We start from the raw sequence: 72,089 nt of genomic DNA on the forward strand, positions 1-72,089 counted from the left end.
AAAATCAAAAACGTCACAACAGACACGGGCATAGCGAACGAGTTGTGAAATATAAACACCGTAAGATGGTGCCAAAGGAACATCATCATCCAAAAAGTGAAAATTAACAATAGGGAACGAAAAAAACGTCCTTTTTGTCGTAAATTTTAGTGTGGAGTTTCCCGTGTAAAACCGAAATATCTAAATCTAGGAAAGGACAGTTGTTTCCGTTTAAATTTGATTTATTTAAAGTAAGTTTTTTTGGGTAAATTTCGGCAATATATTGAGAAAATTCTTGATTATTTAACGAAAAAATATCATCAAGATAACGGTAAGTGTTGTTGAATTTATCAATTAAGTGCAATTTAGACGGGTCTTTGCTGAGTTTGGTCATAAACTGTGATTCATAACAGTACAAAAACAAGTCTGCTATTAAAGGGGCGCAATTAGTGCCCATAGGAATACCTACAACCTGTCGATAAACTTTGCTGTCGAAACGTACATAAATATTATCAAGGAGAAAATTAACAGCTTCAATCATCTCATCACACCTCCAGTAAGTATATCTAGCATATTTACCTTTCTCATTAGAGAAGAAGGCTTTAAATGAGTTGCAGCAAATATATTTGCATTCAGATTTACCAAACGACCATTTAATTAAATAGTCAAATTTTTGTTTGATAAGATTGTGTGGAAGTGTAGTGTAAAGAGTAGAAAAGTCAAAACTGTCAACAGAATCAAAAGGACCATCAAAAGCACGTAATTTATCTAAAACATCGAAAGAATTTTTTACACTCCAAAAATAGTTAATTCCACTATTTTCATATGTTTTATTACAATAGTTTATGATAAGCTCTTTGATAGTAGTTAAGGAACTTGTTAAACGCACTGAAAGATAAGTGGTAGAAAGATTAACCTGTTTTGGGCTATTTCAAGGTGTTCTTAACTGTTTTTTGAAATATGTATAAACTGTTAACTGTTTTCAACCCACTGTTTGTTATCTGTTCTGTTAAAATTGGCAATGTTGTTTACTGTTTTATATGAAAATGGGATTCCTGTTATCTGTTACTTGACACTTAATATGTTCACTGTTTTTGACATAATTTGTCTCTGTTAACTGTTTTTCCGAAAAAAAAATGAAAATTATCAGTACTTAGAGAGGTCCTCATGCCATCCATCCTCTACTTCCAGAGGCATAATTAAGGAGAAATTCTTCGCTTTAGTGATGTTCGACCGATCCTGTAGATTTGCAAACACATTATTATGTGTTATTTCCTGAACGCCTTATTAAAAGGGGATATAAAGAAAATGAAATTAAAACTGTTATACAGGAGGTGAATGCAAAACAAAGAAATGGCACATTAATGGTTAAACCCAAACCTGTATTACAGTCGCATCACTTAGTATTCTCCGCAGTATTTTCAAGACAGAAAACACACTTAAAGAACAATATTTTATGACACTGGGATAAATAAAAGTTGACAAAGAGGCAAAACTTTTATTTGATAAAAGACCTCTTTTCGCTTTCCGTAGGCATAACAACTTGAAAGACACAGTAACATCTGCAAGTCTTGGTAATTAATATGTTGCAAATTATGAAAATATATTCTATACCATTTTTGTTAAATTAATAAACATGGACAGAAAAGAAAGAGTATAGAAAAGTATTAGTCAAACAGATCACGAGGTGTCGAGCGCCTTATAAAAATTACAGTATTTAAAGATTAAGGGTCACCATGCAAAGGCTTGGGCTCTTGACGATGGACATGGTCAATTATTTTATTCTAATTGGTCTAAATAGATGTTCGAAACCCCTTGTGGTCTATGGAGTTAGGGTGCTGGGATAGGATTTGACAACGATTTATTGAAATAATAAAGCATACATTAATGTTATCAATGAATTCTATTTAAAACTATTATACACGTAATAATTCAAGAAAAACACAATAGAGTACTAATCTTTGGATTCTTTCAGTTAAACAATGCATTTCTAACAGCCAACCGACAGGAAAATGTTCAGAAATATATATTCAGGCCATGCAACTTGACACTGACTTTAAATATGGCTACAGTCAAAATATTGTTTAAAAATAATCAATTTTGAAGTCATGAATGACTATTTTTGAGAGCAGGGAGGCCCTGAAAAATGACTTAAAATTTGATAAATCTCTTTTCGGGTGGGGGGCTTCGCCCCCCTGGACCCCCTACCAGGGCAAAGACCTACTGGGGGCCTTATGCGGCCCCAGACCCCTCGCCAAAATGATTTTGCCTGCTTTTCTGAAATTATTTTCTCTTATTCCAAAACTTAATGAAAACACTAAGGTGCTTGGAAAGAGTGAGCATTTCCTGCTTTTTGCAAGACACCCACTGTTTTGTTTTGAAAATTCCTCAAATTCGGATAGATAAATCAAATACCTTAACATTGTTTGATTTTTTAATATGGTTGTTAAGTGTTATTGAAGTTTTTACACCACTGTTATCTGTTATTCAGTTAAAATTGGTGATAACTTTTTTAATATGGTTGTTAAGTGTTATTGAAGTTTTTACACCACTGTTATCTGTTATTCAGTTAAAATTGGTGATAACTGTTATCAGCATTTTATGTTTGTTGTTAACTGTTATTGCCAAAATCGAGGTGTTGTTAAAATGTTAACGGACCCCCTATTGCCCCACCCCACATATAACTGAACTATAAACAACTGTCATACAAGTTGGAGGTTTAGCTAGCTATAAAACCAGGCTTAACCCAGCATATTTTTTTTGGAAATGCCTGTACCAAGTCAGGAATATGGCAGTTGTTTTAACTTGTTCTGTTGTGTGATATTGTCAGTTTTTAAGGAGTTCTCCTTTTTGAATTTGCCTTGGAGTTCTGTATTTTTTGTTATACTTTTTTGAGTAGGAAGCCTCACAGCAAATCTGAAGCCAGCTTTAATTACTGATATAATTGATGTAAACAAAATTGAGAATGAAAACGGGGAATACGTCAAAAAGGCAACAACCTGACAAAAGAGCAGAAAACAGCCCAAGGCCACCAATGGGTCTTCAACACAGCAAGAAAATCCCGCTTCCGTCAGGTGACCCCTAAACAATAATGTATACTAGTTCAGCGAAAATGGACGTCACACTAAACTCCGAACATATAAATGAACCAAAATTAAAAAAAAAAAACATACAAGACTTACAAAGTCCAGAGGTTCCTGGATTGGGACAGACACAAAAATGTAGCTGGTTAAACATGTTTTGTGAGATCTCAACCCTACCCCCTATACCTCTAGGCAATGTGGAATAAACAAACACACAGCAATACGCACAGTAAAATCCTGTTTAAAAGAAGTCCGAGTAATAGTTTGGAAAGAGGTTTCGTTGAGAATTTGGTATACCCAACAATATGACGTTCATATCAATCGATATACTTACAGGATTGATAAGATCCAGAACTTCTCAGATTGATTGATTGTTTTAACGCCACTTACAACACTGTTGTGCTATTTCGAGGCAGTCAGTTTTTATTGGTGGAGGATGCCGGAGTGCCTGGAGAGAACCACCGGAAATTCTCAGATAAGATACAAGGACACATATTTTATTTAATGTGTATTGATACACAGCCATGTCCGGCGAGTTACTATATTCCACATACACATATATCAGATTGACGGACTTAACATACAGTGGTAGCTGAACGTCAACATTGATTCTTCCATAGCTGCTTACATAAAATTGTAATTATATGTTACTTAAAACATCATATATTTACCCTGCTTTTAGTAATATTTAAATGTAATGTGCATAATTCATGGGAAGGAATTTTCGTATGTTCGACCTATAAATACTCTGTCTTATTAGAATCGAACATCATGCTCTATGCACATTTTAACATGGGTAGGCATTATATTTGTTGATATTTTACACCTCGTGACATGAAGGAATTATTTCTCAAACAATAGTCCAAAGGAAGACGTGTCACACTACCCATACAAATTATTCCAACTGCTAGTTCAAAATGCTTTGTTCATGGGGAGAATCAGCAAATATCAATGTTCAAGTCTTTAGATTGAACTCCAGACTTCCTGCCTTATTGGTGAATATGCTACCACAAGGCAATTTAAAATTGCTTTGATGCAAAAACCAATAGAAAGAAGAAACTCATTTTATAGAAAAATGCCATCTTTATTGAAAAAGGCATGCAGATATAAGTACATTATAAATTTCTTATGAAATATCAAAATGAGACTTTAATATGGTACAACTTTTCTTTTTATCTAAATACATTAATTACTTAGGTAATCCTTAAACCTGTTCAAATCTAGAAATACAAATTCTCCTCATATGGCCAAATTTATTATACACAAAAAAACTCTTTAAAATTTGTATCATCTGAACGAATACCTTATGAATTCCTAATCTTCTTATTCTATGACTTAAAACTCTTTGCAAAGTATTTTATGCAACATGGCATTTTTTCATAGAAATAAAATAACTAAAATTTCTAAAATGCTAAAATTACTATAAAAATTGTTTTTCTTATTCATCAAACCAATATCTATTTACAACCTTCTACTGAAACTCACAACTGATAGAGTTATTTTGTATAAAAAAGAATCTGAAAGACAAAAGAAGTGTTGATAGAAATATTAACACGAAAAGAGAAAAAATCAGATTAAGTATAATAATCAAAATTAATTTTTATCCTTATTATACCAAGAAAATTATTCATATACAAACTGAAACTATCAAGAGAAAAAGATAACCATCCAATCTCAAAGTTTTAAGAATACAATATCACTTCCTATATCATAGAATATACTGTCATACGTAATTAAAAAGTCCTGTATCGCCTTAATGAATTTGAACCAGTCAAAACTTAATTTTGTATCTGGTCCAAAAAAACGAACAATGACAACGGACCAGTTATTGTTAAAATTAATAAAATCACTTGTATAATTTAAAACATACACCTGTACAATAATGGATAAAACATAAAAAAAAAAGTATAATTTAAATCAGTACATGTCACCATGGCAACAAAATAATAATTTGTGGTCTTTTTTTTTTTTACATCTTTTTCTGATTGATATATGATGCTGATATGTATGAAGAAATGAAATGTGATGTAAATGTGAGTTTAATGAGAAAAAAAAAGAACTTTGTTCCGTTATTGACATTATGATTTCCAAGTAACCATGGTAACTTGTGTATACATGTAATTTGATTGTGTTATAGTCTATATAATGGAAATTAAATAACTAATTTTAAATAACATTTAATTCAGACAGCACATACAGTTTTATTCTAATTCTAAAATTCATTTACAAAAAAAATATCATCAGGCACAATATTCTCAGATCTTTATCAGTAACATGCTTGTTCAGGTCACCTGGATGTTTTATTTACATTTGTTCCAGCACTAATGTGCTTTTTCACAGATCACTATCATCCAATGTTGTTCACTTGTTGATGTTTTTCCTAAAATCTGTGTCAATCAAATTTCTTATTCATCAAAAACAATTAGTTTATTTACAAATCTGTATCGTACCACGAATGGCTACCATCATGTTGAGGGGGCAGTGTTGATTCTATGTTCTCAAAATTTAAATCTGGTCCAGAATGAGACTGTGGGCCCAAGTCAGGGATGTTGTCCAATGGACCATAATTGCTGCCATGTTGACTTCCAATATCTAGGCCTTGCATGGAATCAATGGGAAGTTGAGGATCATAACCTTAAATGAAAGAGAAAAAAATCATCACAATGCTGAATAAAAACTAAATTAATCCAAATACCTCACCAACAGCAATTCTTTTAAACAATTTGTCAAATTTACACAAGTCAATGTGATCTTGTGAAGTTCTGACCAGATGTATTTGGTTCTAAGTGTTATAAAATGTTCTAGACCTCAGTTCTGAAACGATCCTAATTTCATTAACTGGTATGATTTCAGTTACCTCCCTTACAATGTTAATGCTTCAAATATTGAATAACTTTTTCTTTTGCTTGTTTTTATCTTTATACATGTAGCATAAAGCTCTAGATTTTTTAGTTTGTGTTTTTTTTCTCCATGCACCTGTCTTTATGATGAGTATGGTTAATATATTGACCTCAGAGTTCATTACGATATTTATGACAGATTGAAGTTGATATAACAGTACACTTCACATCATATGAACTTGATGACTTCCAATTGCATAAACATGCTCACTAGAATGTAAAATGTAATTTTTCAGTACAAAAGCGTCTCTTTTTCTCCAAGACATTGAACGTTCAAGTTGATGATTTATTGCGAAAGAAAAGAAACCTTTCCACAGTTTCTCTTTGTCAAGATATTTAAGATTTTGCAAGTTCACTTGTCCCATTGTATATAATTTAGTATTTTGGTTTATTAAATATATGTGTACTAATATAAATCATGTTTAATTGTACTCAAATAGGGCAATACCATTTTTGTCCAACAAATTAATAAGTGCATCTCTTTTGTCTCCAATGACCTAGAATTCTACACTGTTGCTTGCTTGCTGTCTAACACTCCCATTTAATCTAATATACATTTTTCCTGCTGAAGTAATACTTGTCATGTATAAAGCTGTGTACATATTTATATAAAACAAGGACCATAACACTGCATAAAATCATCAGACCATAACAAAATTTGAACTTGGTCTGTAACTTGTTATGATAAAACTATATACTAATTATCAAATCAATATCTTCAAGTATGACGAAAAAAAAGTGGAAACTGATTCTTTGAGTGAATTTTCTAAGTCCAAGGACCATAACTCTACATACAATTATCAGACCGGAACAAAATTCGAACTTGTTCTGTAACTTGTCATGATAAAACAATATATCAAATATCAAATCAATATCTTCAAGCACGAAGAAAAAAAGTGTGGAAAACTGATTTGCCGGACTGACGGATGGACAGACAGACGGAGTTCAAACCTAAAGTCACCTTCGACTTAGTCAGTAGGGGACTGATAATTAAATTTTTTTAAATATTCTATCGTCTGTATGACCCTTGACCTTACCTCCTCTCATGTCGCCTCCACTATGCATGCTGCCTTGACTACCATGGTGTTGTGGTGGTTGATACATCTGATCCCTGTAGGATTCGTCCTGTCCGAAACCTCCGGCCACATCATCAAATCCTGGTGGCTGAAAAAAGAAAACGAAAATTGCATTTAAAAAATAAAATAAAAAAGATTTCAGCTTCTTTTCTAAAATAAAACAAATAATCAAGTTCTTTTGATGCATGAAATTTAAAAAAAATAACTTTTCCTAATTCAAAAAAAAATTTCAGAACATTTTTCAATAAAGTTTTTCCTTGCAATTTTTTTCATTTTCAATAGTATTTCATATAGACCATTTCAATTTATAAGTTTTAAATGATTAGTGAATTCTGTCCTATTTTATTAAGACTGCAGCACAGTACATGTTAACAACTAACCTCAGACCATGGCATATTCTGGTCTCCCCTGAACAGGGAACTGGTCAGTTCTACAGACAGACGTTTCTTGTAATCTTGTGGTTTATCTTCAGACATCCTGAACAAAACAGCTGCTGCATATGTTGCTGCAATAAAAGTACAAAGGTAAGCAACTGAGTTTAATTATTATTATCACTGTCATGAGGGAGAGAGGGTAGGAATGGGTGCAGTCTCGAAATAAAAATAAACACTGAATTTAAATATCCAAAAGAAATAAGGCAGTCTTTTCCAGATCTCGAAAAGTGAGTCATTAATTCCCTTTCTTAAAGTGTAAATACCGAATTCCTGGAACAATTAAGGCCCAATCCCTTTGTTCTGAAAAACATCCTTCTGTTGCTTTCAACATCTAATACAGACCAGTGATAGAATAGAAATTCTGTTCTAGTGTAGCACAAGTAAAATGTTATTTTGAAATTATGAAAAACCTATAAAATTTGTATGGTATTTTTATACAATAGCCAAAACCATTCTAACATGTTTTTATAAAATGGCTATTTTTTTCTTCTTGTTAATCACTTCGATGCTTAAGAATTAATACTTTAGTATGTCAAGAAACATAGAGAAATTCAATATAACCAAGAATTGAATTTTATGAGAGCAATGTTTTATGTTTCATATCACAATATGACGTTAATAAACAATGAAACAACAACAATACTTATGTTTTGTGAAGGTTACACAATATGTCATATAACTTATCGTATTACACTCAGGCCCTCATCGCAGAAAATCATAAACAAAAAGTTGTTATAAAAATCCAAAATGCAAACATGTGCATGGCAAACATTAGTATAAAAGTTGAGCATAATGATAATGTTCAATACATGATGATAAGCAGTACATTTTATATAAACATATGATGATTCCTTGTTTTACAAGGTATGATTTCATGTCATAGATTAAAAATAATGTACTTCATGGTTTTACCTGGAAATAATGATTACTTATGGTTCAAATTTTTTCGAGATCTGGGAAAGAATGCTTTATTTTTCATAAATATTAATTTATTAATTCAAACCCTTGTTTTTAAAAGCAGAAACAAATGATAAATTTATTCAAACCCTTGTTTTTTTTCTAATGTGGAGATTCTTCCAAAATTAAAATGTGTGTCATTTGTAAATCTACTTACCAACTCCTTCATTTCTGGAGTGTAAGAGTTCAGTAAGAGGAGCAGTGGCGCCCTCTTGTTCAATGAGCTCAGCTCCTTCCTTATCAGCTGCCAGCTCACATAGTACTCCAGCTGCTACTCTCTGTATGTTCTCAATAGGTGAATACAACAGCTGAAAAACAAGACAGTAATGTTTACCATTCTTATGTATCAAACATTTCTTTTAAGAAAACTTCATTCCAATAGGTATGTTAATAGTTGTCATCTTGCAATTACAATTAAAGCTTTTTTTTACATCTTTTATTCATATAAATTATTGTGGAATAATATTTTGGGGGTCCTTTTCAGCCAAATTTTAAAGGGGGTGCCATGAAAGGAGAAACACATGATTTTTGGTCCCATCTTGTCTGTCAAGTTGTGAAAGTTAACTTTCAGAAATTGCCTGAACAAAGAACATCCACGACAACTGAAAATCTGGACGTTTTTTAGGGTAAAATCCTTACCTGTACAAACAGTGGTATACATGACAACCCTCTAATGACAGCTCTGTTGTGTCCTTCTCTGGCCAAAATGTGGAGAGCTCCTACTGTACCTTCAACAATGTCCTCCATACGTACACCATCAACATAGCCGGATCCCTGGCCATTTGAGGAAATGGATGCTCTCTGACGAAAAATATATTGTCATGTTATTTAAAGTTTACAGTTATAACAGTACCTTGTTTCAGGTGGAAAGATGTATAAACATTTATATACTTTTATTTAATATATAAATTATTAACAATTTAATATGCTACAATCCTGCTTTTTAAAACAATTTTCAAATGTCCATGGGCATGATGTTTGCTTGAATCACTAGCTATTAAAGTTTCCTCTTAAAAGTATCCAATGAAACTAAAAAGGAATGTTCCCTTTCTCTTACAATTCACAAGTCAACAAAAAACTCTTCTTGACAAAATAAACTTTTTTTAAAAATAAATTCTAAAATACTAAGATCGATGTTGTTAAACCCAACAAGTATTTTGAACATGTAGTACTCAGATCATCTATCGCCAATTTCATAATAGACAACTTACCCTTTGTGTGTCTTGGTGGGCTCTCAACAAAAGGTGGACAATTCTTGGCAATGCACCATGTTCTCTGAGTGGAGCATGGTTTGCTGGGCAGAGTGCCAGATTTCTGATCAAGCCAACAACAGCCTTGATCAATGGCCATCTGCTTGGTGGATGTAACAGTTTGACAAGGACAGGAAGTCCATAATGTAATCGCACTGCATTCTGGGCCATCTCTGCATCTGGATGACGACTTGTCAAATGACGCAATGCACACACCTGAAAACACAAGAAACAAAATGAAATTATATTCACATATCAAATTTCTATGGATATAGATTTTTAATATAATTCTGAGCTTCTCAAATGTGTAAAATATTTAGATCCCATCAATGTTGTCTACATTTATACTCTTAAACCATTAACCGAATGCTCTGTAAAGATATGAACTTCTCTTTTTTTTTCTTATAAGAGTTATGTTTTTTTTGTTTTTTTTTTAGTGTAAACAAACTGTTAATGAAGTTAATAGTCTTTGGTGGATACTTGTCTCATTGGCAATCTCAACACATTTCCTTATTTTCATAATATTAACTCAAAGTTTTTATTAAGATTTTGAAATTTCAAAATATATCTATTTTCTCATAATTTCTGAAGTTTCCTTTCAGAAACTGCTTTCATCTTTGTTAACCAACAGACTGATGCAATCTATGAAATTCTTTATTTCGACTATGCTATTTTCTCATTACTAAATGATGATCCATTTGTAATTTTTCCTATTTCAAATAAGACATGTACTTACAGCTGGTTCAGTGATATCTTCCCGATCTCCTGCCTGTAGAATGGTTCTAACAAGAGCCTCGATACCTCCAACCTGTGATACGATGATCTTATTACGCTGGTTGTTACAGGTCATGTTGGACAGGATACCAGCTGAACAGGTAACCATGTTGAGATCATTGGATGACAGAAGCTGTACCAACATTTGTAGGAGAGTTTCCATGTTGTCCTGAAATCACAAATAACAATCTTATGAATAACAGCAAAAACATCTATCAGGTATCTTATTCAGAAATGATTGAAAAATTCAAAAAAATTCAGAGTTGGATGTTAGTTGTTACAAAAGAAAATAAAGAGATTTTTCCATAATGCCATATTTTTGTTCTTTACTTGTTGATAATAGGAGTTATACATACAAGTTGACCGATACTTTTTTCACTTGAGAGGTCGTAAATAATTTGACAGCAAATATATGTTGACTGATTAATTGTTGGCTGCTTAACGTCCATTGAACAAATATATGTGGGAAATGATGATGTTGTAATACAAGCCTGAATATTATGAAATTACCTATCTATAATATACATATAACTTATGTGACATATGGTCTAAATATCCAAAGGGAAGGAATTTGTGGACATAAACATAAAACTGGTTTAATCCTACTACATTTTGTTCCTGTACGGATTCAGACTATCTTGAATATGTGTTTTTTGTTCATGATTGTATTTTTTTGGGAGGAGTTGGGTGTTTTTGGGTGGGTGTGGTTTGTTGTACTGATCAATAATTTTGTTATTTCCTGCTATCCTTTTTATGTAATACACAAGTACAAACATACCAATGCTGAATGTACTTTCTAAAATCAAAAGTAAACCAACTTACTGCTTTAGTGGCTGCATCAGACAAATTTCTCAATGTCCATAAACAATTCTGTACTAATCTTTGACTCTGATGAGCTAGATGCATAGCTAATGCCTGCATACCACCTGAAAACAATCAAAAGAAATCATATAATAAATAGTTTTTTTAAAGTAACAAACATATTCAGTCGCTTTTAAATTCCATCACGAGGACGATCCTTATGACGATGGTGAAACTAAATAGTAATTATATCCATTTATTCTGATTATTCTACAATTCAATTAGAAGTCAATGTAGAAACAAGGAAGAATGTGTCCATAGTACACGAATTTTCCCACTCGCAGGATCATTTCCTATGTTCAGTGGACCGAGAAATTGGGGTCAAAACTCTAATTTGGCATTAAAATTAGAAAGATCATATCATAGGGAACATGTGTACTAAGTTTCAAGTTGATTGGACTTCCACTTCATCAAAAACTACCTTGACCAAAAACTTTAACCAAAAACTTTAACCTGAAGCGGGATAGACGGAGGGACAGACAGACATACGCACAGACCGAAAAATATAATGCTCATAAATGGGGCATAAAAATGTCAAATCAATGTTATAAACTGCTATATGATCACTCATTTAAACTCTAGCTTTGCAGTTCCTAAGTTCGTGTAGGGGAGAAATTCAATGAATTCCAAGCATTCATAACTTTGTAAAAATGTTTAAAGCTATTTGATGAAAAGGCTGATTTTTTCTTCATGCGTTTAAATATTTGAAATACAAAAAAAAAGTCTACATTTGTTTCCAATTCTCATTTATAAACTTTTACAATTTATAAGATTCATCATTTAGATATGAAATTACTTTTTCATTAACTTATAATCTTGAACCAATAACATACTGAATTCAAGTTCTTTCTGTGGAAATTCTGTTTTTAATTTTTATCTCTTGGTGAAATTAATTTCTCAATAAAATTGTTAAGATATATGAGCAGACTTTAACATTATACTCACCAGCCTCGACGACTGCAGGTTTGTTACTAGAACATACAGACAAAACTTTCAGGACACGAGATGTGGTCCACAGCAGTTTCTCGTAGGTATAAGATCTCATAATTCTGACAAGTTCTCCTGGACCACCACTGGCTAGGATAATCAACTGAAAGTCAAATTATACACACATATGAATCAATTGCACATACATTAAGTCAATAATTATTTCCTCTAAAGCTGATGCTTCAATCACTGAGGTAAGACATATGCATGCACCAAATTACAATTATTTACATTATCCAGAATTTTTTTTATTAAATATCCATATTAGTAAAGTTCTTGAATAATTTGTGTGTAAAAAAAATCAGGTTTTTAATTCAAGTATGAATTGGTTGGAGTAAACAAAAACCTATATTTTAATTCCTGGTCTGTTATTTTTCATTAAATATCAAATATATAATGATAAAAAGATATGAGGATGAAAACAAGCATTCTGAGAGTATTGCATGGCAATACATAGTCCCCTACCAGGTAAAAATTCATTATACTGGAACAAAATGCTAACTTGTTCTATAACTTGTCATGGTGTAAACAAAAAGAAAATATCATGTCAATATCTTCAAGCATGACTAAAGAACAGTGTGGAAAACTGATTATATGAGTGAATTTTTCGAGTCCAAGGACCATAACTCTGTCCAAAATTATTAGACCGAAACAAAAATTTGAACTTGATCTGTAACTAGTCATGATAAAATTATATACCAATTATCAATCAATATCTTATAAGCATGATGAAAAAACATCAGATATGATTAATAGTTCTCTAAAATTAGATATGATGTAATACAGTGTATATCTATTTTCAAATCATAATCAAATATAATTAATAGTTCCAAATATTTTTTCTTTCATTTGTCACAAACTAATATAGATTTGTAACTTATCTATAAAATGTCAACAACTTTTATCTACACAATGTAATGTATTGAAATATATACATTAATAAAAATAGATTATTATCTAATTAAAGGATTTCTCTTCATAATTTTTTTTATATATATAGCATTCAGAAAATTAGTTTATACTAAATAAAAAACAAACCTGCCAAAAAATTCCTCAAATAATTTAACAAAGAATGTCTTTTAAAAAAGGAGTTATCTCCCTTTGTACAGAAATATGGTTTAACATAGTACTCTAACATTAGATATGGTCCAGAGTTATGGTCCATAACTCTGGACTAAATCATCAGACCGGAACAAAATTCGACCTTGATCTATAACTTGTCATGATAAAACTATATACCAAATATCAAATCAATATCTTCAAGAACGAAGAAAAAAAGTGTGGAAAGCTGATTTGCCAGACTGACGGATGGAGTACAAACCTAGAGTCCCCTTCGACTTCATCGGTAGGGGACTAATAAAAGACTGGTACTTCAGAAATTTAATAAGCTTTTCTTAAGATTTTTGTTTTATAAGGTGTATGAAAATTCTTGTATTTAGCTGATAAAATAAAATTACTTCTACAATGCTATTAAAGGTAGAAATTACTGATTACAAGCCATGTTCAAACTGCTCCAAACGACACCTTCATTGGAATTGAACATTTAGGTAATAAAAGCAAAGTCGCATTATTTGACAGCCTAAAATTATTTTGGGATATAAGGCTTAGACAAACCTTGCTTTCTTGGTTTCCGTAAGCTAAAATCTGTAAACAATCTGTTGTTATGGCAAGAAACTTGACATTGTTTCTCTGTAATAATGCAACCATCTTCTGTAGACCTCCAGCGAGCCTGACAGCCATCTTGGAACCATCTTGATGTAACAGTAGATTGTGCAATGTTGTGATAGCGTAAAATAGAACTGATTCAATGGGTGAACTGAAAAACAAGACAAAGTTATCATTATTTCAGAATAGAATGAATTGACTCTTCTATACTTTTTACTTGTCATATTATCTGACAGCTGTTTTCTTTTTATTAGATCTTTATGAGCTAGGATTTAAAACTAAGTATTCCCCTTCACTTTACATTTAACCTCACCTCGTGATGGCCATGTGTCACAAAATTATAACATGCAGAAGGAATGCACGAGAGGATGAACAGCAGACCCCAAAAAATGAATGATTCTTAATAACAGGCCCATATTTCACAAAAACTCTTACGACTAATATTGGTCGTAAGGATACTGTCTAGTTCAAGACTTACGACAGTTTTTTGTGAAACGAGGGCCAGGTTTTTAAAAATTGCAAAAAGCTTAAAACAAAAGTTGATTAAAGACAGTAGTGTGTGATGAATTTGAATTTGAGCAAATTTGTTATCCCCTTTTAAAGAGAATGAATTTATAGCTATCTTATCAATACTGTGGTTTATACCTTAAAAGTTTGACTAGAGCTGGTATTCCGCCAGATTTGAAAATAGCCAGTAATCCCTGGCGATGATGTGAAAGATTATGTAATGTCCCAGCAGCACAACGTGTGGTTTCCATGTCATTTGTATTGTTCATGGCTCGTACTAATGCTGCCACCATCTGTGGAGAATTCATGATGGCATGGCGACTGGCCTCTTTTTTGGACAATTGGTGTACCATCATGGCTGCCTGACTGACCACTACCTGATCTTCATCATTAAGAAGCTTTGTCAGTTCAGGAATAGCTCTGGTAGCTAAATCAGCATCATCCTGATAATAGAAAATATTTCATATTTTAATATTAACAGTTGGTTATTTCCTCGGTTTTTTTATAATTTAGCTTTTTCTATTTTAATAAATTTGTTATATTTCTTGTGCAGCCAATAATCTTCTATAAATGTTAAGGTAGGAATTTGGTGTAAAACTTCATCATATACAAAATCCCTACACTCATATGCATTAAATAGTACATTTTAAAGAATTTATCTCAAGAATAAACAAAAGAATAGAATACATCTTAAGGTGTATTTTTAAAATAAAACAAGACACCTGATTTCCCTTGATGACGCAAGACCTTTTTTTGTTAATTCTGAGTTGTTGAATCATGTTCTCATCTTTACTCTCTATAAGCATAATTATGCTTTATAATATAATCATTGTAGGCCAGCCAAATCCATGGTATTATATTGAAAGATCAGCAAAATATATCAGGTTGCTAGTAGAACATGTTGAACAATTGCTTTTCCTTTAAGGCAATTGTTTTCTGATAACATATTGTAATTTTAAACAAAAACTGAGGTTAAGAAGTCCAAAATTACCTGATAGTTTATAAGGTTAACGACGGCATGCTTTAACATCTGTGATGGCTCAGCCAATCTTTGCACTGCCGTTGGTTGATCGGGGTGCATTTGTGTTGATGGTATAGCCATGCCTTCCTCCATGGTTTCTGGAAACATGGCTGCCCTCACACGCTGTGAACGAGTCTGGTTTAATTGTTGATTCACTTCTGCAAAGGAAAAAAACCAAAATATATACATTCTACTTTCAAATGATTTTATAGAATAAGACTTATTAAAATTTTCATAAAAAGTTGACAATTTTTGGTTTTAACATTATCTAGAATCCTTTATCTTGCAAAAGCAACTCCAATAAATACATGTCACAAGCACTACCAACTCGCACTATCTTTCCGAAACAAAATAGTGAACAGGTACTTCTATATTATAATCATGCATAAGTAAAATAAATGGCAAGGCAAACAAGAATGCCCAAATACAAAAATAAAGAGATGTTGAATGATTGCCAATGAGACAAGTAACCATCAGAGTTCACATGAGGTGAATGTAAGCAGTTTGTTCAAATCATTTTTCTGGATCCAATATCTTACAAAAATGATTTTTTTTTTAACAATTGCCTTTGCTTCAAATTTTTGAAACCTACCATCAACTTGATCCTGTGTATATTGTGGATTGCTGTAATTTTGTTCAGCCCAGTCCAACATCATCCTGGTTGTGTCCATATTATCTCCCCCTTGTTCATTCATGTCTTCAGGTTCATGGTGACCTCCCTTGCTGCTGATGGAAGGAGCCTAAATGACAAGACAGTCAAAGTTTTAGATATGATCTGATAATAAAAAGTAACAGACTTCAAAAATGTGTTTACATATAATATTCATGTAAAGTTATGATCTAATCTGAATGGATACCCCCCTTTTTTCATTTGTTTTCTTTCCTTGATTTTTTCTGCATTTTAAGTGATCCTTTTTTACAAATATCAAGCACCTATTTTTCCCATTTTGTTCCCAGTGTTTCTTGACTTATTTTCACAGTTCAGTTTGTCAAAACAGAAACACTTGTACAGAGTTCATGTTTTATCAAGTTTGAATAGTTTGTGCCACTGCATAAAGACATGAAATTACCATTTTAAATGTTTCATAGTAACTGGAACATTAACCTCACATTGGTAACCATTCTTCCATATTCTTCACTGTACACATGGATTTTTAATGTCAAAATATTACTTCATTTTCTTTGAATAACACTATGTTAAATGTTGATACATTTTGAATATGTAATTTGTAAATCAATTAAAGTAATTATTTACCGAGGTTGTGGCTCCTGAGTTGATACCAGAATCCATGTATTGGTTTTGTTGCCACATCATCGTCTGTTGGTTTTTGTCCAGCGGCATGTCCGACAGGTCCATGTAGTTATTCCCTCCCGACACTGAAAAACAATAATATTTGTTACATTCATGAACCTCATTGGTGAATATCTGGTTAAAAGTTTTTATCTGTAAATGAATTTTGTGTTGATGGCAGATCTTTCAGTCCCCATAACCATGATTACTTAATCCGTAACTTGTGAAGACAAGACAATTTAGAGCTTTCTTGTTGTCGACTCTACTTTGGCCTCTAAATGTGTTTTTCAGATCTTTTAGTGTTGTTAAGTTGCTGTCGTAAATTGTTGCGTCTCTTGAAACTCACTTTAAATGCGAAACAAAAAACCAGGTAGTCATACAGTGCTTTCCCTTAGAAGTGGATTTTTGGCTAAATTAAAATAGCCTTCTTCCTCACAATTTTGACCACCTACTTGTCAGTCAGTTATAAAAGTTAATGTTGAACATCCTACTTCTACTTGCAAAAACTAGCAAACCACTTACATGGCTTACATCATGTTTAAAAATTATCAAACAAGCATGACATGCATGTACTAGTAATAACTAAAATGTAAATACATGTACATGTATGACAGTTGACATGAGCTTCACATAAAACCATGCACATACACAGTATCTAAGCAGTAGAAATCTACATACAGGTGTTTATATGTACTTTTACTGAACAAGTTCCATTTTGTAAACCTCAAAATATACATACAAAAAAATTGATTAAGGTTAACCATTTCAGTAAATAGAGATTGATTGATTGTTGGTTGCTTAACGTCCCAGTAAATAAATAGCATCTGACAAAGGGAGGCTACAAGAAATAAAGGGGAAATGTGTCCATGGGACACAGATGCCCCCACTTGCATATAACATTATAAAGGGATATAACTCTAGAACTGTAAAAGTGACGGTACCCAAATTTGTACTTGATCTGAGTTTTGTGGTAATAAGCATTGTGCATAAGTTTCATAAGTTCATAACATTTGGTTGAGGCAAACTAAAGTTAGAGAACGGAAACAAAAAATTCAGCAATTTTTCCATTTGTAAAGGGGCATAACTCTAGAACAGTAAAAGTGACGCCACCAAAATTGAAATTTGATCTGTGTTTTGTGGTAATAAGCATTGTGTATAAGTTTAATATTATTTGGTTGAGGCAAACTAAAGTTAGAGAATGGAAACCAATTTTGGTACGTACATACGGACAAGGGTAACCTTAATGCCCCCTCCGCTACGGCGAGGGGCATGAAAACAGATGTAAGTATCATGTGTAGTATACCAGAAAAAGGTATGATCGTGTTAGATGTAATTTCATCATTAATATCAAATTCAAAATATTGATTTTTAAACACTTGATTTGTTCTTACTTGTCATGTTTGTTGACACCTGAAAATGAAGCAAGAAATCCCTTCAGTGTGAGAAGGTGAATAATTCTCACAAGCTGTGGTAGAAGTCAAAAGGTGCAAAATAAAGTCTGTTTTATAGGAATATGGACAAGCAATAATCAGAATTGTATTTTCCTGTACACAAAATTGTAGAGGAAATGTTCAAAATATGAAACAAAAGTCAATAAACTTTAAAACATCAAATTATCAACGTTCAAGAGAAAAACCACCCAAAATCTTACCATTTTGATGCAATTTTCTCTAACAGCCATCACACTGTTACAGATATCTTCCTTCTTACATCAAATATTCATTAATAATGCTTCATTTAATTTGTACATTAAGAAAATCCTTCTTGTTTAGGCCAATCAAATAAATCTTCAGCCTTAGTTAAAATAAAATCTGTGTACAGATGCTAATCAAGACAACTATGTGTTCTTTATTGCATGTAGATCTGTGTATCACAGCTCATTGATAATCTTAAATACAGGAAATTTTAGGCCAGGCAAATTTAATTTGTGTCTAAGATTTTGTGCAAAGAAAATCTATTCTTTTTATTATTTACAAGTGTACAATTAGCTTTATCTACAGGTTTTGAAAAAAAAAACAGGACTTTTTACAAGGATTGAAGACTAAAATATTGAATTTATTGAAAGGAATTTCAGAAAGGTCTAACAGCTTTTATTCAAATACCATTAAATCAGTCAGGTCATCAACTCAAACCTTTCCCTTAAACAATCCTCTCAAGAAGTTAAAAGCACTTTATGCAATTAGATCTGTGACCTATTTCACAAAAAATCTCACTAAAAAAAAACTCAGTCATGAACTTTAAATGTGCAGTATATTTAATTTTTTTATACATTTTGTATAGTCAAGAATGCAGACAACAAGAAACCTGCAAGACCTTTTGATATGCCTGCTAAAATACACATCACTGCAGCATGTGCACCCCTAATTTATCAATCCAGATGTCAGACTTGACAACCTACAACTCTTTACACTTTTAGATCAGACAAGTTAAGTGAATCTGTAACCCCAAATGTCAGCCAGCCTCTAAATACGTTTGGTGTAGTCTGTGAGTATACTGACCCAGAGTTCAATCAACAATTTGTATGTTCACAAAACATTTTGTTATCTCTGCCTAATGTTGAGATAGTAATTATAACATTTGTTTTGTATGTGTCTTGCTATAAAAATTTCCTCAATTTTGAAGACTATTTGGCTTATGTATAATTGTGCACAGTTTGTCTGGCCGTGATCCAATGAATCCATTTCATAACTGACAAAGCATACAATTCTAATTATTGCTTGTTGATATTCATATTCATATAAAAAACAACTTAATTTTGCACTTTTTGCCTTTTACCACAGCTTGTGAGAATTGTTCACCTCAAACAATACCAACTGTTGTCTTTTTTTACTTCATTTTCAGGTGTCAACAAACATTAGAACAAATCATGTGTTCATAAACCTATTTAAACTTCAGTCTAACAGGCCATGTATATATTTTATATATAGTTTTAGTCTAACAGGCCATGTATATATTTTATATATAGTTTTAGTCTAACAGGCCATGTATATATTTTATATATAGTTTTAGTCTAACAGGCCATGTATATATTTTATATATAGTTTTAGTCTAACAGGCCATGTATATATTTTGAAGTGTTTACTGTTACAAGTCTCATGTTGAAATTTCAACGTATTGCCGGAAATGCCCGTCCTACTTTTTTGTGAGGAAGGAATTATTCACGCTGGATTTTTCACCCATGTCAATTTAACAAGTTTTGGTGTTAAGGATGCTGTAGTCTATCCTAATACTTACTATTTCTGTTCGACCCCTCATTCTGGTTAATTTGATAAGTACTCATGATTGATTATAATGGCTGGTTCTCTTTCAAATCTGCAAAAGAAAATGTATCTTTGAAAAGCTGATCCAAGCTGCAACATGCAAATATACATAGCTTTCAACAAAACTATTTGTGTGGAATGTTACATACGCCAGATTAGTGTCCCCTTACCACACTTTATCCTCATTGAAATTCTTTATTTTTGATTTTTTAATTGTGAAAATTTTACAAAAATCTATTATCAATCCCTTTCCACAGGGCTCCCAACAACCCTGATCAGCAACAACTGCCAGACATACTAAATAAATATTCATGGGAAAGGTTGACTATCAATTTTTGAATACAAAAAACCAAATCAAATTTCAATATTATATGACACGTAACGCAGGAAGTATTTCAGTCTATAGCTTATTATACATGATTAATCCAATTATCTAGGACTTGTGCGACAACTTATTATTTACATTCAAATTGGCACTGAAATCCATTTTCACAAAATCTCAGCATAATGTTATTCTTGCTTGACTTCTTGTTTTTAAAGTAAAATTAGCTGAGTTATGTTGTTTGTTGAACCACATACAATTGATTTCAATACAACGCTAGACAGAAAGTGGTTCAATATAATAAGATGTGATATATATTGTTGCAAATTAGACCACTATCACTACAGCAGTAATCATCCATACCTATAAAAGGCCATGGCATGACAAAATGTTTAACAATCTTAATGAAGCTTGTTTTTGGAACAAGTGGTGAAAATCCTAGGTAAGGGGAGGGTTGGACGCCCTCAAAAATGTTCAACCCCGCCACATTCTGTATGCGATTGTCCCAAGTTAAAAGCCTGTAATTCAGTGGTTGTCCTTTGTTGCTGTTTATCAAATTTGTTTATCATTCGAATTCATTGTTTTGTAAATAAATCAAGACATTGGTTTTCTCATTTGAATTGTTTTACATTTCTCATTTTAGGGCCTTTTATAGCTGACTATACAGTATGGGTTTTGCTCATTGTTGAAGGCCGTCTGGTGACCTATAGGGGTTAACTTCTATGTCATTTGGTCTCTGGTGGAGAGTTGTCTCATTGGCAATCATACCACATCTTCTTGTTTTTATACATGTACAAATGCATGTACTTGATAAACTTTCAACATTTCAAATTTGCTTTAGAAATAATAATTATACAGTGAAAGTTGTGAAACCTGTCTTAATCGAATCTTGCATCAACCGAAAACCTGGCTAAACCAAACATGTTCTTAAGCCCAGTTATATCAAATTGTATGCATGTGAATCTGATGAAACCGAACATGTCAAATCTTAAGTCCTGAAGAGGTTTGTGTATGTATGTTAATTGTGTGCTTCAAAGTGTTTATTATCAATGAACTACTGTTAACAAATTACAAGGGGGCTTAGGGATGTTATAACAACATTACACAATTCATAATGAGAATCTGAATCTAACCCCTTTGTAACCCCCTAATTACGCTATAATATAAATTCACACCCTCAACTACAAGCCTTTGAAGAAGTGTCAGATTTTTCAATGACCTGGCAGTCAACAAAGGACACTTATCTATTCAATAAAAACTTCACCTTGGCATTTAAATATGACTCAAATTTTTAGGTACATAATGTATGGGGAAATTATTTAATTTTATCATTAGTCTTTTTTCAAATTCATTTATGCACATGGTGTCAACCATGTCAACGACATAAATAGAAATGTCAGAAACAAGAATCACAAATACAATAGCATGATTAAATATGGAATTTTTCTTTTTAGTTAATACATAATATTTTACCCGAACATCTCAAATTGAAAATAAAGTCATGAAATATTTTACCTATTTTATCTTGTAAAACTGTTTCTCAAGATTACAAATAAAAGAAGAGATGTAAACAGTGACTACTTAGTAATAACTACTAGTAAAAAGTCTAGACTGAAAAGTTAAATTTTACAACTCAAAAAACACAGAAAAAAATCTTTATAAATTGGATTTATATATGAATATTGTTCAAACTTAAAAAATCTAAATTTTGAAATATATTATGGGATAGTAGATTAATTTGCTGACTGATTGCTAAATGTCTAAGAGAATAAAACAAGAATGTGTCTGAGGACACGAATGCCCCCACCCACTCAAGCTATGCAATGAAAATGGGATGGACAGAAGAACGGAAGGTCAAGGGTAACATTTAATGCACCTATCGCCTACGGCGGGGGCATACAAAATATCTCACAACAGATTATCAATTCAGCAATAAGGGAAAGTGAGAGAGGGATGAATTTTGGACTGTCACTTCAAAATCAAATGGTTACTTAATCAAGTTTAGCACATTCTTTAAGATGAGGGATTTGGCGGTCAGAAATGTGGGGAAGTGCAATGTAGGGGGCAAAAATTTAGGATCTGGGAAAAGGAGGAAAAAAATTGGGATCGGGAAAAAATTACAAAATAAAGCAGGATTTGGGAAATGAGCACCCCCATAATGGTACATCGCCTGTCTAATAATATCAATTCATGAACATTGGACAGACATTTCCAAGTGAATGAATCATACTACATGCAAGTAGTACATGTACATGGTAAAGGGTTAGAAATGAATCATTACAACAGGTCATATCAAAACACATCCTGATAAACTGTAGTTACTTCAGTTTTTAAACATTGCAAGTAGTTTTCATGTTTAAATTATGAATGTAATATTCTATTTTCGCAACTTACAACTTATGGAAGCAGATGTAGAAAATACACCATAGCAGACCATATATCATCACATGATCAATGTAAGATGACTTATAACTCCCTCAATTGAGGAAGGAAGTCTCAAGTACAACCGTATGTTTACATTTAAGTGTGTCTGTACTCATCCGCCCCCAATTTTTCAAGATCTGAACAGACCAAAACAACTTAATCTGAACTTCAATTTATATTTGTGGCATTCATAGAAGGTCATTAACAATTTTATGTTATTGACACGCCCTGTGATATTTTATCTGGTACATGTATTTGAAGTTAGCTTAAGCTAGTATTTTTCAAAGCCATTCACTATATACACCAAAATAAATAGGAACAAAACTCTAATTGCCTGATGGGCAACCGAAAGCCTTCTAACTTCTTTTGCTTTGATAATTTATCTGATAGATTCAGCCTAAGAGAAATGATTAATAATTTGTACCTCAGTAGTAAAGCACTATCACTTAAAATCTAATTTTGTTTTTGAAAAAAAAAAAACTTTCATTCAATAACTAGTGAATACAAGCTCTCTAGATACAGAACAGATTTTTTTCTCATTAGATGATCAACTTTTGAAGAAGCTGACTTAAATATATATATACCTCCCCAGTCACTACTGAAAAATCTTTTCAGACTGAGTATTTCAAATTCTCAATAAATTTTAAAGTTCAAAATGCCTGTCATTGAAAAGGTAAATACTTGAGAGTTCAGATTTGGCAGGTTGCCTAAATTGGGTCAGATTAAATCGCTTGTCATACTTGGTTAGCATTCAGAATGAGATTTCCCTCCCAAGGCCCCTTTCAATCTTTCTTATCAATTAGTGTCATGTATGATAACAATGTAAGTTTACTACACAGGGGTGTAAACATTGCAATTTTTGTGGTGGGTGATTCAACAAGAATCTCTTTAAAAAGGGGAATCATTGAATTAATGGAGAACCTGTAGCTAAATGAGACACTATTGTCTTATCAAAGAAATATTTCAACCAGTATTGATTTTGAAAATGCTCAACTATTTGCATTTAAAACAGTAAAGAAATCAATTCCCTCCTTTTAGCAAACATTGACAGAAGAAACAGAGGAAGAATATATATCATTTCAATTAAGGGCCTTTCACAGTCTCTTGACATTGACATTTACAAACAATACAATGAACATTAAGTTACACAACTGATTTTGTACATTCAAATTCCCCACCCTATTCCTGTAGGAAACATACAAAGATCATTCAAAAGAGGCTGGACTTGGTCCTTATATTTGCAACTGAATACTATTACATATATGCAATAATCAAAATGCTTAAATAAATGTGGAATGTGTCCATGGGACACATATGATGCCCCCGCTTGCATATCATATAAAATTATAAACGGACATAACTCTAGAACGGTTAAAGTGACGCCACTAAAATTCAAACTTAATCTGTGTTTTGTGGTAATAAGCATTGTGTTTAAGTTTCATAACATTTAGTTAAGGCAAACTAAAGTCGGAGAACAGAAACCAACTTTGGGACGTACGTTCGGACGAACGTACATACAGACGGACAAGGGTAAAACTTATTGCCCCCTCCTCTACGGCGGGGGCATAAAAACCTCAAAGATACCAAGCTTATAATTTTGTATGCCAGAAACGTATTAACGTTTCGTCTACAAAAGAATCATCAGTGACGCTCCAATCAAAAAGTTAACACACCAAATTAAGTAGAAATTCAGTCAGTTGTTTAAGGGTGATGTGGATACAAGACTCGGTTTACCCGAAAATTTTCCAATCGCCCTTGGGAAGTCAGTTCCAGATACATACCCCCTTTTGCAGATGTGGAAATTGCATGTTTTTATATTGGAAACCCTCAACTTAATTTGGATCAGAAATAAGACATTAAATCCTATTTGTAAGACATTTTCTGTTGTTCAATAAAAAGGAGTGTAAAAAAACATAAAACCTTTATCAAAATTACATTGTTACACAACAATAAGTCTTATTTAAATTAAAATCACAAAAATTCGCTGGCTTTTTACAAAGAATGTTAATTAATCCTGTTCAAAAAACCAACTTCAAATGATTTTTTTGTTGTTGCTTTGTGCCCCTTTGAAGGTACCGAACCTTGGTCCTATATTTATTTTAACCCCAGACATGGCCTCCTAGTTGTCAATAAATTTTCTGCATAATCAATTTCACAGTCTGTCATAAAGCACTGGTGTGTTAGAACATTGGGGACAAACACATTAACTTCAATTATCTTTAATAAAAACTAAACATATTTTATGGCTTGTTACTTCTGTCAATGGAAATCATTACCATTCTCATTGATGCTGAATGATGAAGCAAAATTGTTCAGCACTCCTGTGACCTAAATGAAAACACTGAATCAAAGCTGTCAGATAATTCAGATATTGATGACAGGAATTAATCTGTAAAACAATTAGGGTTAAAAAAATACTCAGAATTCCCAAACATATCAAATTTCTGGGACAGATTTTCATCCCAAATCATGCAATGATAGAGAAAAAATTAAATGCTACAAATGTATGAATAAACTAAACAATACAAGGATTTTAGAAATATGCAGCTATTTGCCATCAAAATTGTGTTAATGAAAACATTGAATATGTTCCAATGGGGGAAAGGGGGGGGGGAATATTTCTATCAGACAACAGATAAATGTCAGACAAGTCCTCAAGTCTATGTCAGACCATAATAATAAAGACATCAGATTCTAGGAGGAGCCAGTGTCAGTGAGTGCTGAACTTTTATATACAAGTATGTTTATCCTGTACCACTAACCTTTTAACCTTTCCTCTATTTAGCATCAGAACCAAATTTCATAATATCTGTAAACATGCAACTGTCTCTTATCAAATTGAAATGAAAAAGAATGACCCCACTGGTTGATATCTCATTAAGACTGACCAGTATCAATAGAAACCTAATTACACACTGACCAACACACATGCTAGTGATTGAATATTAATCACTGAAACTGACAACTGACAAGAGTTCAAATGTGAAACCATTAACATTTAATCAACTTACACACATCTGCTAAGTATTCATTTTAGGATCAATAGCACAGACATTATTCAAAAAGAAAATATTTACTTTCTCACATACATAATCAATTAAATAGACCAGGAACATATATATTGACGGGACTTGACACTACCTGATTGTAGTCGATTTTATCGTCGTGCCATAGTTAATAAAGATACGATACAGAAACGGACATGTGTTAAAAACGGACTCGCTATTATCCTAATAATTTCTGATATTATCAATAAAATGTCATTCAAACTAGTTTTATAGTGATGCTAGTGTATCAAACTTGTATTCTGTCACTTCAAATTTGTTAAAATCGCAAGCATTTCATTACAGAATTGTGCAGAATGCAAACAAGGTAATAAAAAAATGGCGGCCATTGCGGCGATGATTTACAAATTCCCAAACTATTATAAAACACTTCACATCAAATAAATCAAACTTATTTTGGTAATTTTATATGACAAAATATATCTTCTAAATGATAAAACTTGTATTTATTTACAATTAGAGTTATGTGGTTTATTTGTTGAGCAGTTCTGATAGTTTTTCAGTCAGACGCTACCAAAATCCGTAAATCTCGGGAAGTCTCGGGGAGTCCGAGATTTTATCAATTTTATACTGAAAAGCGTATCAGATTCATTTCCCGTTAGATATACTGTTCCCAGAATAGACTAATAATTTTTTTTTCTTGAAAACAAAATGTAATGGTTTATTCCAAAACTTGTATTACAGGGCACAATTATAAGTTGGTAAGCAGTCAATCAAAACCTACAACTAAAACAGTAACACACATCTATTCTATTTACACTCCTACAAATTCACCATCTCTGATATATAACACATACAATTTATTACCCCTCAAGATTGACTTCCATGGTGCCGTAAAAAAATTGATCTCAACTTGCTCTGAAGAGCTGATGCTGTATGTAGCTCCCTTTACAATCTTATTCTTTTAATAAATAGACAATTTTGAAATACTGATTTCATGTAATTAGCGACAAGGATTGCATCATAATTTATTCAAGTCTACATATTTTGAGTTGATAATTATAGTATTCCTGAAGTAAATGCAATGCAAATGCTCAGGTGGGCCTGTAACATGCTTTTTCCAGACATAAGGATAACACATATATTGGACATCTAGTACACAGTACAGTTGACCACACCAACCCCCTACCCCCATTTCACATACCTCAAATCTCATCCCCTCCCTCATCAGGTCTTTCATTAAGAGGAGGTATAATGTACCATGTACTTTACCCTTCTGAATAAGTGATCGGCACCCACTGATTTTAGGATTTTACATACAAGGTATCCAACAGTTCATTAAGAGACATACCAGTTCACATGAAAGATATTGACACCTCTGTCTTGCATGCCATTAAATAAGTCTGCACCAAACTTGTTTTCACAAAAAAAGATTAGACAATTGGTTTTCTCGTTTGAATTGTTTTACACTAGTAATTTTGGGGCCCTTTATACATGTAGCTTGCTGTTCAGTGTGAGCCAAGGCTCCGTGTTGAAGGCCGTACTTTGACCTGTAATTGTTTACTTTTATACATTGCGACTTGGATGGAGAGTTGTCTTATTGGCACTCCTACCACATCTTCTTATTTATAATTTAAATAATTTGATCTATTTGGCGTAACAAATTGTTTAATTATATTTTCACTAGCATGAAACACTTTTTACTAGTCTTGACAATATAACTAGTTGCTAAAAGTGCATACTGAAACAATACACTACCTTTTGTATGAATCTAGGATACTAAAATCCCACTACATGGTGACTCTACATGTATATTGTAATATCCTCACAGCAAAAAGTCCCAAATTAATTTTGAATTTTATAAAACAAGTAACACAATTGCTTAATTTTTCACTGAGAACACAGAAGCAACCTGGTAAAAATTTGTCCCACTTTGCATCAGTTGCTGTATTAAATTAATTTTCACATTAATCCAATGTAAAATAAACACACATTCAATTTTATCTCCATAAATGTGTCAAAACAGTGAAATTTAACATTGTCACATGAATGCTTTCACCCACGATTTAAAAATGACTAAGACTTTGTTAAAATTTGCAAGAATAAAACACTCCTATGACCTAGACGCTTGGTGAGCTCAGTCAACCATATTTACATATAAATCAACCTGCCATGTGTCAAACTTCAAAATCTCACCTGTCTAACATTTCAAAACAGGGGCTCTCAAAAGGATTATTCTCATTAATTTACATGTATGAAACGAAAGCATACTCTTATAGTAAGAATATCTATTTTCATCAAAGTATCATTCATAATTTAATGAATTTTATTATGGTCCAAGTAAAATTAGGTAACGTTGGGAGAAAAAAATCGACAAGTCCACCAGACATATTTTTATATAAATTATATAAATAGAAACACCTAAGCCAATGAAGTCAGTAAAAACTATATATATATATATTAAATAGATACTACATGTACATGTATTAATAATGTCTGCAGATCTAGATCACTCAAAGTTAACAAATGGTCTAGCCTATGTTTGTAAAATTGAAAAAGGTCAGTTTAAAACCTTGTTTTAAACAACTTTCACAAAATGTCTAGTAATTAAGAACTTGAATATAAATAGAAAGGTGTCAAATTAAATGTTTCTGCAATATGGGACCACTAGAACACATATTTCTACACTCATTTTATGTTCGATGACATGAAGTTGACAAATTGTTGAAGTTTGGGTTACTAAAGTAGGCATCAGGATGAAACACAACTTAATATTTCTTACCCTTATATCTTTATATATATTTATAAGAGTAAGACATACATATTTTCCTGCATGTCATACTCTTTCTTATATTATTTAATTGTGTTTTTCTTTACTATTTAATGTACTGCTTCTGACACGTTGCAATTGTTTCATGAATTCTTATTTGATCAACTTTTGGGGGAAAATTTCCTTTCAACTCAGTCCAGATATTTGCTAAAATAAATGGGGAATGTGTTCATGGGACACAGATAATGCCCCAGCTTGCATATCATTTAAAGTTATAAAGGGACATAACTGAAAAACGGTATAAGTGACGCTACCCAAATTTGTACTTGATCTGAGTGTTGTGGTAATAAGTATCGTGTATAAGTTTCATAACATTTGGTTGAGGCAACCTTAAGTTATAGAACAGAAACGAAGAATTCAACAATTTTTCCATTTGTAAAAAGGCATAACTCTAGAACAGTAAAAGTGACGCCACCAAAATTAAAAATGTATCTGTATTTTGAGGTAATAAGCATTGTGTATAAGTTCACAACATTTGGTTGAGGTAAACTGAAGTTGTAGAACGGAAACGAAAAATTCAGCAATTTTTCCATTTGTAAAGGGGCATAACTCTAGAACAGTGAAAGCGAGACCACCAAAATTCAAACTCGATCTGTGTTTTGCGGTAATAAGCATTGTGTATAAGTTTCATAACTGGTTGAGGCAAAATAAAGTTAGAGAACGGAAACCAACTTTGACGTACGGACGGACGTACACATGGACAAGGGTAAAACTTAATGCCCACTTCACTACGGCATAAAAAATCCAATTTCCAAACATGGAGGGTTAATTTAAAAAATAATGTTGAACATCATTTACATTCCCAATTCTTCTGGTCAAATTTTTGGTCTTTGAGATTTATGTGTGTTACTTCTTTGAAACCAACCATTGAGTTTCTTTTTTGAGTAGTTCTCTCCAGTAGCTCTATAACATTGATGGATTGGTGTTTAACGCCACTTTCAACACTATAGTGCTATTTCGTGGCGGTCAGTTTTTATTGGAGGAGGAAGCTTGTTATTTTGAAGCAGAGGAGCGATCGTCCTTAAAGTAAATTTTGAAGAATCCTTTTAATTTTCTTAAACAATCAAATTAAGTAAAGGCAGCCATTTCTGAAAAGCTATAAAACCATTAATTCTAGCATTATATAACCCTTCATAAATGTCTTTTTTTTAACAAGTAACAGAATTCGCTTTAAACTTAAAGTAAAATACTTAGTCAACTATATTCTAGCTCAAATGTTTTCATAGTTTCAATGGGAGATCATCAAATTTCCAATTTAACCTAGTCTCTTTGGTAATTATCTCCCTTTATTTTTTTATGTTATTTTTGGATTACAGTTCATTCAACTTTTAACAATCCCTTGTAACAGATATTAGGTTTATCTCACTATTGAAGTGAAATAATTTGAATTGGGCATATAGCATTTCAAATCAATTTTGAAAATCTTATGTTGTATTAGTTACACCATTACATACAACAGCTTGTGGATAGCAAGTCCCAGAGGGTATCATCAGTCAGTACATGTAAGTTAATGTTTTTGTATTTGAAGGATCTTATTTTTATGATCATAATTGATGAATTTTGCAGCTGACAAAACAATGCAAAATTGCCAAATTTGAGGGTTATCCTTGAACTGTACAGGTGTTCCAAAGCTGGTAATATTGGGAGCTTTTTAAGGTGTTATTTCAAGTTTACTTCTTTTAATATTTAATACCATGAGAGCTCCAGATTTTTGTTTTGATGCCTCAACTCAAATGATTAAAAATAATTTTTAGTCAGTCTTCACAAAAAACTTTTAAATCTAGACCCAAAGCTGAATTTACGAAAAATTTTAGTTAAGATTCTATTAGCCTGTAGAGATGATTTTAACAGGCCTGACAGCATTTTTACGAGCCTGGGCTGTTGGGCTCGAAGACTAAGTCCCTATTTGGTGCATTTTATTTCTTTTTTATCCTCTTGTATTTTGTACTAAGTACTTATATATGAAAAGAAAAACGTTTTCAAATCAAGCTTTAGTTGGAGACTGGACAATATTTTTGATCATCTTTGATTCAATCTTTTTATAAATTTTTCTATTCTTTTCTCAATAGTTCAGATTTTAGTTGATTGTATGATGTCTGTTCCAATCGGTCTGTTGTGTTTTGGGAACTTTCAGGGCTTTGGGTAAAGCACACAGGTTCTTTGAACTACAAACACAATACACCCAGTGAAAATACATTAATTTTATTTCATTTATGATTATGCATTAACAAACATGATCAAAATGTCACCTTTCCTACAAGAAACTGGGCTTAATTGCCCTTCATATTTAAAATCTGTTTGGACATAGTACTGTAGGGCATAGGATGCCTGCGCTTTATATGTGGTTTTATAACTTCCCCCCATAAAATGTAAATGAAAATAAATATACATACTACAACACAATAGTACATATGGGCAATAATTTGGTATTCGGCCTTTGGTTTCTTTTTGTACCTTTTTTTCTAAGTTCTAAAACTTTAACTTTTATTCTGTGGGTTGTGTTGGTGTGAGACTAGTATTAATGGAACAAGTAGGTTTTTCGAGGAAAAATTAATCAATTTTGATTCACCGTTTTCGTGACTGGAAACCAAACAGGAAACAAAACTTTATTGTCTTTATTTTGCACAATTTATTTCAAAAGACATAAATGAACACCATTACTAGTGTTACTTGCTTCATGTTAATATTTAAAATCTATTTTCAATGTTAAATTAAGGTTTTTTTTAAACGCGACAGGAAACCATAAGAAACCGAAAGAATTTTTTTAGTTTTATTTTATTGGAAAATCAGCTTAAAATAATCTGAACAGTAAACTTTTTCTTGATAATGTTACTTATAACTTTGGTTTTTAAATTTAGGACTGTTTTTGATAAATTTTTTCCAATAGACAATAAAAATTATGAGAATATAGAAACAAGGGCACTAAGTCTTTAGGATGTCACTATATTAAATTATTTTGGGCGCCGACTTGCATCTACTGATTTTGACTACCAATGTATTTTCTCTTGCTTTTTGTTATAATTCTTGTACACTTTTATATGTAGCACATGTGCCTACTAACCCTTAGAAACCCAATGCAGTGTGCTAGCTAGCTTTGTAACACAATTGCATGGTTTACACTTTGTGCTTATGCGTCACTAACCAGAAAATTCAAGCACTGTAAAAACTGGGAGATCTAGCTACTGCTACTTATCTCATATAATGTACTTTTCTATAAAGGGCTGTTCCAGAAGTGAATGTATTGGGGGTGTTGGGAGGCACTTTCTCAGCTCTCACTTTTGATTCAATTGGAAAGATGCATGACATTTTAAATTTCAACAAACATATTAATGTTTGGATCATCCAATATGTGAGTGATGTCCACAGTATAAGTAGTATCTTGTAACGCCACCCTGTCCCTTGCTTTTTGTAAAATTGCATGTTTTATATAGATTTAATATAGGCTGTTGGTTTTCCCGTTTGAATGGTTTTACACTAGTAATTTTTGGGGCCCTTTATAGCTTGCTGTTCAGTGAGCCAAGGCTCTGTGTTGAAGAATGTACTTTGACCTATATTGGTTTACTTTTATAAATTTTGACTTGGATGGAGAGTTGTCTCATTGGCACTCACATCACATCTTCTTATATCCAATAAAAGTTTGAATTGTTTTACATTTGTGATTTCGGGACCTTTTATAGCTGACTATGTAGTATGGGCTTTGCTCATTGTTGAAGGCCATACAGTGACCTTTAGCTCAGCTGTAAATTTCCGTGTCATTTGGTCTCTTGTGGAGAGTTGTCTAATTGGCAATCATACCACATCTTCTTTTTTATAAAGACAAGATTCCATATACAAAACCATTATTTTGCGGGTGTATAGAAATTCAATGAAATCCTATAATTGTTTACACCCATTCATTACAACTGCTGGAAAATTACAATTAAGTACCATGGATTACAGAAATATAACCAATAAAATGCTTCGCTGGGGCGCAGCTTGATACGACCGCAGAGGTCGAACCCTGAACAGTTGGGGCAAGTATGGACACAACATTCAAGCTTGATACAGCTCTGAATTTGGATTGTTATTAAATATTTGACACAGCATAGGTTTCTGACACAGAAAGAATGTGGTCTAAGAACTTGAATTTTTTTAATTTACCTATTATGGTCCAATGTCCAAAATCAAAATACATGGTTAGATTCAGCATATCAAAGAACCCCATATATTCAATTTTTGTTAAAATCAAACAAAGTTTAATTTTGGACCCCAACTTGGACAAACTTGAAAACTGGGCCCATAATCAAAAATCTAAACACATGTTTAGATTCAGCATATCAAAGAACCCCAAGAATTCAATTTTTGCTAAAATCAAACTAAGTTTAATTTTGGACCCTTTGGACCTTAATGTAGACCAATTTAAAAAACGGGACTTAAAATTAAAAATCTAAATACACGGTTAGATTTGGCATATCAAAGAACCCCAATAATTCAATTTTCAATGAAATCAAACAAAGTTTAATTTTGGACCCTTTTGACCTCAATATGAACCAATTTGATAGCGGGGCCTACAAATAAAAAATCTAAATACATGGTTAGATTCAGCATATCAAAGAACCTCATATATTCAATTTTTGTTGAAATCAAACAAAGTTTAATTTTGGACCCCAATTTGGACCAACTTGAAAACTGGGCCCATAATCAAAAATCTAAATACATGTTTAGATTCAGCATATCAAAGAACCCAATATATTCAATTTTTGTTGAAATCAAACAAAGTTTAAATACTGGACCCTATCTTGGACCAACTTGAAAACTGGGCCCATAATCAAAAATCTAAACACATGTTTAGATTCAGCAAATCAAAGAACCCCAAGAATTCAATTTTTGTCAAAATCAAACTAAGTTTAATTTTGGACCCTTTGGACCTCAATGTAGACCAATTTAAAAAACAGGACCCAAAATTAAAAACCTAAATACACAGTTAGATTTGGAATATCAAAGAACCCCAATAATTCAATTTTAGATGAAATCAAACAAAGTTTAATTTTGGACCCTTTTGACATCAATATGAACCAATTAGATAACGGGGTCCACAAATAAAAAATCTAAATACATGGTTAGATTCAGCATATCAAAGAACCCCATATATTCAATTTTTGTTGAAATCAAACAAAGTTTAATTTTGGACCCCAATTTGGACCAACTTGAAAACTGGGCCCAAAATCAAAAATCTAAATACATGTTTAGATTCAGCATATCAAAGAACCTCATATATTCAATTTTTGCTAAAATCAAACAAAGTTTAATTTTGGACCCTTTGGACATTAATGTAGACCAATTTGAAAACTGGACCCAAAATTAAAAATCTAAATACACTGTTAGATTCGGCATAACAAATAAATAAATGTGATCAAAGATTTTACAAATCTAATGCGCCATACTGTGCAATTAAAGATTACTTCTTGAAATTTTTCAATATTTGAAATTTGAAAAAAAAATAATATTTGAAGAATAATTCTTTTTAATTTCTGAAATCTGAAATGAGAAAAAATTGGCCCCCCACAATTTCTTTTTATCCCCTCCCCCCCTTTTTCCCCCAAAAAAATTCTTTCCATCAAGATATGATCATAATCTCAATTCAAATTTCCAATGGAGTTGGCAACCATAATTACCCATTTAAATTTACCATAGTGCTAACTTAATCTATTCTATAATAGAATTAATAAAAATATAGTGTCAAATCTTTCATATGGATTTTTTTGTAAAAAAAAAAAGATGAAAACATTTGCAGATATTTTTACTGGTCTTCCTTTATAAATATGCATTTCTTTAAACATAATTTAAAAGCAGTGTAAGGGAAGTAACCAAAACGTTGTATTTGGATTACCTCCCTTACACTGTTTTAGATTATCTTTATTGTTCATTAACAATTACTTTATACATAATTTAAAAGCAGTGTAAGGGAGATAATTTCAATGATGTATTTGATTTATCTCCCTTACACTGCTTTAAATTATGTTTTGTACTAAAGTATTTGTCCATTAACCAGGACAACCTTGTTTTTCCCCCTTTTTTGCCCCTAATTCCTAAACGGTTTGAGCCATAACCCCCCAAAGCAAATCCTAACCATCCCTTTGTGGTATGGAAACTTGTAGTATAATTTCAGAGAGATCCATACACCGTTCCACAGTTATTGTCTGGAAACTAGAAAATGCTCAATTTTGGCCCCTTTTTGGCCCCTAATTCCTTAACTGTTGGTACCATAACCCCCAAAATCAATCCCAACCTTCCTTTTGTGGTATTTAACCTTATGGTCAAATTTCAAAAAGATCCATTCACTTAAACTAAAGTTAGAGTGCGAAAACCAATATGTATTCGGACGACGACGCCGGACGACGACGACGCCGGACGACGACGACGACGACGACGCCAACGTCATACCAATATACGACCACAAAAATTTTTTGCGGTCGTATAAAAACCTCATATACCAAAAAGAATAGCCTGGTTTATTTCACTAAATTTCTTTCCAAAATTTGTGACCACAAATATATAAATCTTGATTAATAAAAAGTTCTAAACAACACGAACCCCACCAAATACTGGGGGTGATCTCAGGTGCTCCAGAAGGGTTAACAGATCCTGCTCCACATGTGGCACCTGTGACATGTTATTTCATGCAATGTTTTATGGCAAATTTGATATAGGAACATATTTTCAAAGCAAAATGTTACTTTTAAGTTGAAAAGAAAAGGGTTTTGATATATTGGCCATGCAGGCAGTGAACCAGCACTACTTACCTGAAGGGAAATAACACTTTTGAAACGCTATGAAATTGTGACGCATACAACTGAACTGGATACAACATTGGCGGTTTCCATGTATTGATTTACTACTGGCATACATATGCATTTAGATTTCCATCTCTGGTTAAACTCTGTCTTAAATGTAATAGTATTACTATAAAACTCCTAAATATGTGTTTGTTTTAACAAAATTAGTGCAATCTATTCAGAGAATTTCCACGTTTTCTTAATTGATACAGGATACCATAATCGTTGTATCTTGATGTTTTTAGCCAAAAAAATGTATTTATTGGTTTTGAAATTCCAATTTTATACAATTAATTCCAATGTCAAATTCCTATTAATCCAGTAAAGTAAAAAAACTTTTAACTTGGAATTAAAATCTTATAATAGGCATCATGTGATATTTGTGACATGTACACCATGTACATGGTTTCCACATGTTAACCTTCTTTAGTGGGCTAAAATCGATAAAGTACTTCCTTTCAAGTCATGCATGGTAAAACTTCACTTCTCCTTTGACAATATTATTGCATTTTTGAAAAGTGTTTGCTGAATATGATTTAAATAAAAAAATAAAAATTGTGACAAAGATACCAACTCCAAGTGTAACGGTATATCAACATGTATTTTTTTTTAAATTATCTGTATTTACCTAAAATATCAAGTACAATTTAATGCTAAAGCAAAATCAATTCATCGAGCATCGGCAGAATGATAAGAGACGTAATGTTGATTGAATTTTCCAAGAACCCTTTTCATCGTTATCCGGAAACAAAGTGTGTTGTAACGTCCCTCGAATATGAAATCGATTTTATCAAGTCATTAGGCATTTATTTTCAGTCAAGATAGTGTGCATCATTATGCACAAAGGAAAAATAATAGACCCCCGTCGCGATCTCTTTCAAAATTGTATCTTCCTTTTTTAAACAATATGAAAACAGTCTACAGAATATGCTTGCTACTATCCTGTTGGAAACAAAAACGATGCTTAGACCTAATATTTCCTATACCTGGCCGTAAGCGCTTAATCACATGTTAGCCACATGTTTCACTTATGACCGGAAATGATTTGGACTGAACGACAAAAACAATTTTAATAAAAAAAAAGTAAATAACTGGACTTCTGTTTCGTGTGAAATGTAACGCATAACGATAACGTCATTTTCTAACTTAATTATTACGAAGGACAAAACTAGAATGTAAATAATCACTGATTTACCTGTTTGAACATCTCGCGAGAGTTCATATTTGCATATTGTTATGAAGAATTCAAGTACAATAAAGCAGACTACACCATCTGAATTTTGCGTTACGAAATCGGAAACCAAAGTAACGCTACTTTTCTTACACCTGCTACAAAAATAGTTATAGTTCTCGGCAATTTCATCGATGTTCTTTATTATTTGAAAGCAAAAGTTACGATTTTGCAGGCGACGATTATCTTTAAATCGCGCAGCGTTACGCACTTCGGAAGCGAAAATAACGCTAAGAAATGACATACAAAAGTGGCCGAATAATCTTAAATATTTGTTTATTTCAAGTTCTCTCTAGGGGAGATTAGAAAGCACCTATATTCTAATAGAAATAATAGCATTTGATGGTGGAGCAACAACTTCTCTCAACAAAATACAATATTTTATCACTTTTCTATCGTTATCGGAAACGGTCCCAATACCAAATTATTGCCCATATATATTTATATACGGAAAAAGTTGAAAATTTCTAAAAACATGTATCTGATGAGTAGTATTCACAGATCAGTTTGTTGGTTTGTCAGGTTGTCTGATGACAATTAACAAATTTGAACACATTTGTCCTGTCTGATAATTATATCAAATCTCAAATAAATATTCTGAATTTCCTCTTTTTGAAAGATCATAACACTTGAGAAGATGGCTTATCTAATTTTGATGTACAATGTACATGTAGTTGACAGATCATTAATTGATCTTCAAAAATTACAAGATGAGTTTATAAATCTTTTCATTGAAGAAGATTTGAAATGTTTTAGAACTTTTGCCCTTTCTTAACAGTGATCAGCCCATACTATTGGTGGAAATCAAGATTCAACGGTATTTTTTGTCAGATAATCTGCTTATTAAAAACTGCTACAAAAAAAAGTAGGTTTCTCTCTTAAATCCACTGTGTCATTAACACTGTTTTACTTGATATGTTCTTATGTTTTTAAAATCTATGTTTCATGTCAGACTGTGTTTACATGTATATAACAAACTAATGTTCATGTTGATTTCAATTACATACATAACATATAAAACAAATCATTAAGGTTACAGGTAAACAGCACAAATGTCAAATCAATCAAGTAAATGCATGTATACCAAAAAGGTCCAAAATTAAAAGTGCAGTTGTCTATCCAAGGTTACAAAGGAAAAAAAACTCAAATCACATGTGTCCATACTGGGGTACAGTGTATGCATGGATTTTTCTAGCATTCCACAGGGTCCGGTATTGGGACCCATTCCCAATGGCAAAAACCCTACATTTTTCCCAATTTTGGGAGCAAAATTCCCAAATGATCTCAAAATTCATTTTTATCTTTATTACTCATGACAGCGACATTTATTTAGTTCAACCGCTAGCTTTATGCCGAAAACAGCCAACAAGTGATGTGTAAATCCGAGTAAAAACATATCTGATTGACAAAAACAACATCAACAACAATGGCTGACATAAACCAGAAATGTAGACAATTACAATACTGGATCAGTTTCTGGGATCAGTTTCTGGGAACGGATAAGACTAATTCCGGGTTTGCCGATCTAATACAATAAATGAATATAAAAAAATCCAAGCAGGTCACAAAATACAGCTATGAAATATAAACACTAGAATTGAAAACAAAAAGATATATGAACATGATGAAAAAAAAAAGAAGAAACAGGAAATATTTTATACAGAGACTCAATTATTTTTAGTTCACAAATTTTCATGTCAAAATCCAATAAAATGTGACATTACTTTTCTTTATCAAAGAAAAATGTTGATATTAGATGATTTTATAATGTAAACATATAACTACAGATCCAAGAGGTAATTTCTTCTCAATTTTGAAGGGCCAGTAAAAATCTGGAAGAGCAAGTGAATATCAAAAAGTGTTATCCTGCTTGGCCTGTAAAAAACATCTAACATGTATATATACATGTATCCCTGAATGATTTATTATATTAACCATGTTAACTGTAACTGTCTTTGAAGATAAAAAAAGGCGATAAATTTTAATCACGTGTGCTTTAAGAACTCATCATTTTGATACTAAAATAATCTTGAGTGCCTTGTTGTGAAGTTTAAAAACAAAAAGAACAGAAAATGAAATTATAAATTGCAATCATGTAGTTTCTTATTTTATTTTCACAAAAAAATTTCATTTTTAATGAACTAATCACACTTAAACTCGCATCTGGTATATTTGTGGTTTTCCCAATATCACTGAAAATCGTGCAAAAAAATTCCCAAAACTGGCCAGGGTCCTTTTTCCCAAAATACCCAGAAAAACCCCTGGTATGCAACCATAAGATAACCCTTCAGAGGAAATGCCATCCACACTTGTTTAAATGAACAGGCTTCACACTAACCATTGTCCAAGACAAGACAAAAAGTTGACAGGTTTTGATCCTTTTTTCATTTTTTCAGGATGTATATATAAAATCCAGAATAATTATATTTTTTGAAGTCTTATTCTGATTTACATAACGCATGGTCTTGTTCCGACAAACTAAACTACATGTATCCCTTCCTATACTTCCAATTTTGCTTTCTAATTGCATAAATCCTTCAAATTCTTCACTTCTGCTATCCGATTTGAACAAAGAAGCCAATTCATCCGCCATTGTTTTAATCGCATTCCTAACACGTGTAAATTTCATCATAATTAAATGTAAACACACACAATTTATAGAAAAGGAATGTATGAGTTGAAAGATTATTCATTTGTAAAACCGAATTTCATTGGTTCATTTCGTGATTTTCCAACAGTTTTGTCCAATCTAAAGGATTTTAACAGTGGTATATTTTACGGAAATATCCGTCGTCGGGACTGCGCAAGTGTATGTTTACAGCGCATCTATCCCTCACTGCGAATACACACTTGATTATAAGAGCGGATTTATCAGTCACTGCGGACAGAACGATGATAAAACCGCGTATATATCTGTCAGTGGTAGATAAAGAGTTTAATTAAAAAGGCTAAGTTTTTCTTTTCTACAATAGCAAAAAAACACAGGCCCGAGGAACAGTTACTCACTTCAGGGATATCCCTCATTTAGGGGATTGTTCCCAATCTGTTAATAACCCATTTAGGAGATACATGTATATATATAAATGTTTTGGTAAATGATAAAACACTAAAGCTAGCACAACATGACAAAATGGCTAAATGAAATAGGAGACACCTTCAAAAGGAAATAATTAGATAATAGTGTCAAGGCTATGATTATTCAAACATAAATAGGTATGTAATATCATAGAAAAAAACAAACAAAACCATATATATTGATACCCTACACAAGGACAGTAATTAATGATATTTATAAAAATAAGTGAGGCCTGAAGCTTGGTTGAAATTCTAAATGTTACAACATAGGAATAATCCGTAGCTCTATGGTCTGCAAATAGTCAAAAAATATCACAAAGAGCTACATATACGGTACCGCAGCTAGTTCCTGTCCACTACCAGGTTTGTCTGTACCCAGAGGAATTTTGTGATGTCAAGGCCTTATATACCAATTCCTTCTGAAGAACCTCAATTTTAAAATATTGAAGTCCAATCATGCTTGTCCCATTTGCAATTCAAGTAACCACTGATTTGTGCAACTTCTGAAAAGCGACAAAACTTCTGACGCCGGTGCTTTCATGCGTCATACATGATATGTATCATATCGTACACTTCCCCCTTTTTGAACAAAAATAATTTTTCAACAGGTATCAAACTTGTTTTTAATGTTTCAACGGGTATTTTTCATTGACTTCAAGTTTGTGCAATTATGCAATAACCGGTCCTATTCATTATATTGCAGAGAGTAGGTCGGTTTATTTGAACAATCAATCGTCAACAAAGGAGAAAAACTTGGTAAGAGTAGATATGGGTCAGAAAGGGAGAAATGAGCCTGCTGTATTTCTTAACTGAATACCTACCGAAAATAACTGCCGCCTTGAACCAAAGGTGGCTTTCGAAATACTCAGTTTACAAACACAATCTTTGAATGCTTGAAAATAACTTCACATTACAGCAAAACTGAATCATTCAAATTCCAAGATGGCGATTCAATTTAATCTGTCACGCATGCGCCTTTCAACAAGCACCTGTTACTTGACCTATTTACCTGTAGGCCATATTATATATTAAAAAATAGTTCTCTATGGTCATATAACTACTCGTCTTTTTCCATTTAAATTGAATGAATCTACCGGAAAAATATTTGAATATATCTTTCTAATGTTTTGTTTTTGCATCAAAAACCTACAAAATACTATTGAAATATCAAATAAAAGGTTATCAGTAGAATTCATCCGCATTGTTTAGAAATACCCTTTCCATGTTTTGCTCATGCTTCACGGTTTGTTACAACACATATTACCGTAACAATAAAAAAACTAAAACAACACCCACAACAATGAGAAAAGACTTGGAACAATTATTTCATTTTTGTATTGATTGACCCTCTAGAAGAATTAGTTTGGTTTACCTGGGACTATTATGACTATATGATATCCGCTGGGACATAATATATTGACGTTTAATAGTATAATCATGAGTTCCAAGTTATATATCAAAATTTTATGTCCCAGGGTTTACTTAATTTTTTTTTATTATAGTCTCGGGTCCAAAGTCAATGAAAAGAAGGATTTTTATAGTAAGACATCTAACTATAAAAATCCTTGATGAGACCAAATTCTAGATTTTGCACAAATTGTGCACAAATTGTGCCCCAGATGTAAGTTATCTTGTTTTTTAATTTGCTGTGACTTGCATGATGTGCTTTCTGTTTTATATGTTTCATGTCTTGTGTTTATCATATATATATATATATATATATCGGTAAAATCTCTACAGAGCTTATGTTGTATTGTTATCACCTTGTAAACAGGCAGTGGACCCCCGTTAGATTGTTATAACTTATGTATACCCGACTTTAAATAAATCTTTTATGCTGTATGCTTATTTATGTAACCTCCATTAAAACAAAATGGTTACAGTTCGGTTTATTATGGCTACAAGGTAATACTGGACTCAGTTTTGACTTGCAGTTTAACACATGGACTAAGGCATTATAACGTATAATGAGGACAGAAGGACCTTTTTCGGGACATCGATCGTGGTTGGACTTTTATTTCTGCGGGAATTCGAGATTAACACTACTCAGTCGAGACTTGGGAATTGATGATTAGTTTTTCGAGGTTCGATGCTAGATTTTTTTCCGGGAATTCGGTTTTCAGCGTTTATTTTCCCGGGAATTCGAGCCACGATAACATGTGCACCCTCCTAACGTTCCACCTCTATAATGCAAATAAATACATAATGTAATGTTTATTGTATACGTTAAAACCTTTACCACAACTCTCAGTAAAGTGTCCCATATGTTGCCTAATGCAAGGCAATTAAAGTGTTCTGCGTTTATACAGCTCGCAATGTTTTTCCAATTACAGAACCGTAACTAGTCTCTAGTAAAGGTGAGGCAAAATATATATTAGCCGAGCGGAGCGAGGCGACAAACATTTTCGGCGAGGGATCTGGAAAAAAATGACACAAAATCGTGAGCGTTTCTCGAACCCTTTCTTAATCTAAAACGCAAGTTTTTGTTTTAATTATTTTTTCGACAATATTCTAGTCTCAAAGCAAAATATATATAGATTCAATGTAAGACTTTTTAGTTTTTAGGGACGACATCAAAAGACCGATATGTAGGATAAAGCAAAAATCGTAATTCATATAGTCAAGTGTGTGGCTACTATTTTATTGAGTTTTTGGCTTGCAGAAAAACGTATTATACCTGTTAATTATGTTTTTTTTCAAAATTAGTTAAGAAAGGGCTATTTATCATTGATATAACTACGTGAATTCAGTTTTTATACGACCGCAAAAAAATTTTTGTGGTCGTATATTGGTATGACGTTGGCGTCGTCGTCGTCGTCGTCCGGCGTCGTCGTCGTCGTCGTCGTCGTCGTCCGGCGTCGTCCGGCGTCGTCCGAAGACACATTGGTTTTCGCACTCTAACTTTAGTTTAAGTGAATGGATCTTTATGAAATTTTACCACAAGGTTCAATACCACAAAAGGAAGGTTGGGATTGATTTTGGGGGTTATGGTAATAACAGTAAAGGAATTAGGGGCCAAAAAGTTACAAAAATAAGCATTTTTGTAACTTCCAGACATAACTTGTGTGTTAGTGTATGGATCTCTCTGACATTGTACCACAAGGTTCCATATCACTAAAGGAATGCTGGGATTGATTTTGGGGGTAATTGCCTCCAAATTTTAGGAATTAGGGGCCAAAAAAGGGGCAAAAAACAAGCATTTTTCTAGTTTCATGACAATAACTTGTGTGTAAGTGTATGGATCTTTCTGAAATTGTACTACAAGGTTCTATATCACAAAGGGAAAGCTGGGTTTGAGTTTGGGGGTAATTGCCCTAAACGTTTAGGAATTTGGGGCCAAAAAGGGGCCAAAAAACACATTTTTTTCTAGTTTCCAGACAATAACTTGTGTTCAAGTGTATGGATCTCTCTGAAATTGTACTGCAAGGTACCATACCACAAAGGGAAGGCTGGGATTGAGTTTGGGGGTGATGAATCATAATGGGGGTTCAAAAAATTTTGGGGGGGGATTTATTTTTTTTTCCTTTTTTTTCTTTTTTTCCTTTTTTGTTTCTTTTAAAATTTTCCATTTTAAGTTGGTTATTTCTGATTTATATTTAAAATCAAATAATAATGATATGGTAGGAGATACACACCAAACAGGATGTGTAAATTATTATATAATAAGTATTGTGCAATAGCAAGAAATTTTCAATTGCACAGTATTGCACAATAGCAAGAAATCTTCAATTGCACAGTATTGCGCAATAGCAAGAAATCTTCAATTGCACAGTATTGCGCAATAGCAAGAAATATCCAATAGCACAATATTGCGCAATAGCAAGAAATTGTCAATTGTACAGTATTGCGCAATAGCAAGAAATATTTAATAGCACAGGATTGTGCAAAAGAAGATACTTCCTATAAATTGCTTATTTCTTGACCAATTTCAATGGGGTTTTATTCTTGATTTCATGGGGTTCTTTAATATGCTGAATCTAACCGTGTATTTAGTTTTTGGATTTTGGGCCCCGTTTTTAAATTGGTCCACATTGAGGTCCAAAGGGTCCAAAATTAAACTTTGTTTGATTTCATCAAAAATTGAATTATTGGGGTTCTTTGATATGCCGAATCTAACTGTGTATTTAGATTCTTAAATTTTGGTTCCGTTTTCAAATTGGTCTACATTAAGGTCCAAAGGGTCCAAAATTAAACTTAGTTTGATTTTAACAAAAATTGAATTCTTAGGGTTCTTTGATATGCTGAATCTAAACATGTATTTAGATTTTTGATTATGGGCCCAGTTTTCAAGTTGGTCCAAATCGGGGTCCAAAATTAAACTTTGTTTGATTTCAACAAAAATTGAATATATGGGGTTCTTTGATATGCTGAGTCTAACCATGTATTTAGATTTTTGATTTTTGGGCCCCGTTATCAACTTTGTCCACATTGAGGTCAAAAGGGTCCAAAATTAAACTTTGTTTGATTTCATCAAAAATTGAATTATTGGGGTTCTTTGATATGCCGAATCTAACCGTGTATTTAGATTCTTAATTTTTGGTTCCGTTTTCAAATTGGTCTACATTAAGGTCCAAAGGGTCCAAAATTAAACTTAGTTTGATTTTAACAAAAATTGAATTCTTAGGGTTCTTTGATATGCTGAATCTAAACATGTATTTAGATTTTTGATTATGGGCCCAGTTTTCAAGTTGGTCCAAATCGGGGTCCAAAATTAAACTTTGTTTGATTTCAACAAAAATTGAATATATGGGGTTCTTTGATATACTGAATCTAACCATGTATTTAGATTTTTGATTTTTGGGCCCCGTTATCAACTTTGTCCACATTGAGGTCAAAAGGGTCCTAAATTAAACTTTGTTTGATTTCATCAAAAATTGAATTCTTGGGGTTCTTTGATATGCTGAATCTAACCATGTATTTAGATTTTGGATATTGGACCATAATAGGTGAATGTCCAATTTAAAATTTTTAAGTTCTTAGACCACATTCAATCTGTGTTAGAAACCTATGCTGTGTCAAATATTTAATCACAATCCAAATCCAAAGCTGTATCAAGCTTGAATGTTGTGTCCATACTTCCCCCAACTGTTCAGGGTTCGACCTCTGCGGTCGTATCAAGCTGCGCCCTGCGGAGCATTTTATTATAACACATGTAGTTCCTAACTGGAAAAAAGGGTACACTCAGGATAGACTCAGGAAAACTGTTCTTATAGACCTCATTGCTACATTTTTGTGCTGTTTTAATATGTATACCGGCTGATTATATTAATTTCGGATCTCTCTGTTCTGGCCTTGTATTATGTTTAGACTTTGATGTAATATTTTTGTGACTTTAAAATTCATTCACAGTACAATACTATAAGTGCCGCTTAAGTCGACACTAGGGGCCGTCTTGACCTTGTCGTAGGGTATGAATGATTCGTTCATTGTTAAAGACTCTCGTAAAGACCCTCCAGCGATTGTCAAGATAGAGAACAGGAATAAAAACCCTGTTCATTGATAATTTGCATTTTTTGTATGTATTGTGTGCGACTTTGTTCCATACAAATTTACTCCATATCCCTTTATTTTCTATTTTAGGGCCTGAACACTTGATGCAAGTTTAGCTCTCCACTGTAAAAGGTCATATGGCAATACATTATTTTCTATTTAAGTGATTTGATTCCTGCAGATTGGGTTGTCTCACTTTAATTTAACCCATGTCAGCTTTTTAGTTTCATTTACAGAAAAAAGAGCCAATTTTGTATTCTTTAATATAAAGTTTGATTTTCCATGAAAAAAACGACATTTTTCTATGTCCGGTAGCATCATATCTTCTCAACACATTTTCTCGAACAATATTATTAGTTACATAGTGTGCTAGTGACCTAATACGGTATATATGGAATTTACTGACCCCATATATACCGTATTACGTCACTAGCACACTATGTAACGAATTTATCTTACCGACTATCTTAAATTGTGAAATTTAGACTAGTGACCTATCAACATGAGCAAGTCTTCAATACCGTTAGCATTAAGAAACTACTTCCATTGATCCTACAAAAACAGATGCCAACAATAACAACTTGTTAGGTTTAAATGTGTTTTATGAATTTATTTCAATCTTTCATCATCAATTTCTTCGTCTGTTGAAACCTTTAAGACTTTTTTCTCAGTGCCGTTTTGTTTTTATAAAGGACGTAACACCACTACTAACCGTGTATGAAATAAGCCCCGCCTCCCTACTAACCTAATATGGAATATATACGGTCTCCACGCGGACGCTTTAACCAATCATATTCCTAGAAATGTATAGGAGGTAAGATAATATTAAATATCTGGACATCGGTGGGCATGTAACATTGCCCAAACCACATATGACCGTTCACTAGTCATCGTAGATCTTTCCCAAGTCTACGCAAAGCAGAGAATAAACGTTCACAACAAGGAATATTAGACAACTGAAGCCATAGTCTTAAGATCGATCGATTGATTGATTGGTGTTCGCTTAACGCCGCCTCAGAACAAAAAGGCGAGAGCTATTTGGATTTCAAATATATTCACAATTTAGAGTAGTTTTTAAAATTAGACAAAAGGTCCTTTAATATAATAAAACTAAAGTTTAAAAAAAAATACTAATTTACAAATGAAATTCAACAAAATTCATAAAGAAGGGCAATCACTGAACAAAAGAAAACTCTGGGAACAGACAACAACACATTAGTTTAACGACAAACAATAGACTATCAACACTGAAAATTAAAAATAAACGAGAAACATGCATGGATTCCGAAAAAAAAACAGGAGCGACTTCAGAGGGTGAACAGAACTTGCTTCTTGCAAGACACTCGCCGTGAAAACAATTTGATATGAAGACAGGCTTTTGCTTCAACCAGATAATTTTATGTCTCTGCTTCAACTTACTTTTTTGGGGATTTCAAACATGAGGCATTTGCCTCATTTGCCTCTATGTAGTTACGGCCCTGAATTACAGTCTCTGATGCCCTTCTTTCAGGTCCACTTATTTTGCAGAATCTTCATATTTATTAGGGGACGAAATTTGCGATATTTTGGAAATGGAAATGAGAATTTTTCGTGAACTGAATATATATTTTCAACTGTTGCTACGCTGGCTTTTTTGTTTCGCTTGGTTCGACTTTGTACAAAATTATTTCCTTGGAATGGCTGAAGTATGTGTTGCAGATTATTCGTTTTACATTTTTAGCAACTGGCCCAAAAGGGCTAAGTGAGTTTTTCTTATTACTTACCGTCCGTCGTCCGTCATCGTTGTTAACTTTAACATAAACGGTTTTGTCTATTATTTTGAAAACTGCTATAAATAGAGAAAATCTGATTGGGGCAAAACTGTTTTCGAAATGTTGAGGTCTACCTTCTTTTAAGTTACACCAAAACCGTCTCGCTCTTCTTGTGGGAGTTATTGTCCCTAAATGATGATTCTACCCTTTTTCATTCTTTTTTTGCTTATTATCTTGAAAATAATAATGGATATATAGAAAATTTATAGAGCAAAAATGATCAGCAAGACAAGAACTATAAATAAGTCAAAATGGCAGAAATTGTCAGTCGACTCCTAATTGGAGTTATTGCCCTTTTAATGACGATTTTACCATTTTTTTTTTTTTTTTTTTTTGGCTTATATCTTTCAAATTATAATAGATAGATAGCAACTTTAAAGGGCAAAAATAATAAGTAAGATCAGAACTACAAATAAGTCAACATAGGTTAGGGGGAGGGTTGGGATCCCGCTAACATGTTTAACCCCGCCACATTCTGTATGTATGTGCCTGTCCCAAGTCAGGAGCCTGTAATTCAGTGGTTGTCGTTTGTTTATATGTTAAATATTTGTTTTTCGTTCATTTTTAACCGGATTTTCGAAGGAAATATCGGTTATTAAAATGGTGATGTACGGCGGGCGGCTGGGCGGATCTACGGGCGGCTGCCAAAAAGTGTCAGCACAATAACATGAAAACGCTTTAACAAATTTTTTTCAAATTTAAATATGTTGTTTCCTTGGACTTCTTCTTTTTCTTCTTCTTCTTCCATATACAGTTCATACCACCATCTGGTGTATTTTCGAACTGATGCGTGGTGCAGACAAACCAATATTTACAGTGCAGTTAAAAGTAGTATGTACAATTAAAATCGCGCACAGTTCTTAATACAACTTTGTCTTTTGCAACTCACACTTGAATGTGTCAATTGAGTTGCAGGCTACAGTAGTTGGTGGCAGGCTGTTCCATAATCTGATGGTGTCTGGGAAGAACGAGTGCTGGTATAGCTGCGTTCTTGCAAATGGAACAAGAAATCTTTGGTTGTGTCCTTTTAATGTTGCTGCTGTTGGAATAAGGCAAGATGTTGGTATTGCAACCAGGTGATTAACTATGCGGTACATCATTATGACTTTGTTCGCAGCTCTGCGTTCTTGTAGAGTTGGCCATTGCAGCTGGTGTAATAGGTTTGTTACGCTGGTAGTTCGATGGTAGTCACCAGTAACGAATCTTGCTGCCCTACGTTGTACCATTTCCAGGTTATGAATGTTGTTTGCTGTGTGTGGATCCCAAATGATGCTGGCATACTCCATCTGTGGTCTCACAAGGGTCTTGTAACAAAGTTCCTTGGTCTTTCGTGGGCATTGGTATATATTTCTCTGCAGAAAAGCCCTGGTGTTGTTGGCTTTCCTTACTACTTGGTCTATGTGAGTAGTCCAGTTCAGTTTGTGGTGGATGTTGGCTCCCAGATATTTTGCGCTTTCGACTTCCTCTAAGACGTGACCATGGATGTTATATGGCTGTCTAATAGGTTTTCTCTTGTTGGTGATGTGAATGACTTGACATTTGTTGGGGTGGAATTTTTATGAGCCAATCATTCTCCCATTCTTGTAGGGTCTCCAGATCTTTTTTTAGTAGTGCTGCATCTGTGTTGTTTTTTATTTCCCTGTACAATACGCAGTCGTCTGCAAATAGTCTAACTGATTATTTGTTGACTATGTAATCTGGAAGGTCGTTTATGTATAGAAAAAATAGGGTGGGCCCCAAGACGCTGCCCTGAGGAACTCCTGATTGGACAGGTCCAGTGTTGGATCTTCCGTTTTCGAGGACGACATGCTGTGTTCTTTCGTTTAGAAAGTCTTTAATCCAGCTATGGAGACTACCTCGTATTCCGTAATGATGTAATTTATGCATAAGTCGTCTATGTGGTACCTTGTCGAATGCCTTAGAGAAGTCCAAAAGAATGACATCTGTTTGTCCAGTGGTATCGACTGTTTTGGCAAGATCCTGGATAGTGATTATTAGTTGAGATTCACAGGACCTGTGTTTACGGAAGCCATGCTGAGCGTCTGTTAGAATGGTGTGTTTTTCTAGGTGTTTCATAATGCTGCTCGTGATTATATGCTCCAGCATCTTACAGGTGATGGATGTGAGTGAGACAGGTCTGTAATTTTCAGGGCGGTTCTTAGCACCTTTCTTAAATATAGGGACTACATCTGCCTTTTTCCATTCCTTTGGGATCGCTCCTTGGTTGATGGATGCCTGGAAAAGGACTGTGAAGACTGGCGCTATTTCAGAGCCTATGAACTTCAACAGTCTAGCTGACAATCCATCTGGTCCAGTAGCTTTGTGGATTTGAAGGCCTTGAAGTAGTGTTAGTACACCTGGTACTGTGATGTTTATGTTAAGCATATTCGGGAATGTCAGTTTACCCATTGATTTGATGTTGTCTTCTGGTTCATTGGAGTTAAATACAGATGAAAATTGGTTGTTCAAGATGTTTGCCTTTGCTGTTGGTTCTGAGTATGTGAGGCCATCTGTTGCTTTAAGGGGCGCCACTCCACTGCTGTCCTTGTTTTTACTGTTGATAAAACTCCAGAAGCGTTTTGGATTTGAAGTGCAATCTGGTGAGATTATATTGGTGATATAATCATTGTAGGCCTTTTTGCATGCTGTTTTTGTTGCAGATTTCAGTTGTTGGTATTTTTTCTTGTCCCTTGATCTGTTTGAGGATCTGACCCTGTTAAAGCTTCTTTTCTTTCGCCGTGATAGTGCTTTTATCTCTTTTGTGATCCAGGGTTGGCTAAAGCGGCTGGTGGTCATCTTTGATGGTACTGAAGAATCTAGGATGTTAGTTAGTGCGGTACTGATGTCTAGCCACATTTCTTCTATAGACGACTGAATAGTGTATTTGTCTAGGAATTGTTGTTGGAATTCTAGACATTCTTTTTTCAGTTTTTCATTGTCAGCTCTTTTCCATAGGTGTATTTTCCGTTTTACCGGTTTCCCTCGTTTTGCGACTTAATGAAGGTCTAGTTCAATTTTCAAGATTTTAGTATATCTCCTTTGTGAGTTCTCGCCATTTTTAATATCCAAAAGTGGAATTTTAAAATATTTTACTCTTGTTATCTTTTTTATGACTAAGCATAATGTCTTATCTCACAATAAAAATTGGAGTGACAGATTTATTTGAAAATTATCTATTTCCTAAGTGGTAATGATTATAAGCTATATTATTAGACATTTTGAAGTTAATTACATTATTAATTATTAATTAGATCTGGGTTATATCTTAGCATATAATATCATTGGAGTGACAGATTTATTTGAAAATTTTCTGTTTCCTGATAAGATCTGTAGGACTGTATATATAAAGTTTGAAATTTATTAGAAGGACTGTATAAATGAAATTTGAAATTTACTGTTCATTATAAGACATTTTGTAGATAATTAAGTCTCCATAAACCATATATATTCTGACCCCAACCCCCCTTCAATTTGAGAATGTGCTTTTATCTTGTAAATCGTTGAGACCTCCACCCCTAAACCATATATATTCTTGTATGGGACAAAAAAAACAAATCAAATGAAATATTTGGGGAGTCCCCGGGTTCAGCCCCACCCCCCTTCTTTTTGAAAACTTGTACAAGGTCAAAATCCCCACCCCATCCTGTTTAAGAACTTGTAAACGGTTGAGATCCCCACCCCTAAACCATATATATTCTTGAATGGGACAAGAAAACAAATCAAATGAAATATAGGGGAAGTCCATGGGGGTCACCCCCACCCCCTTTCTTTTTGATCACTTTTAAACAGTCGAGATGCCCACCCCTAAACCATATATATTCTTGAATAGGACAATAAAACAAATCAAATGAAATATAGGGGAAGTCCACGGGGGTCACCTCCACCCCCCTTCTTTATGAAAACTTGTAAACGGTCAAGATCCCCACCCTGAAACCATATATATTCTTGTATGGGGACAACAAAACAAATCAAATGAAATATAAGGCGAGTCCCCTGGGGTCACCCCCATCCCCTCCTGTTTAAGAACTTGTAAACGGTCGAGACCCCGAACCCTAAACCATATATATTCTTGTACGGGACAATAACACAAATCAAATGAAATATAAGGGAAGTCCACGGGGGTCACCTCACCCCCCTTCTTTTTTAAAACTTGTAAACGGTCAAAATCCCCACCTCTAAACCATATATATTGTTGTATGGGACAATAAAAACAAATCAAATGAAATAAAAGGCGGGTCCCCTGGGGTCACCCCACCCCATCCTGTTTAAGAACTTGTAAACGGTTGAGATCCCCAACCCTAAACCATATATTCTTGAATGGGACAATAAAACAAATCTAATGAAATATAGGGGAAGTCCATGGGGGTCAACCCCATCCCCTTCTTTTTGATAACTTGTAAACAGTCGAGATCCCCAACCCTAAACCATATATATTCTTGTATGGGACAACAACAAAAATCAAATGAAATAAAAGGCGAGTCCCCTAGGGTCACCCCACCCCTCCTGTTTAAGAACTTGTAAACGGTCGAGATCCCCACCCCTAAACCATATATATTCTTGTACGGGACAATAACACAAATCAAATGAAATATAGGGGAAGTTCACGGGGTCACCCCACCCCCCGTTTTTTTGAAAACTTGTAAACGGTCAAGATCCCTATCCCGAAACCATATATATTCTTGTATGGGACAATAAAACAAATCAAATGAAATATAAGGCGAGTCCCCTGTGGTCACCCCCACCCTCTCCTGTTTGAGAACTTGTAAACGGTCCAGATCCCCACCCCTAAAACATATATATTCTTGTATGGGACAATAACACAAATCAAATGAAATATAGGGGAAGTCCATGGGGGTCACCCCCACCTCCTTTCTTTTTGAAAACTTGTGAACAGTCGAGATCCCCAACCCTAAACCATAAATATTCTTGAATGGGACAATAAAACAAATCAAATGAAATATAGGGTAAGTCCATGGGGGTCACCCCCACCCCCTTCTTTTTGATAACTTGTAAACAGTCGAGATCCCCACCCCTAAACCATATTTATTCTTGAATAAGACAATAAAACAAATCAAATGAAATTGAGGGGGGAGTCCCCTTGGGTCACCCCACCCCCCTTTTTTTGAAAACTTGTAAACGGTCAAGATCCCCACCCCGAAACCATATATATTCTTGTATGGGACAATAAAAAAAATCAAATGAAATATAAGGCGAGTCCCCTGTGGTCACCCCACCCTCTCCTGTTTAAGAACTTGTAAACGGTCCAGATCCCCACCCCTAAACCATATATATTCTTGTATGGGACAATAACACAAATCAAATAAAATATAGGGGAAGTCCATGGGGGTCACCCCCACCCCCTTTCTTTTTGAAAACTTGTAAACGGTCAAAATCCCCGCCCCGAAACCATATATATTGTTGTATGGGACAATAAAACAAATCAAATGAAATAAAAGGCGGGTCCCCTGGGGTCACCCCACCCCATCCTGTTTAAGAACTTGTAAACGGTTGAGATCCCCACCCCTAAACCATATATATACTTGAATGGGACAATAAAACAAATCAAATGAAATATAGGGAAAGTCCATGGGGTCACCACCACCCCCCTTCTTTTTGATAACTTGTAAACAGTCGAGATCCTCACCCCTAAACCATATATATTCTTTAAAATGACAATAAAACAAATCAAAAGGAAATTAAGGGGAAATCCCCAGGGGTCATCCCACCCCCCTTTTTTTTGAAAACTTGTAAACGGTCAAGATACCCACCCCGAAACCATATATATTCTTGTATGGGACAATAAAACAAATCAAATGAAATATAAGGCGAGTCCCCTGGGGTCACCCCCACCCCCTCCTGTTTAAGAACTTGTAAACGGTCGAGATCTCCATCCCTAAACCATATATATTCTTGTATGGGACAACAAAACAAATCAAATGAAATAAAAGGCGAGTCCCCTGGGGTCACCCCACCCCCTCCTGTTTAAGAACTTGTAAACAGTCGAGATCCCCACCTCTAAACCATATATATTCTTGTACGGGACAATAACACAAATCAAATGAAATATAGGGGAAGTCCACGGGGGTCACCCCAACCCCCCTTTCTTTTTGAAAACTTGTAAACGGTCAAGATCCACACCCTGAAACTATATATATTCTTGTATGGGACAATAAAAAAAAATCATATGAAATTAAAGGCGAGGCCCCTAGGGTCAGCCCCAACCCCTCCTGTTTGAGAACTTGTAAACGGTATATATTCTTGAATGGGACAATAAAACAAATCAAATGAAATATAGGGGAAGTCCATGGGGGTCACCACCACTACCCCTTCTTTTTGATAACTTGTAAACAGTCGAGGTCCCCACCCCTAAACCATATATATTCTTTAAAATGACAATAAAACAAATCAAAAGGAAATTAAGGGGAAATCCCCAGGGGTCATCCCCACCCACCCTTTTTTTTTTGAAAACTTGTAAACGGTCAAGATCCCCACCCCGAAACCATATATATTCTTGTATGGGACAACAAAACAAATCAAATGAAATAAAAGGCGAGTCCCATGGGGTCACACCACCCCCTCCTGTTTAAGAACTTGTAAACGGTCGAGATCCCCACCTCTTAACCATATATATTCTTGTACGGGACAATAACACAAATCAAATGAAATATAGGGGAAGTCCACGGGGACACCCCCACCCCCCCTTTTTTTTGAAAACTTGTAAACGGTCAAGATCCCCACCCGAAACCATATATATTCTTGCATGGGACAATAAAAAAAATCAAATGAAATATAAGGCGAGTCCCCTGGGGTCACCCCACCCCCTCCTGTTTAAGAACTTGTAAACGGTCCAGATACCCACCCCTAAACCATATATATTCTTGTATGGGACAATAACACAAATCAAATGAAATATAGGGGAAGTCGATGGGGGTCACCCCCACCCCCTTTCTTTTTGAAAACTTGTAAACGGTCAAGATCCACACCCTGAAACTATATATATTCTTGTATGGGACAATAAAAGAAATCATATGAAATTAAAGGCGAGTCCCCTGGGGTCACCCCCACCCCCTCCTGTTTGAGAACTTGTAAACGGTATATATTCTTGAATGGGACAATAAAACAAATCTAAAGGAAATTAAGGGGAAATCCCCTAGGGTAACCCCAACCTTTTTTTGAAAACTTGTAAACGGTCAAGATCCCTACCCCTAAACCATATATATTCTTGTATGGGATCATAAAACAAATCAAATGACATATAGGGCGAGTCACCTGGGGTCACCACACCCCCTACTGTTTAAGAACTTGTAAACGGTCGAGATCCCCACCTCTAAACCATATATATTCTTGTACGGGACAAAAAAACAAATCATATGAAATAAAGGGAGAGTCCCCTGGGATCACCCCCCCCCCCCCCCCCCCCCCCCCCCTTTTGAGAACTTGTAAACGGTCGAGATCTCCACCCCTAAACCATATAAATTCCTGTTCGTAATTTCAAGAAGATTTGAATTACATACAGGGTCAATCCGTAGGCGTCACTAATGCATATCATAAACCAATTTGTACTGGACATTGCCCAATGTCAAGCGACAATTGGAATGACGAATTATTGGAGCTTTGTTTGGGAGACTTCGTAACAGCATTCTGTTACAATTATTTCTTGTTACTGATAAGTTTTATAGATTTTGAAATGACATTGTATTAATGATAAATAAAATTTTGGATTTTTTTCTTCTTTTCTTTGGTTAATTGTTTGTAGAATTTTGTGGCAAGTTTGTTTGTTATTCTATAAAAACTAATTTTCTGAATGCTATATATTTTTTTATGTAGTAAACTCCTTTAAAAACTAAGCTTATATTGTCTATTAATAAACATATATTTAGATTTCTGATTTTAGGTCCAGTTTTCAAGTTGGTCCAAATTGGAGTCCAAAATTAAACTGTGTTTGATTTCAACATAAATTGAATATATATATAGGGTTCTTTGAAATGCTTAATCTAAGCCTGTATTTCTTTTCATTATTAATAAGATAATACCACCTTGAGGTCCAAAGGGTCCTAAATTACACTTTTGATTAATTTCATCAAAAATTGAATTCTTTGGTTCTTTGATATGCTGATTCTAACGATGTTTGAGTGTTAAATCATATCTAATTTTAGAGAACTTAGTCATCACTGGTTGTTGTTAGTATATTATTGATTATAATTTGAAAAATTGCATCATATCTTATTTTAGAGAACTATTTATCCAGTTTGAGTTATTTCCCTTTGCACAGAAAATATTATGAATAAAATTAACCTGTGTTTCATTTCAACATAAATTAAATATATATAGGGTTCTTTCAAATGCAGAACCTAAACCTGTATTTAAATATTAGATTTTTGCTCTCAGTTTTCAAGTTGGTCCAAATCAGGGTCCAAAATTAAACTTTGTTTGATTCAACAAAAAAATAATTTATGGGGTTCTTTGAAATGCTGAATCTAACCATGTATTGAGAGAATTTGGACTTTGGGCTTCTTTATCAAATTGGTCCACATTGAGGTCCAAAGGGTCTTAAATTAAACTTTTGTCTGATTTCATCAAAAATTGAATTCTTAGGGTTCTTTGATATGCTGATTCTAATATGTACTTAGATTTTTGATATTGGACCATAATAGGTATTTAAATGTCCAATTTCAAGTATTTCAGTTCTTAAACCACATTCATTTTGTGTCACAAACCTATGCTATGTCAAATATTCAATCACAATCCAAATTCAGAGCTGTTTTAAGCTTAAATGTAGTGTCCATACTTGCTCAACTGTTCAGGGTTCGACCTCTGCAGGAAAATCCGGTTTGCTGTCACTCTGACAGCCTCTTGTTTGTACATAAATTAGGCCGTTAGTTTTCTTCTTTGAATTGTTTTACATTGTCATTTCGGGGCCTTTTATAGATAACTGTGCGGTGTGGGCTTTGCTCATTGTTGAAGGCCGTGCGGTGACCTATAGTTGTTAATTTCTGTGTAATTTGGTCTCTTGTGGAGAGTTGTCTCATTGGCAATCATACCACATCTTCTTTTTTATATATGATGGAAATCTTCGGCCGATTGCTTATCCGATTTATGGCTATTACCAAATTGTTTGTGTTTTTGCCTAATATATAGATAGATCGTGATCCATTTTTAATAGCAAAAATAATCAGCAAGACAAGATCATCAATAAGTCAACAAAGTTGAAAACGTCAGTCGACTCCTTAGAGTTATTTTTCTTTGATGGTGATTTTTGACATTTTTTTTGTGTTATCTATTATTTTTGAACTATAATAGTTAATAGAAACTTTAAACATACAAAATGACCAGCAAGACAAGATCTGAAAATAGGTCAGCATTTATGAAATTGTTTTGTCTTCTTATAGGATTTATTGCCCTTAAATGACGATTTATGATTTACTTTTTTTTTGTTTTTGGGGGGAAATATGGAAGATAGAGAGTAACTGTAAATAGGAAAAAGGATCAGCAATACAAGATCCAAGGCATCCAACAGAAACAAATGTTAGTCATCAATTTTATTCGTCTGCAATTTTGTAGAGTCTCCATTATTGAAGATGCACGTTAAATCTAGGGGAACGACACAAGCTCTAGTTGCATCCTACCCTGTCTTGGTCAAGATTATTTATTTTCAGTTTTTACAAGGCCCACCTAATCATTTATAAAATCCTACTCCGTCTACAGAAAATCAAATGTCCGTCCCAATATTGCTCCTACAAATAAGTTTGAGAGCTTACAGTTGTTGGTTTGTCCGTCTTTATGTCTATGTGAAGGTTCGATGGTTTCCAGATATTTACTCAAGTTGAGTATCCCTTGGTGAATAAAATCGAAATATATACAGATGAAAGATGTAGGGAATGAGAAAATCTTTTTAGGTATTGAAACGTTTTTTCGGGTCATTTGGTCAAAGGTCAAGGCCACATACGATAAAATTTGACTGAAAATATAAAAAGAATTTGTTTCATGGGCATTACTTGAAGTACTCGTGTTGGATATTAATTTTTTTTTACATAAGTGGTAGATATTAGAAAAAGGACGTCGCTTGGAGAATGCTAAACTGTCTGTATATAGACTCTATAATTGAGGGTTTTGAGCAGTCCCTTCAATCGCGACATCTGATCGATAATATATTCTAAATTTAGATTGTACTTGTTCTTATCATGAATGAACTATTTGCCACTGGATGTTAAGCAACCGATACGCTATAACTAATTTATAACATACATGTACTCTTAAAAAAATTAAAAGAGTTTTTCTGAAATCTGTTATACCGAATCATTCTAATATCCCATATTCTGTAAAAAAAAATGAGCTCGATATTCTGTATTATTTGAGAGTTCTACTACAGTATTATATTTTTTGAAATAAGAGGAGACCAAAATAAAAGTGAGATCAAAATTAAAAAAAAAATATGACATCTGTTCTTTTACTTTTTTAGGAGGGAAAAGGGGGGGGGGGTTGTCTTGTGTTCCATTTGAAAAAAAACTGTGTAAAATAAAGTTGGAAATTGCCAAATACTATAATTTACAAAGATGATGCCAAGCGGGTCTACCAAAATCACGAGTCGATGAAAGATATACAACACCATGACGAAAGGAGAAAATGGAATATTTAGCTTCAGGAACCCCAATAAAACCTGGAATGAACTCAAGTGCTCTTGTGTGGTAGGCAATCCCTCTTGCACCAGTAACACATGTTGAAATTCGATGCTAAGTCATTGTCGGTGATAAGCAGAGACGGATTCAGGGGAGTATGCCCGTTCCCCCTTATTAAGCCACATATATGGTAAATGCATCGACTTTTACCATGTCTAACTCCTAACGTTGCCTAGTTTGGGCCCCTTTCCCAAAATCCTCGATCTGCGTCTGATGAAGCATCATAAAATAGCTGATTGATGGATGTCTCTTTTCTATAATCACCAGACATCAACAAATTATTGCATATAAAAATAATGAGGACCAAAATGTGAAACAATTAATCAAGGGTTGCCCAAAGTCGGGAGCATACATAGCCGTCGCTTTGTCCGCCCGTCCGTCTAGCCGTCTAATGGTTTTTATACGACCGCAAAAATTTTTGCGGTCGTATATTGGTATGACGTTGGCGTCGTCGTCGTCGTCGTTGTCGTCGTGGTCCGGCGTCGTCCTGCGTCGTCCGAAGACACATTGGTTTTCGCACTCTAACTTTAGTTTAAGGAAATGGATCTCTATGAAATTTTACCATAAGGTTCAATACCACAAAAGGAAGGTTGGGATTGATTTTGGGGGTTATGGTACCAACAGTTAAGGAATTAGGGGCCAAAAAGGGGCCAAAAATAAGCATTTTTGTAACTTCCAGACATAACTTGTGTATTAGTGTATGGATCTCTCTGACATTGTACCACAAGGTTCCATATCACAAAGGGAATGCTGGGATTGATTTTGGGGGTAATTGCCTCAAAATATTAGGAATTAGGGGCCAAAAAAGGGGCAAAAAAACAAGCATTTTTCTAGTTTCATGACAATAACTTGTGTAAAAGTGTATGGATCTTTCTGAAATTGTACTACAAGGTTCCATATCACAAAGGGAAAGCTGGAATTGAGTTTGGGGGTAATTGCCTGAAACGTTTAGGAATAAGGGGCCAAAAAGGGGCCAAAAATAAGCATTTTTCTAGTTTCCAGACAATAACTTGTGTTCAAGTGTATGGATCTCTCTGAAATTGTACCACAAGGTTCCATATCACACGGGAAATGCTGAGATTGATTTTGGGGGTAATTGCCTCAAAATTGTAGGAATTAGGGGCCAAAAAAGGGGCAAAAAACAAGCATTTTTCTAGTTTCATGACAATAACTTGTGTGTAAGTGTTTGGATATTTCTGAAATTGTACTACAAGGTTCCATATCACAAAAGGAAAGCTGGAATTGAGTTTGGGGGTACTTGCCCGAAACGTTTAGGAATTGGGGGCCAAAAAGGGGCCAAAAAACACATTTTTCTAGTTTCCAGACAATAACTTGTGTTCAAGTGTATGGATCTCTCTGAAATTGTACTGCAAGGTACCATACCACAAAGGGAAGGCTGGGATTGAGATTGGGGGTGATGAATCATAAGGGGTTTCAAAAAATTTGGGGGGGGGGGGATTTTTTTTTTCTTTCTTTTTTTTCTTTTTTTCCTTTTTTTTTTCTTTTAAAATTTTCCATTTTAAGTTGGTTATTTCTGATTTATATTTAAAAGCAAATAATAATGATATGGTAGGAGATACACACCAAACAGGATGTGTAAATTATTATATAATAAGTATTGTGCAATAGCAAGAAATTTTCAATTGCACAGTATAGCACAATAGCAAGAAATCTTCAATTGCACAGTATTGCGCAATAGCAAGAAATCTTCAATTGCACAGTATTGCGCAATAGCAAGAAATATCCAATAGCACAATATTGCGCAATAGCAAGAAATTGTCAATTGTGCAGTATTGCGCAATAGCAAGAAATATTCAATTGCACAGTATTGTGCAAAAGAAGATACTTCGTATAAATTGCTTATTTCTTGACCAATTTCAATGGGGTTTTATTCTTGAATTCTTGGGGTTCTTTAATATGCTGAATCTAACCGTGTATTAAGTTTTTGGATTTTGGGCCCCGTTTTTAAATTGGTCCACATTGAGGTCCAAAGGGTCCAAAATTAAACTTTGTTTGATTTCATCAAAAATTGAATTATTGGGGTTCTTTGATATGCCGAATCTAACCGTGTATTTAGATTCTTAATTTTTGGTTCCGTTTTCAAATTGGTCTACATTAAGGTCCAAAGGGTCCAAAATTTAACTAAGTTTGATTTTAACAAAAATTGAATTCTTAGGGTTCTTTGATATGCTGAATCTAAACATGTATTTAGATTTTTGATTATGGGCCCAGTTTTCAAGTTGGTCCAAATCGGGGACCAAAATTAAACTTTGTTTGATTTCAACAAAAATTGAATATATGGGGTTCTTTGATATGCTGAATCTAACCATGTATTTAGATTTTTGATTTTTGGGCCCCGTTATCAAATTGGTTCATATTGAGGTCAAAAGGGTCCAAAATTAAACTTTGTTTGATTTCATCAAAAATTGAATTATTGGGGAACTTTGATATTCCAAATCTAACCGTGTATTTAGATTTTTAATTTTGGTCCCGTTTTTTAGATTGGTCTACATTAAGGTCCGAAGGGTCCAAAATTAAACTTAGTTTGATTTTAACAAAAAATTAATTCTTGGGGTTCTTTGATATGCTGAATCTAAACATGTGTTTAGATTTTTGATTATGGGCCCAGTTTTCAAGTTTATCCAAGTTGGGGTCCAAAATTAAACTTTGTTTAATTTCAACAAAAATTGAATATATGGGGTTCTTTGATATGCTGAATCTAACCATGTATTTTGATTTTGGACATTGGACCATAATAGGTAAATTAAAAAAATTCAAGTTCTTAGACACATTCTTTCTGTGTCAGAAACCTATGCTGTGTCAAATATTTAATCATAATCCAAATTCAGAGCTGTATCAAGCTTGAATGTTGTGTCCATACTTGCCCCAACTGTTCAGGGTTCGACCTCTGCGGTCGTATCAAGCTGCGCCCAGCGAAGCATTTTATTGGATATCAAATTTATATATGGTCCCTTGATTGGTGCTACTAAAAAATGTGTGGAGGAAAATTGGTTTTCTGATGATAATTTGAGTTTCCTTTGTTGGATTAAATTTAGATTGATGTAGATGGAAGATACAGAGAAAGAGGAAACCTCTGTTGATTTTAAGGTCAATTTGGCAAAGATCAAGGTCATATAGTTTTGAAAAATAGACTGCAAATAGATAAGTCTCAGGTGCAATTTGTTATTTCTTGGTGTTAACTAAAGGTTAACTTGATGGATTTAAATAAAACTTACCTTATTAGTACATAGTAGGAAAGGACAAAGCCTATTGATTTTGAGATCAATTGAATAAGGTCAAGGTCACAGTTACAAAAATATACATTGTACGATATTCTTCAAATTCTTGGTTTTGGACAAGCATCTCTTAATATGTAATGTATTTCATGAATAATTATATTAGGAATATAAATCAGTGACAATGGAACCCATGGATACACTCCTTTTTTTTTTAGGAAAAGGGAGTTCTGTATGTCGTGGCTTTCGAGCAAGCGTTATAGATTGAAATTCACCAGAATCTTTATTTTTAGATGATATTTCATGATATATATTTCTTTTCATCAATAGTATATGGGATTCCCCCTTCCGACCTGATGGTTAGCCATATATAAAAAATATAAGAGAATGCGTCAAAAAAGCTAAATTTAGTATAATGAAGGATCTTGTGTCTGCTTTTTAGAATAGCTCACTTTTTGTCAAAATATACGAATAGGCACTCGGCGTGATTTTGCACTATAGAATCATGTACCGCTTTGATTTCTGAAACTTTTAACTGATACTAAACTAAACCAAAGTTTTTTAAAACGTTAAATGTAAGTCGTGGTGAGTGAAATTATCGAATATTTTGTTGCATATTGTACTTAGATAATTTATATTGCAATGATGCTAACGTCCAGCAACAAATATTTCATATGTGGCGATATAAAGTTGAGATCGATAAGAATATACCATGCTTTGTACTCACGCTCAGTACGGGCTTTACACCGTTAGTTCCACCAGGAAGATTGATTGCACGATTGATTTTTTATTTTTGCTTTTCTAATGTTTATTTTTTTCTTTGCAGTTATTAAAGTGACCCTTTTCAAGACAATTTATACAGAATAAAGGGGAAGATCACCTCCATATGGTTAGTTTAATTATATGGTTTTGCAATTATCAAGCAATATGGTTGGACACAAGTTATTACAACTTATATTAAGCCCTTTTCTTACATATACAATACACATATATGATGACAGCAAACACATAAATGACATAGCTTCAGTTGTAGAAAATAGAGTAAGGAGTCGCACATTGGCATGGGAACATAAAAAAAAGAATAAACTAAAACAGAAGCAAAGAAGACAGAAAAGGTTGATGATGATGATGGATGGCTGCTTAACGTCGAGCGTCACATTAATATGCATATTCAGGACGAGAACATGTTAATGTAATATGGATATTAATTCTGCTGTATACTAGACCGACACGCTGAGCCGGATTTTTAACGTGATAGTTAAAAAGGTAACAATCCGCAGGAAGACATGCCATCTTACCCAGACACATTATTCTGACTCCGAGCCGATCAGTCTTTGCTCTTACTCCTTAATGCCGCGTGTTGAGCGGAGAAGCAGCAAACACCAATTTTAAAGTCTTTGGTTTGACCTGGCCGGGGTTCGAACCCACAACCTCCCGAACTCGAGGCGAACAAGCTACCACGTGACCACCGTGGTGGTAGACAGAAATGAAGAAAAAAAGACAAACAGACAACTTGCTGACTTGGAATGTTAAAATATTTTAGACGGTTTAAGGAAACAACGAACTTCATCAAACATCTTAGAGTCAATTTTGTAATTATATGCATCTTTTCAAAACAATAGCGTTTCGATGTCAATGTGTATGTTCATATTTATAAGATCATTAACCAGACATATTCTTTGATTATCAAATAGTTGGCATTCTAGTAAGTAATGGATGGTATCTTCAACAGGTGAATCACAGGAGCATTTAGTATCATTAACTATATGTATCTTATTCAAGCCAGCATTTAGGGAACTGCATTGGTGCCTTAGCCTAGTTGTTTAATACTTAAACGTACGAAGTAAATAGCCCAAAGCAGTTACATGTATGTAAAGCTGAATTGTTGTAAAGGCAAACATCTAGAACTAGCAGACACGTTTTTTTTTCTTTGTACATTTCTGAAGACATTGATGTATATCAGTGGCTGATCCAGAAAAATTTTAAATCTCACGTTGCTTGTGGTTTATTATAATTTTTAGCATAAACTGGTCCAAAAATGGTTAGATCGATATATCTTCAGTTTATGAATTATGCTCTCTTTTAAAAACTAGGATCCGCCACTGGATATGACATCAACGGAGGATTCGGGGGCGTCAAAGGCGTAACCTTTGACAGTGGGTCTCATTGGGGTGTAAGCGTGATGTGGGATTTGCCAATATTGTGTAAGCGTGGCTCGTGAAAGTCAAATTGTTCAGCGTGAAAACGGGACACGAAGTCGGGCGGGACACGTGATCCGGAATGAGAACCTCCCCATGAGACCCCCTTGATAGAATCGTCGAAAACCATTTGCTTCCGACTACGCTTAGTAAATTGTTACTATTATGAACAATTGCTTTTCTCTTTCCTCACACCCTGGATAAGCCCCTGGTTTTTTTTTTTGGACGTTGGTAAATTTCATCTCATTGCAAACCTCACCAAATCTCTTTATTTTTATTCTGATAACTATGTTCATGTATAATTTCTTTTGTTCATGCAGGAGGATGACCAATATCATTAAAGAATATTTAGCACAGAATCTGCGGAAACCTGGAAGTGGCTTCTTTGGTTGGTATGTTACGAAGGTAAATATTTGTCTTATATATTGCAGCTGTGCTATTTGCGCAGTCAAATTGCATTGACCCGTATAATCATTTGTGTTTATGACGTTGACAATGCGTTCCCGTAGCGTTTTAAATATGACGTCGTTAAAAGTACAGGTTCGCGGACTCTTTACGTCGTTCGCTCCAAATTAAAAAAATGATGGTTTTTACCCTAAATATTTCTTTTGGAACAGTTGTAGGAGTTGCAGTATATAAGCCTCGCTTTTTACCTGCTTCTAAGCCTTGTACAAATAAAATTTATATATCGAGACAATGTATGGTTATTGTCGTTATTCTATATTTAATACATATACACCAGATTGCTGGACTAGAAATCAACAGTACCACAATATGGAACGGAATCGGGTTGCTTTGTAACTGCTTCCGGTTTTAACACGGATACTAATGAATTATTATCAAGCTTCGAAATTTAATGAATAATTATGAAAATAAGAAGATGTGATATAATTGGCAATGAGACAACTCTCCACCAGTATGTGATTAGGTCAGTTTATGGGGAATCACTAGTGGTAGGTCAATGATATTTGGTATGCAGTTGTATAAGCATTGGCACATCTCATTTCCATGGAGATTATTTGGCCCTGCCCCCTCAGTCATAGTCTATTGCATTTAAAACTTTGGGTTAGTTTACATATATTAGTTTGTGATTAGATCAGTTTAAGATGAACCGCTAATGTTAAGTCAATGCTATTAGGTATGCAAATGTATTGGCATTTGCAAGTCTCGTTTCCGGCATGGAGATTATATAGCCCCACCCCTCATCTTGGTTCATTGACTTTGAAACTTTTACATAGTTTACAAGTTAATGTTTGTGTTTAGGTTTGTTTAAAGGGAATGACTTATGATAAGTCAATGGTATTTGGTATGCAGTTGTATTAGCATTTGCATATCTCGTTTCCATGGAGATTGTTTAGCCATGTACCTTCAGTCATGGTTCATTGACTTTGAATATTTGCATAACTTACATGTTAAAATATTGCTATTTCAATTTCAACATTTGCATTATCAACAAAAAAGGCGAGACATATCTGTGTGTTAACAGTTTATCTGTTTTTATAAAACTTTTTACATTTTTTGTAAAACCCCGAATTCAGACAAAATATCAAAATTGTATACACGTAACGGTAGCCGTGCGGTTTGGACATGCTTACAATGTTTATCTTAGCATATTTCTTATGACTGTAAGCTTGGTAAAACGAAATTCCTTTTTAAAAAAATGCTGAAACTTTAAAAGATCCGTCAAACGTCAACAATGTTATACAAAGCGGAGTTGATATGGAAACCATATTGGTAGATTCAAATTTAATTTGTCCCTAGACAATAATTATATACCACCACCCCAGATGTTTTTTTTTTATTCTTGTGTGCAATATCTTTATATATTTAAGCTGCATCGGGGCCTCATGGTAGCTTGCTCTCTTCAAATGCGGCGGTTCTTGGGTTCGACCACCAACGCTGTCAAACCAAAGATTTAAATTTAACATTTACTGCTTCTCCGCTACGCGAATGGCATTAAAAAGTAATGATTGGTCGGCAATATGCCCGAGGATTGCATCATGTCTTTCTGCGGACTAATGCCTTATATGATCTGGCACGTTGAAACCGACTCAGTATGTATGTCTAGTACAAAGCAGTGTGTTTCTTTATGACACGAAGATGTCATCGCGGTCAGTGTGTTTGTAACATTTGCCGCTGGACGTTTATAGTAAAGTCAAACTAAAGTGTCAGTTTAATGTGCATATTTTTATAGATTGTGGTAAAGTTTCTTACTTGTACATATTTGATTTTCGAGTTTATTTTCTGCTTAAACCAATCTGTTGACTGAAGTCATTTCCAACTGATCTTTTCCGTTTGTTCTTATGTTGTGCTATTAAATGTATGTTCTAGCTAGGTTAGCGGAGGGTTAGGCGCTTTATGTGCCTATCCCATGGCAAGGAGCCAGTGTAATTCAGTGGTTCTCGTTGGTTCATGTCTGTCATATTTATTTTACGTTAAATGTATTGTAATAAGTTCAGCCGTTAGTTTTCTCGTTTGATCTGTTTCACGTTTATTATGCTAAGACCTATTAAGGCGACTATACTTTATGAGTTTTAGGGCATTGTTGAAGGTTTTACGGTTGCTTACGTCTATACGTTATTTGGACCTGTTGGATATATGTCTCATTGGCAGCCGCGTACCATTCTCATTATTGTTTATCTATTTTAAAATTTTCCCAGTGTGCACATACTTGATTATTTAAAAAGACTTTGTAGGCTAACACAGCTTTGATCATCGGCCGACTAAATAAGAGTTTTAAAAGTTGCATGTACATAGAATATAACGGAAACTGTGATATCAAATAATTTCCACTTTTCAGTCGAATCAGTTGTTAATTTTTCAATCCTAAGGATGATGGAATGATTGATGATTGGCCGTTTCAGAATCTTAAGAACTATGGGTAATTTAATTGTTCGTACCCCAAGATGAAAATAACGCCACGTCATTGGTTGACTGATTTCCATTGTTTATGATATTTAAAACCAATCACAACGTCTTGGTGTACACTTTTTGAGAATATTACCCAGAATGCATTAGATTCTGAAACGGCGAATTATTTTGCGTCGCATCAGCGTGAAAAGGCTAAATTCTGTTTCGAAACGATATTAAGAGAGTGTATACGTTTGATTATTTGATTGATTGATTGGTTGGTGTTTAACGCTACTATCAGCACTATTGGTTATTTCGTGGCGGTCGGGTTTTTTTTCTCTTTTTTATAGAGGAAGCCGGAGTGCTCAGTAAGAACCATCGACCTTCCACAGGAAAACTGACAATCCTCAGTGTTTAAGGCTAGTGATATAGTAGTTTAACAACTTAGACCATTTTTCATCCCAGGTTCCTTTTTTTCCGTTATACGTTTGAGAATTAAATGCTGAAAATAACTACTAAGACATTGTATATTTTGTTGGTGTGTTTTTTCCGGTTCGGAAATGCGTGGTCCGAAACATATTTTGTATACGTTCAACAGATATAAATGTTGAAAATAACTTCTAAGACATTGTATATTTTGTTGGTGTGTTTTTTCCGGTTCGGAAATGCGCGGACCGAAACATATTTTGTGTACGTTCAACAGATAAAAATCCTCAAACCTTCAAAAAATGCATCCTGCAGTTTTTGTAATTACAATAGTGTCGTACACAGGTTATCTTATAAAAAGTTTTAGCAAACGCTATCCATGGGTCTCAACTTATGTGTAGGTTGGTTTTTACCAGATGTATTTTTTACATGCATACGATGTATGTTTACAAGAATTATCGTTAATTCATCCGGTAATGAAAAGTAAATTTTTAATCTTAACATCTTTACACCAATTGCATCAACAACTTTGTTTGTAAATATTATTTCAAATTCAGAATATATTTTTGAGACGAAATGTGATTTTAGAAGAAAATGCTGTAAAATTGTGTCAGATTGAACCCCACTACAATGTTTTAGAGGTTGGGTTTGGACCAGGAGTAGGACTTAAAACTGCATGTAAATCTGTGACAGGTAAGACGATTTTCACGAGGGTCTTGATTAGGGTCCTTTATTTCTTTATTCTTTAACTTTTTAGACATGCATAGTTATAGGAACATTAAAAAGTCGAATATGTCAAACACACGGACATAGGACTTTTTTTAACACTATTTCATAACGGATGCATGTTGAAACAAATTAAAGTAAAATAAAAAGTAACTCAAAGACAAATATACTAACAAACAGCACAAACATCTGAAACTCCTATAAACAATTGGCAGTACTAACAGTTGCCTCGGAAGGATTTGGATAATATCTTATCCATAGGCAACCAGCGCAGAGCGTCTTTACGGTTACAGGAAAGGCTATATGCATGGGCAGCCAATCTGCACGCCTTTAAGGTAACAGGAAAGGCTAAGGTCAGCCAATCAACACGTCTTTAAGGTAACAGGAAAGGAAATGGGCTCCCAACCAGTGCGTCATTAGGGTAACAGGAAATGCTTTTGTCAGCCAACCAGTGCGTCATTAAGGTAACAGGAAGAAAGGCTATTGGCAGCCAACCAGCACGTCCTTAAGGTAACAGGAAAGGAAATTGGCAATCTTTTTGAAATTTCACATGCAACTAGAGCATGTGAAACTGTAACTGAACATAACCACACACACTTGTCTCTGAAAAAAAAAGAAAACACATATATATCTTATTATAAGATGGTTTGGATGGGTTTCCTTAATAGATAATAATCGGCCAATACTACAGAAAAAAGGGTAAAAAAATAAAAAATAATGATAAATAGGTCGAAATGGTAAAAAATAGTGAATAAGTAGGTACTAAAATATAAAGTAAAAGAGAATTATGGGCAAACATATAAAGAATATAGAAAAATTACCAAAACATTTAAAGAATACAGAAATGAAGGACCCCATCCTATACGCATATAGCACGCTAATAAATGAGATACTTTCCAAAATAGAGTGTGTTGTAAGTTTGTCCAAAAAAGGTGTATGAATTGGATTTTGTCAAATTTCTCAGGCCCTTGATACCTGTTTTTCTTTTCCTTTTTGTTAGGTGTTTATTATTTCGTAAATAATCTTTATCATTTTTTACATAAAATGTAATGTGCTCTTGTTCTTATCCATACAATATTACAATAACAGTAGTTCATATTTTTAGTGTTAATATGTGATTTTTTTTTACTTCAGGTGGCAATGGTAAAATATATGGTGTAGACTTTTCCGATAAAATGATTTCATTGGCCAAAAGACGGCTAGCAAAGCAAATAAATGATGGAAAAGTTTGCATTCAAAAAGGAAATGTTCTTAATCTTCCTTTCGACAATGACACGTTTCACAGAGTGTTCCATTGTAATTGTTACTATTTTTGGCCTGATCTACAGGCTGGGTGTCGTGAACTTTACCGAGTTATGCGACCACATGCAAGAATGGTGACAACTATTCGAGTTGACTCTATCAAAGCGATCACTCAGAAAAATATTTTAAAATACGGTCAGACTTCAGATCATGTAGAATATATGAAAACATTAGAAAAGGTAGGATTTAAGAATGTGAGCATGCAAAATGTTGAGGACAGCGGGCAGACGTTTCAAGCTATATTTGCTGACGTTGACAAAACGTAATTCAAGTTCAAATAAAAATATGACGTCATTGATTTATTATGCTTTATTATGAATTAAGGATGTTTGCTCTTCTGTTCAAATAACATTTTTTTTAAAAGACAGTTATAGATTGATAGTATATAGATACCTGAGCCTAAAAAGCAGAAAACATTAATGGTCCGTGTCCTTGTTTTGAAGATATAAGCAATTGAAAATCTGGCGGGAAATGATTCTCTCTAGATGTTTCATACATTTAACATTGGCACCTTTTTTCTTTCAAAACTATGCAAAAAAAAACCATGGTATTTAAAACTATATGTCATAAAATTATAAAAAGAAAAGTAGGAGTTAGCGGGCAAAGTTGTTAATGGCACTATATGGATAATATTAAAGGATTTCGAATATCTGACAAAAGTCATGCAAGAACACAAGTAGCGAACATCCTTAAATTCAGATCAATATAAACATAAGGAGATGTGGTATGATTGCCAAAGTTCAAATAAATTGGATATAAGCAATTATAGGCAACCGTACGGCCTTCAACAATTACAAAAACCCATACCGCATAGTCGGCTGCAAAAGGCCCCGACATGAAAAGTATGATACAATTCAATTAAGAAAAATAACGGCCTAATTTATAACAAAACAATTTACGAAAAACAAATAGGACAGGCATGAATATACGACAACCACTGAACTACAGGCTCCTGACTTGGGACAGGCACATAAAGAATATGGCGGGATTAAGCATGTTTGTGAGCGCTCAACCCTTCCCTAACCTGGAACAGTGGTGTAACAGAACAACATAAGAACAACTATAAAAATCAGTTGAAAAAGGCTTAATTCATCAGATCGATACAAAGAAAAACTTCGAACAAAAACACAGACAGGACGTGGCAGGGTATATATCAATCCCTCATCCCTAACAACAACAAAAGACAATAGGTACAGATCTGAGAGTACTCGCAGTTACTGACAGCTAGTTCAAAGCCAATAGTTATTAATGAAAACTATTTAAAAAAATCATGTATCTAAGACTAAAATATCAATCGGTACACATCCAAAATCCAATGGATTTAGTGTAAAAACGTCATTAACAGTCGGAAAAAAAACATGACCTTGTACAATGCCAACATATGGGTATCAATAGTTTGTAGTACAACATGTACCGTGAAAGTTCATATGTGTAATATTTAGAATGGTTTTAATTTACTGATAACAAAATCAATATGTATCAGGTACAACCAAACTTGCAAACCAAATCTTTTTATCTATGGAAGAATTTAGTACAGGTTTTAAGTAATTTCGGGAAACGATATCCCTGACTTAATAATTTACCAGTAATATATACAGTACGCTCATTGAAATCCAAAACGTCACTACAGACACGGGTTTGGGATATAAAACACAGTAAGACGGTGCCAAAAGAACATCACCGTCCAAAAAAGGAAGATTACTTTGGGTAAATTTCAGCAGTATATTTAGATAATTCCTGATTATTTAACAAAAAAAACATATCATCAAGACGGTTAGTAATTGTTGTTTAATCTATCAGTTAAATGGAAATTATAAGTTCTTTATTGAGTTTGGCCATAAACTGTGATTCATAACAGTAAAGGAACAAGTCTGCTATTAAAGGGGCACAATTGGTGCCCATAGGAATACCTAACGTTGGACTATATCAACCAACTTTACGAATGCAAAAGAAACCTGTCATATTTCTGACTTGGTACAGGTATTTAACGAAGACAATGGTGCGTTTTAAACCTGTTTATAGCTAACTTAACCTCGCACTTGTAAGTAAAACAGTTGTATGTAGTTCCGTATTATTGGGTGAGCAACCCAAGTAGACATAAATAAGGACCCATGCGACCCATGCAGTAGCCAAACTCCGTAAACAGACATCAAACACAACTAACTAATAAATATCTAACAAACATACAGATAAATACTAGTATGACAAAGACGCTAACAAAAGATTGATTATTGGTTGCTTAACGTCCAGTGGCAAATATTTCATATTTCAGGACAATAACCGCCAACAAAAGAGTTATTGCAGTTGATAAACAAAGACGCCAACATTGATGGTACATACAGTAAATAATAACGTTATGTCGTACTAGAATAAACTTTCCTGATAAAGTACAAATTGAGTAAAATATAAATATAAGGGTAAACAAAATGAAAACAACACTGCAAAAACCTCCTGCTTAGGAATCGGACCTCTGGACCAACCTGCAGCAGGTAAAGTACTGTGTATTTCGGTTTTGAATATTTATTCCCCTTTTGTTATCCTCAATGACCTAGAAATATGCAAATTACCCTGATTTTACTTGAGAAAAATAACCAATAAATATTATGTGCAGTTTTCAAGAACAAAAGCAGTTATGTTTGGGAAATGTAATTTCTGACGTGTCTTAGAATGCTACAGGAATTAATTTGAGCAATAACCTCCCCCACTTTAGCAAATGGTCCATAATATTAAGTTAGATCGGGTGTATTATGTCATCTTGGATTGCAGAACACAATCTAGATCTTTAATGATATGTGCAAAGTCTGAGAGAGGAATGTAATTCATTTGTTAGACTTTCCACCAAAAAATAATTCCTTTCTTATTAACTTATTTGACCAAAACCCATACCGTATAGCAAGATATAAAAGGCCTGAAATGACACAATTTAAAATATCTCAAACGAGAAAACCAACAGGATGATTGTTTAGAAAACAATTAACGAAAAACAAACAACGACCAACGACAACCACTGAATTACAGGCTCCTGACATAGGACAGTAACATACAGAATGTGGCGGAGTTAACATGTTAGCGAGCGCCCAACATAATGACGAACTGGAAAAATCAGTCGAAACAGGCTTGATGTGTACTGATTGATATTTAAGTAGATGCATGGATTTTGTTATTAGTTGTTATTGGCTTTGAATTAGCTGTCAGTAACTGCGAGAAAAAAAGTACATGTTTAGCTACACATTTGTAAATGATAAGAAGAAACTGGGAGAAAAACGATTACAAATTACACTCGTTAACTATTTATTTACAGTACACATCTGTCTAAATAAAAATAAAAAGATGTGGTGTAATTCAATAAGACAACAATCCTCCAGAGACCAAATGCCGTATATCTATGTCAGCAACTATAGGTCAACTTATGGCTTTCTTTCACCAATGAGCAAAACCAATAACGTTACTGACAGCTAGTTCAAAGCCGATAACAACTAATAAAAAGACTATATATATGTATTATTTTTCGTTGTCATGTGAAGCCCGTATAGTCGGGGAGGGAAAAGAAATAAGCCTAGAATAGCACTAGATGTACTGTTGGATTTTTTTTAAAAGTTTTTTAAAAACGCCGAGAACATTAATGAC

The 72,089-nt window shown here is 33.8% G+C and overlaps 2 protein-coding genes across 3 annotated transcripts; one reads left to right on the forward strand and one right to left on the reverse strand.

The window, feature by feature from the left end:
* Nucleotides 1–4,125: 4,125 nt before the first annotated feature.
* On the reverse strand, nt 4,126–40,726 carry LOC127718335 (catenin beta-like). Of its 2 annotated transcripts, none has more exons than XM_052224331.1 (16): nt 40,569–40,726; nt 20,020–20,097; nt 16,750–16,871; nt 16,087–16,234; nt 15,465–15,652; nt 14,612–14,916; nt 13,916–14,117; nt 12,260–12,404; nt 11,276–11,379; nt 10,416–10,622; nt 9,641–9,895; nt 9,069–9,230; nt 8,587–8,737; nt 7,419–7,543; nt 7,000–7,126; nt 4,126–5,696 (listed from the first exon to the last, which is right to left on the reverse strand). In XM_052224331.1, the coding sequence occupies exons 2-16, from the start codon at nt 20,063–20,065 to the stop codon at nt 5,494–5,496; spliced, it is 2,490 nt and encodes an 829-aa protein (XP_052080291.1). In that variant the 5' UTR covers nt 20,066–20,097; nt 40,569–40,726; the 3' UTR covers nt 4,126–5,493. The 2 variants fall into 2 exon arrangements, with proteins under 2 accessions (XP_052080291.1, XP_052080292.1); XM_052224332.1 differs by lacking the exon at nt 40,569–40,726 and adding an exon at nt 27,555–27,868.
* A 21,069-nt stretch (nt 40,727–61,795) lies between these two features.
* On the forward strand, nt 61,796–68,755 carry LOC127718343 (uncharacterized methyltransferase YdaC-like). The gene is made up of 4 exons (XM_052224340.1): nt 61,796–61,849; nt 63,479–63,563; nt 66,992–67,127; nt 68,295–68,755. The coding sequence occupies exons 2-4, from the start codon at nt 63,483–63,485 to the stop codon at nt 68,726–68,728; spliced, it is 651 nt and encodes a 216-aa protein (XP_052080300.1). The 5' UTR covers nt 61,796–61,849; nt 63,479–63,482; the 3' UTR covers nt 68,729–68,755.
* Nucleotides 68,756–72,089: the final 3,334 nt, after the last annotated feature.

The sequence above is a fragment of the Mytilus californianus genome, unplaced genomic scaffold (genome assembly GCF_021869535.1).
Source record: "Mytilus californianus isolate M0D057914Y unplaced genomic scaffold, xbMytCali1.0.p SCAF_10, whole genome shotgun sequence".
In the NCBI taxonomy this organism is placed as follows: Eukaryota; Metazoa; Mollusca; class Bivalvia; order Mytilida; family Mytilidae; genus Mytilus; species Mytilus californianus.

Excerpts from the sequence above, each read along its gene's own strand:
- LOC127718335 (XM_052224331.1), bottom strand. The coding sequence starts at position 20,065 with ATGAGTACTTATCAAATTAACCAGAATGAGGGGTCGAACAGAAATA. Across the intron at positions 9,896-10,415 it reads AAGATATCACTGAACCAGCT|GTGTGTGCATTGCGTCATTT; the intron begins GTAAGTACATGT and ends TTGTGTTTTCAG. Across the intron at positions 7,127-7,418 it reads AGAATATGCCATGGTCTGAG|CCACCAGGATTTGATGATGT; the intron begins GTTAGTTGTTAA and ends TTCTTTTTTCAG.
- LOC127718343 (XM_052224340.1), top strand. The coding sequence starts at position 63,483 with ATGACCAATATCATTAAAGAATATTTAGCACAGAATCTGCGGAAACCT. Across the intron at positions 63,564-66,991 it reads TTGGTTGGTATGTTACGAAG|AATATATTTTTGAGACGAAA; the intron begins GTAAATATTTGT and ends TTTCAAATTCAG. Across the intron at positions 67,128-68,294 it reads TGCATGTAAATCTGTGACAG|GTGGCAATGGTAAAATATAT; the intron begins GTAAGACGATTT and ends TTTTTACTTCAG.